Below are 72,089 nucleotides of genomic sequence, written 5' to 3'. Positions count from 1 at the left end.
TTGAGACTTTCTGTTTTTATTTTGAAGTGTGTTTTCTTTACATATTTTTCACATGCCCTCTCTATAGGGCACAGCCTGTCAATACGCCATACTGCTCTGGTTTTCATGAGTTGACCCTGGCCAAATACTTCTGAGTGATTTGGTAGGAAGCATTCTGTTGTATTGAGAGCACTGAATTCCCATGGATCTGTTGGGGACTCCAGTCCAAATTCTGTTCTTTCGTTGTAGAAAATTGCTTTTCATGCCTCTCAAGCAGAATCACTGCTTCCTACTAGACGTGCTTTCAGCATTCGATGTTAACAAACTCTGTGCTTCCCACTGCAATGACTGTAGGAATGTAATGAGCTTCTGGCATTGTATGGTGCCACCATGCACTCTGTTAATGGAGTTACAGCTAGTTGCTCAAGAAGACAACATTATTATGCCTGAGATTTTGTTTGCCTGTTAAAAAATCTAATTAGGTTCATGAAGGAAACAAGTCTGCTTTGCAATGGAACATTGGCTAAATGAATGTCTGAACAAAGATATATCCTTCATAAATACTACTTAGTATTATTAAATAAGCCCTTGACCAATCTGCTCTGAGCAGAACAACTTACTTTCAAGTAATGTATATGTAGAAACCATTAGTACTTTCTGTATTTATAATACTACAATATACATAATGAAATGAAAAGTTAATCAAAATTCGACTTTAGTTCCCCTCCTGGTCTTATCTTACAAATATAAGCCAATTTCCTATAAATCTTTGCTCACTGTTGCAAATATTCTGATAAAACATCTTTTTTTTCTTTAAGCGCAGATGTATTTTACAAAGGGGTATGCACAAATTTAAGATTTACAAGATGGTTTTAAAGTAATTCCTCACAGAAAATGAGTCCCAGACAGTTTTGATTGGTGGAGTTAAAATGATTAAACCATGAAAGCACTACGCAGCATAACAGTCTAGGTGTTTCTGGTAAAACGTATGAAAATGTGAGTTTTATACAGTTCTCGAGATACATGAAGAAAATATAGAAAGACAAGGTCTGATATTTCTAATACTCCACTTGCCACCAATGCATTCTAAACTTGTCCTTTTTTTAACATTTTGCTATAGTTATCTTTCAGATACACAATTTTTTTCTGGCTCCTAACAATTTTGTATAAAATCTTCCTCTTGAGCCCTGAAATCCACTGAAGGTTAATCTTGTCTACTTACAATTCATGCAGAGGGTGACAGAAATACTGCTACACCACCAATATTTGAAGCTCAGGTCTGAAGTAAATAGATATGAAGCAGATACTCTTCCTCAACAGGGGAATGAAAAAAAAAATTAAAATATTGGAAAGCTGATTCAATCTCTAACATCAGAGAATGAATCCCATTATAACCCAACATTATTTTTGGGGGTTTCTCATTAGGGAAAACATATCATGTAAGAATATACATGAATCAGCACAATGCTAAACAGTCAGGATCAGATTCACTAATTAGATAAGATCCCCACATATTTCTCTGAAGTACAGAGGGACAGGAAACTGGATTAAAATTATCATCAGAGAATTCCCCTTTATATTAGATAATTTCCTGTGATGCCACATGTCTGACAGGATTGAGGCTGTCCACCTGCTCTTTAGAAAATGGTTTAGGAAAACATCCAAGTTTAAAAAAAAAAAAAGCTACAGTTTGCTGTGCTTTGCAGTTTCATAGCTCAGAAGAACATTTCATCACTGGTAAAGTAGGATTTCCATGAGGGCTATCTGCTTCCATTGGATTCTCAGTGACTGTTCCAAAGAGTTCCTGGAGAAGCACAAAGGTACTCTACTCTTCCCTGTTCTTTGGTAAGAAGGGAACCACCATCAAGACAGGAACATTTTGTTGTAAGGATTATGTACTACCTCTCCATAGTTACTCACAAGAATTTTAACACAAGATTTTAAACATACTGAAAAGAGAGGAAAAGAAAAAAAAGAATTCCATGCACATTTTAAAAATTAAGCAACACATCCAATTTTAATGTTAAAGACTTTTATATGTGTATCTACCAAGTTATTAGAGCAAGGAGATAAGACTGAGAAAATTAATTGAGAAAATGAACCCTTGTCACTCTGATTATAGTTGTACCTAAACTGAACTGTAATTTGGAGTCTTTCCTGATATGGTAGTGCTTGATTTGGGGATTATTACAACATTCTTGTTAAAGTTTTGCTATAAAATTAGTGATGCACGCTTAGCTTTGAAGAAAACTTTTACTAGGAACAATGAATAAGATGCATGATGTTCTGCATCTGCTGCCACATTTGTCTTCCTCAGCCCACGCTTTATGTCTTAATAGTTGCTTAGGTGAAGGAATATGTATTCTCTTATCCCTTTCATTTTTATCTTTCACTCACCTTTCAGCTTTCCTCTTATTTATTCTAAATCCTTGTATTCAGTAATTATTTAAAAATTCATTGAATGAGTAGTGAGGGGAGACTAACTTTCTAGTGTTGGTTTTTGTGAAACAGACAGTTATTCTGTAGACTGAAACCTGAGAGTCATAGAATAGTTATTTCCCACCATGCTGTACTAGTAAGTCTCCTACACAACAGGAGAAAGTAATTACCTTGCAGCACGAAGCACGAGCACTACAGAAAATGTAGCTTTGTGATATGGGATTATTTTTTTTTGCTTGTTTCTTCCTTGTAATTAAATTAAAGGTGATGACCATTTCTATAAATACCAAATAGTAAATCTTTTTCTACCATAGATGAACAATAATGCTGGGCTACTGAGTCAAAGTTAAAATATTAAATTTTTATACTTAGTACTATAAAGTATTTACAAGACCTAAAATGACTACAGTGAGCAGTAATTCAAGACATTCAAAAATGTATTGCTTCATTCCTGCAGTTGCTTTTGTGCTTGCTTTATTTCTACTTTGATAACGTTGCATCCAGTTGCCTGTGTTTTCTCTTTGTTAAGCTCGTTTGGAGCCTCTGAGACGGAAGATGCGTTAAGAAATGAAGGGGTATTCAGCTATTCTCTTTCTGTGTTTACATCCTCAGAGCCGTCCTCTTTATTCAGCTTAGACAGAGGAAAGCTTCACTTCTTTCAGGGTGTGTACCTCAGGTAAAATTTTGTTCCTACCTATACTACTTTGGTGTTAGCCTTGGAAAAATATCTTCCAATTACCTGAACTAACTCCTTCTGTTGGTTATGTTGTTATATTTCATACCTCCACTGCATAGGCACAGATGTGAAATGACTGCTACCAAAGCGTTTGTTCTTCTCTCTCCTCTTGCATTTTTGTGAAACAAAATGAATGGTGAGATTCTAGCATTAAGGGCAGCATTCAGGCTGAATTTCCCAATCCGATCCTTATCACGTCAGCATAAAGGTTAAGCTTTTCATCCTTTTCTGAGCTATTTATGCTATTTTAGAAGGTCCAAACTGATAAATTTCATCCATATTTTATTCAGAATCAGTTTTCTTTTAAAATGCCTGGAGTATGGGTTTTTTTTTCCTCTGAAATGGTTTGGATTTTCTTTTGAATATCTTTTTATCTCTTACTTCATATGTTACATGGAAAATGTAATCCAAAGGGAAATGGTGAGGGACCTGCTTCAGCACCTGGAGGTGCACAAATCTATGGGGCTGGATGGGATCCACCCAAGAGTACTGAAGGAGCTGGCAGAAGTGCTCACCAGGCCACTTTGCATCATTTATGAGCAGTCCTGGATAACCGGGGGGGTCCCAGCTGACTGGAGGTTGGCAAATGTGACACCCATCCACAGGAAGGGCTGGAAGGAGGATCCAGGGAACTACAGGCCAGTCAGTCTGACCTCGGTGCCTGGGAAGGTCATGGAACAGATCCTCCTCAGTGCCATTACACGGCACATGCAGGAGAACAGGGTGATCAGGCCCAGTCAGCATGGGTTTGTGACAGGCAGGTCATGCCTGTCAAACCTGATCTCCTTCTATGATAAGCTGACCCACTTAGTGGATGAGGGAAAAGCTGTGGATGTTATCTACCTGGATTTTTGCAAAGCTTTTGACACCTTTTCCCACAGCATTCTCCCGGAGAAACTGGCTGCTCATGGCCTGGACAGGTATACTCTTCGCTGGGTAAAAACCTGGCTGGATGTCCGTGCCCAGAGAGTGGTGGTAAATGGAGTTAAATCCAGTTGGTGTCTGGTCACAAGTGGTGTCCCCCAGGGCTCGGTGCTGGGGCCGGTTCTCTTTAATATCTTTATCAATGATCTGGATGAGGGGATCGAATGCACCCTCAGTAAGTTCGCAGATGACACTAAACTAGGCGGGCGTGTTGATCTGCTTGAGGGTAGGTTGGGTCTGCAGAGGGACCTGGACAGGCTGGACCGATGGGCTGAGGCCAACGGTATGAGGTTCAACAAGGCCAAGTGCCGGGTCCTGCACTTGGGTCACAACAACCCCATGCAGCGCTACAGGATTGGGGCAGAGTGGCTCGAAAGCTGCCCGGCAGAAGAGGACCTGGGGGTGTTGGTTGACAGCCAGCTGAATATGAGCCAGCAGTGTGCCCAGGTGGCCAAGAAGGCCAACAGCATCCTAGCCTGTACCAGGAATAGTGTGGTGAGCCGGACTAGGGAAGTGATCATGCCTCTGTACTCGGCACTGGTGAGGCCCCACCTCAAGTACTGCATTCAGTTTTGGGCCGCTCACTACAAGAAGGACATTGAGGTGTTGGAATGTGTCCAGAGAAGGGCTACAAAGCTGGTGAGGGGTCTGGAGGACAAGCCTTATGAGGAACGACTGAGGGAGCTGGGGTTGTTTAGCCTGGAGAAGAGGAGGCTGAGGGGAGACCTTATCGCCCTCTACAACTACCTGAAAGGAGGTTGTAGAGAGATGGGGGCTGACCTCTTCTCCCTGGTGACAAGTGATAGGACAAGAGGAAACGGGTTCAAGTTATGTCAGGGGAGGTTTAGATTGGATATTAGGAAACATTTTTTCACTGAAAGGGTTATTAAACATTGGAATAGGCTGCCCAGGGAGGTGGTGGATTCACTGTCCCTGGAGGCGTTTAAAAAAAGGGTAGCTGTGGTACTTAGGGACATGGTTTAGAAGTGGTTTTGTCAGGGTAGGTTAATGGTTGGACTTGATGATCTTAAAGGTCCCTTCCAACCTCAGCAATTCTATGATTCTATGATTCTTTGATTCTTAAAATCTCTTGATCTATTTCAGGGGTATTCTAGGACAATAACACTGCTCAGAGAGAAGAATGAGTTTCTAAGGAGCTCATTCAGTTTCCTATAATGGTACATATGAATATAATGCACATATATCAAATGCATGTGTATGTAGGATATATGCTTATGTGTACATTTAAGTGCATCTCTGTATACTGGTATACACATATACATGTGCATGTATATATATATTATATGGTTTGTATTTTAGGCATATTTAAAAATAAAACTGAATTTTTTTTTTTTATAGATTTCTTAGATGCTCGTAGACCATATAAGCATAGGCCCAAGCATACACATATGCATCAATATTTATGAATAGAAACCCTGGTCTGAAAATACTGCATGTTATCTGAAATACAGTAGCATCTTCTCATGTATTTTCTTCATCCACTTGAGATTTAGATAACTTTCTTAGAGTATAATTATTTTTCCTCTATTTCGTAGAAAAATACAACTGATTAGTCTAATGCCCTGTTGAAGCCCACTTCAATCCTTCAATTAAACTGGCTGATCTAATCTGAAATACAATTTGAACAGTTAAGTACATGGCTCAAAAATGTACTTGAAAAAATACAAAATTGGATTAAATTTGAGTAAAATTTGGGTAACTGCACATCCATTGAAGAAGTTATTAAAAGGAAATATGGTGACACAGGCTATAAATTCAGGAACCAAAAGGATATATCATGGGCAGTTGATATTTGAGATAAGATATGTGCTGAAATCCATTCTAATAACAAGGGAATTCTTCATCCATTACACATGAGTAAACAGAAAAAGGTCAAGTACAGCTTAGAGGAACACTTCAAACATATCCAGCTTTAAATTCTTCTTTTATCTTCTTGATCCAAATTCCTTTGCCGAATTACAAATAATAATTCTTCTAGGTAAAAAATAATACTATTATACAAATCTATAGTATTGTTCAACACAAGAAAACTCCTGTGCTTCCCCCCAAAACCTAAACTTAATAAAACCTAATGAAAAGACTAAATATTTGTCTGTGTGTATTCTGTGTAGCCTGCAAAGTATTTCCAAACATAAAACACATAATAGCACATAATAACACATTTTTATTTGGAGTACACACTTACTCAAAAGCAGACAGAGAAGTGGTCCTTGAATGACCTATGCATTGTGCCCACCCTTGAGAAGTAAACTCATGTGAACCTCATGAAGTTCAACAAGGCCAAGTGTAAGGTCCTGCACAGGGGTTGGGAAAATCCCCAGTGTTAATACAGGCTGGGGGGTGAATGGATTGAGAACAGCCCTGCGGAAAAGGACTTGGGGATACTGGTGGATGAAAACTTGGGTTTGAGACAGTAATGTGTACTTGCAGCCCAGAAAGTCAACCGTATCCTGGGGTGTATCAAAAGAAGCGTGGCCAGCAGGTCGAGGGAGGTGATTCTCCCCCTCTGCTCCACTCTCATGAGACCCACCCGGGAGTACTGCAGCAAGTCCCAGGGTCCCCAGGGCAAGAAAGGCGTGGACCTGTTTGAGCAGTTCCAGAAGAGCGACACAAAAATGATCAGATGGCTGGAACACCTCTCCTTTGAAGAAAGGCTATTTATTTTTTTAAATATTTTTGTTTCGGGGACAACTGATGTCTGCAAAGAGGGAAACTTCATATTTTTCTTTTCCTCCTCAAAGTAGTAACATTTCAAAAGTAGTAAAAAAATGCCTCGGGTCACATTCTTTTTCTTAACCTAAGCTATATGGAGAAATACTTCAAAATTTTTTGTCACTTTCTCTTCTTTTAAAAATACTTTTCCCTGATGAAGACTCCAGAGACTAGAAAGGAGAGTCACAGACTGAAAAGGAATTAACTTCCTTGAACAGAATTAACAAAAATATACCAATAACATACCTAGTGAAGATTAGATGGTACATGATGACCTAAACTGTTCTTAGTCATTACTAACACTTGTGATTCAATCCCTGTTCTCTTTTTTCTGTTCACACACTTCAATCCTCAGGGTTCCCCTAGTCTTTACGGTTGTATCCTAATGCTTGATACACAGCATCTCAGTGTTCTTAAACTGCTATTTCATAGTTAGGGTTTTTGTGTGTGTGTGTGTGTTGTTTTTTTTTTTTAATCACAGCCAGCTAAGTTTTCTATGTTTTATAAAATGCTTAAGTATTTTGGAGTGTTGTATTCATTAGGCCACAACTGTCACTGAACACATCAGAGAATCAGTTTCTCACTGTTCCCCATTCTGGGCAAGTGAGCACTTGAGCATTTAATACAAACTACTGCAGCTTTAGCAGCAAATATTAAGTGATATAGCCTCACTGCTCACTATCTGATCAATGGCGAGAACACTCACCTTTGAAAGAACAAATTCCTAGGAAACTGAATTCCTTGTCTTTAATCATTTAAAGAAGAATTTTACTCATATCTTCCACTTCCCTGTGGGAGATGTTTTACTATTAAGATGTGAGCAGACTGAATATCTACTTTGCAGTCCTGGAATATCTTCTCTTATACTTAGGTGCCTTTGGAAATTCTTAGACCTTAAGCAAGTCTTTTAAAGACAGAAATCCCTTCAGCTGTTATTCCTCCAGCCAACAGTAATGTGAAGAAAATATTCAATTTGGTAATAAAAAGCAAAATACATAGAATATTCTAAAAACAAAACGAAAGTTCTAAGAGGAAAAAAATCTTATGTGATCAAATTGAAGATTAGAAAATGAAGAAAGGTCATTCAATTTCTCTCTTAATTTTGTATCTGAATGTTATATCATGGTACATTAGAAATGTCAAAGAGAAAGAAATAATTCCCTTCCTCGCAGCACTGACACCAGGGTGGAACAGATTCAGGTTTGTGTGTGGTAAACTCGCTAAATGTAGCATTTGATCTTTCAACCTTTTAGGATTAAGCAAAAAATTCCAACAATGAGAAACCCAACAAGATAGTCTGTTGTAAGAGATATCTGTTGGTCTGATAGAAAGAGAAGAGTTCCACAGCCTTTTACTTCAGAGACATAAAGGGTTTAAAACAGAGTTAAAAACTGTTAGATTCCTATTATGTGATAGCTAGCTATATGCTGATTATATATAGTGAAGTTAAAGTGCTTGCGTAGATCATTGTTCTTCAAATATGGTTTAAAGGCCTACCCAGATAAAGCATACCTAGATGCCTTCAGATGCTCACCATGTAATCCATTGTCTTCCATAGGACACACCCACCTGAATTCAAAGTCAGAATCTGTTGTAATGATTTTAATGACAACAGTACTACTATACAGCATGATCGACAGGGGTTGGTATTAAAAATCATATGCAAGGTGACCTGCAGAGTTGGAAGGAATTAGTGGAGCAATGTCCACATTTTAAAAAGTCATGTTCACTCATTCATCGACAAATACTTACAGAACTACACACACGCTGAATTTCACCCTCTGCTGATCTAATTGGTATGTCCCAGCTTTTGTTCTGCGTGGACAGCTGGCTACCTCTTCTTCACCAAAGCATTGCCTAAGTTATAGCACTAAGATTCTTAAGTACATTCCAGCTAAATTAAGATGTGATCATTATAATAATATTTACTCATATGAAATCTATCAATGAGTTCAATTCTTTATATTGGTTGTGTTTATGTGTCTAAATATGTATGTGTAAATAGATATGCACATGGGTATAAAGAAGTAGATGCTTTGGGGTTTATTTGGTGTTTTTTTTTTTAAATTTATTTTTTCCATTGTCAGGCTGCTTTATCCAACATATCTCAAGATTAATAGGTTTTATTTGCCAGAACGATATCAATTATGTATTTTTTACGAATACTTTTCTGTCTGCAGAGCAACAAAGTAACCACAGTTAAGTCACATCAAGGCATTAAAAACCTGAAAATATTTTCTGGATCTTTAGGCTCATATTCATGTGTTTCTCTGAAAAATATGGAGAGTATCTGTAACGTCACACTTCTATGCCTTGTTATCCTTGTTACCTTCCTCTGTGAAGCAGAAGTATTTAAAGAGGTGAAAAACTGATGTTACTGTTCAGCATCTGTTTAATTATGGGGGGGGGGGGGGGGAGAGTGCCTTTTGACATTTTATCATCATAGAGTCAAGGTTATATCTGAGGAGTTCATTATTCATAAATATACGCAATTTCTACTTCTAAATATAATACTAACAATGCCCTGCTATGTAAGGGGGTTTGGATGAAAACGCTAAGGATGGTATGAATATAGCAGCACAGCAAGCTGAAAGCAGTTCAGGAGGCTCTTGGAGTACATTGAGGATAATTTCTAAATCCAGGTGATAGATAGCCCAACCAGAGGAGAATAATTACTAAACCTGTTGCTTAACGACACCCTTTAACTAATGGCTGGCCTACAATGAAGATGTCCTGGTGGAATTCACAGTCTTGAAGGATATGGGACAGGTGAAGTGTAGAGTCAGGACCTTGAATTTTAGGAAAAGAAGCTTTAATTTTTTTAAGCCGTTAGTGTCTGAGACCTCCTTGGGAAACTGCCCTCAATGATACAGGAGCAGAAAAGAGCTGACAACTCTTTAATGACATCTTTTTTAGAGCTTGGGAACTCTCGATTTGGAGAGAAAACCAGGCATACTGGGACCAAAACTATCTTAATCAGTGACATAGACAGTACACCCTCAGCTAGCTTGCAGAAGGCACCAAGCTGAGTGGTGCAGTTAATATGCCATCCAGAGGACCTTGATAGGCTGGCTTGAGAGATCGGCCTATGACAACCTCATGAAGTTCAACAAGGCCAAGCGTAAGGTCCTGCCCGTGTGTTGGGGCAATCCCCCGTATCAACACAGACTGGAAAATAAATTGAGAGCAGCCCTACAGAGAAGGACTTGCAGATACCGGTGGATGAAAACTTGAACTTGAGGCAGTAATGTGTGCTTTCAGCCCAGAAAGCCAATCGAGGGAGCTGATTCTCCCCTCTGCTCCACTCTCATGAGACCCCACCTGGAGTGCAGCATCAAGCTCTGCAATCTCCAGTACAAGAAAGAGATGGACCTGTTTGAACAGTTCCAGAAGAGGGACACAAAAATGATCAGATGTCTGGAACACCTCTCCTCTGAAGAAAGGCTGAGTGAATTGGGGTTGCTTGGCCTGGGGAAGAGAAGGCTCCAGGGAGACTTTTCTGGGGCCTTTCCATATATAAAGGGGGCCTATAAGAAAGGTGGAGAGAGACTTTTTACCAGGGCCTGTAGTGACAGGATAAAGGACAATGGTTTTAAACTGAAAGAAGGTAGGTTTGGACTGAACATAAGGAAGAAATTTTTTACAATGATAGTGGTGAGACACAGGAACAAGCTGCCCAGAGAAGTTGAGGAATCCCCATCACTCAAAGTGTCTATAGTCAGTTTGTATGGGGATTGGAGCAATCTGTTCTTCTGAAAGATGTCCTTGCCCATGGCAGGGGTGTTGGACTAGAGGATGTCTGAATGTCCCTTCCAACCCAAACCATTGTATGATTTTATGAACATTGCATTTGATTGTGCCTTTTTGCAGTCATAATCTATTACTGCAGAATCTGAAAATGGGAATGGTAATCAGATACTGAGAAATCAGAAAACTGTGTTGCACATCGTGTTAGTGACATCAAAAATTATAAACATTAAAATATTATGGGACAAAGGTATAGAAATATATACAGATTGTTTTATGCATTTCAGCTGAAGTTAATAAATGGTGTTTATATCAAAACTAATTGTAGCCATCTGGGTAAATTTTTAAGTTACGTTTATAATTTTAGTCTATTCTTTCTCAGTAGGCAATGGGGACTGCTCATCTCTTCTAAAATAGGTGTGCAATGAATAACTCTTTCCATGAACTAAGGAGTAAGCCTAGGTGATAACGGTAGTCCCTTAACTTTTTCACAAACTAAAGTAAGGTTGAATGAATCAAACACAACAGAGAGAAATATTTTGCTGAAGTGGGGATCTAGACAAAGTATTATTTATTACTATCTGATATAGATGTTAAACAAACTAAATAAATGCACTTCATTGATTCACAGCATGATCAAACAAAGCAAGTTAAGATAAAAAATAAAAAAGCGAGCATTTGTGGCACCAAAATTATTTTTTCAAAGCACTGTGAAGAGAAAGAGAAAGGAAAAGCTTTCTCATGCACCATATGTATTTTTTAAATTCCTCTAGATATTAAAGCCAAAGGCTTATAGAACACACATTCTTCTTAGGCCTTCTTAGGTAAGATGAAATATTTTAAGCAGTCAGTGCCTCTAAACTGATAAGTAAATTGTTCAGCTACTTTACTAATCAATAGTTCTGCATTATTTCAGTGGTAGAAGGTAGTTCTGGCACTTTCAGAAATCTCCATATAATAACGTATATTTCAATTCTCTGGCATGTAGTTTCTGAGGAATTTCACTGAACACGTCTCTAAAAGCACCGAGGAATTAATCCTGAATAAAATGAAAATTTGCAATTCACCACTGTCTGCATTGTTTATCTGCCATTCATCTTAGTAGTAACAGAGGTGAAACAAAGTTTTCTTTCAGCTCCTTCAACAGGTAAGAAGTTCTTTTGAAGGAAGTCTTATGCATATAAGTTGCCAAAAAAACCCCTGTTTATAAAAGTTTCAGAGCACCAGGATTCTTCAGAATTCTGCTCCAGAACAGATTTCCTCAGTTCCCATGGTTTTAATATCTTTTTGATCTGTTCAGAAACTAACCTGATCATGTAGGTCACATAACTGTTCTTTGAATTAAGAGTTCCTATTTGAGAACCTGCCATCACATCATCTAGTCAGACTGCCATGACTTGGGAGTTAGTGCTTGAAATCCTTTGGTGTAATTGAGATCAGTGAAACAAGTGAGGAAAAGCACATTGCTTGTATGGTCCTATCTGTCACTTGCTTCTGAGACACATTCTTTCTGTGACTTCAACTTTCAGTGCTTACTGTAGTGACTTACCTAATTGCATATTTCATTCTAGCTTTCCTAGGGCACTTGCTGATACCTCTGCATTAACTGAGTCTTTGATGTCTATTTAAATTATTAAGGTTTGCTTATAGAAAACAAATCATGTTCTTGACAGTTGCTTCCCCCTTTCTTCCTTCCTTAATACAGCACCATCTGTATTTATACACATACGCTAGAGCACTTATTCATTTTAAGTATAGAAAAGCCACCGCATAATTATATTTATAGATTAGCTACAGTATTTTCTGCTACTATTTCTTTTCTGTTCAGGATGATACAACACAGGACAAAAGGTAGAATACAGGCTTTTTTCTGTTAAAAAGGGTTCTTTTCTTTTTCATTGTGCCTTTCAATATTTAGACCTGTGGTTTTTTATATTCAATTTTTTTTGAACCTAGAACTGAGTTAGTACAAATAATAAAATATGTACATGCATACGTACAAAGTAAAATTCAGTATTTCACAAACCTTTAACTGTAGTGCATTCTATGTTAAAAATTCACTCGTTTTCAAATTAGCTAACAGATATAATCTCTGTAATACATCCTTTCATTCCTTAAATTTCCATGAATGTTTGATCTATCTTCTCAGCATCCACAAATTTAAGGACTTGTTCTTTTCACAGCTTTTGCTTGCTGGATTTTTTTTTTAAGCTTATCAGTTAATGGTAATTTAATTTTTTTAAAAAGAGAATACATTAGGAGAATGAGACCCTTTGAATTACTACCATAAAAGAGTTAACTTTCCAAAAATAATTGTAGCAAATGAACTTTTATAAGACTTCTTAGTGCTATCACAATGCACAAAATGCTGATGAATAGCACACATTTTGAAACGTGGCTGCAGTTTATAACATCATCATACTTAGATCTGTGATTTTCAAATTAACTTGTACCATAGGATTTTAAAGGCATATAAATGAATAGTAGAAAGCAGCCTATTCACACTGTTTATACAATATGATCATAAATCATGAGTAAAATGTGATCTGTTATTTGTAAAAATAGTTTTTTTGTGGAAATGGGGTGGGAGATTCTTTCAAAGCAATTACAGCAAGGGCAATATAGAAACTTAATTTTAAAAGAAGTTTACTCATGTTAAAAGTTGCACCTCTCCTCCCTAAATATCAAGTAATTCAGGCTGAAAATTCTTTTTAAAAATAATTTTTTAGCAAATGACACAAACAAAATAGAACTTTCTGTCTTTAAATATTTTGGAAGAGTGGAGAAGAGGAAATATTATAAACAAGGATGCTATGTAAATTACATATATAAAACACAATAACAAAAGATGTGCATTTATATACTTTTTATTTTCAGTGGATTTCAAACACAAATTCATCTGTAGACATAAGGTCTATTCATAATGTCACAGTGTCATGGACTGAAGCTTACCTGAAAGCACTTCCCTGACGAAGGAGACCTTGACTACATCTGACCAGCTCTAACTGACTAGATTAATCTAGATGATCTGGAAAACAAAGACACATCGGACAAATTGTGTAATGCATAACCTCACACTGTTGCAACGAATTTTGGAAGGGAAACTAGAGCGTGACAAAAAGCCTGGTGACAACTGTTCTTTGGCTTTAGATAAAGAGAAAGTCAAAGAGATTGGCTTGGGGCTACCTGATTAGAAAACCCATTGGAGACTTAGGCTATCAGTCTAACACAGAAAGTGAAAAATAGTTTAAAAAACCAGTCCCTTAGTGTGGGGCAGAAACACATCCCTGTGTGTTGGACACAGTGCAACAGGCTGAGTCCACAATGGAGTCATTACACAAAAGTGCTGGACCCCCAGCTGCGCTTGACACATCAGGCGGTCAGGGTGAGAGCCTGGTTCCCCAGGTCCATGTGGTGGCAGAGGGCCAGGGGCCATCGTTGTGGGAGTGAGTACATTGTATGTCGTAGAGTAGAAATCCTGGTCTGTGGATATAAATCCCTATAGAAAAGAAATAACCCCATGACGAAAGACAAGGCCAGTGAATAATGAAAGAAAGTAGCAGGAAATATGATGACACTATGCTTTCAAATTTTATTTGACATTCATCATTTTTGTATACGTTCACTTACCTACAATTCAAAATTCATGTTTCTTTTCTTCCTGGAATGTCTTTTCCCTCTACTATACCATTTTATCTGAACCATTAACATCTTGACTACAACTATTGTGTCCCTAGTTTTACCCCAGAGACATTCCATTGACTTCATGTAGTTTCTTCTGATTTATATCAGGATGAGGAAGATGAAATTCAAACCATTTGCTTTCCATTGTAACAGAATGAGGAAAACTACGTTATAGCCTTTTGACACAGTCTATTCTGTTACAGCTTCAGGAAATGAATGCTGTAAAATAACCCTCTCTGTGCCATTTTTTAATGTCTGGTTTAACCTTTCCAGCCTCATTAACCTTTGTATTACTATTAGTAGTTTAATTATTCATAAACTCCTTATTCCTAAAATGCTTGGTATTAGGCATATTTTATGGCTTCCACAACTTGAAATTTCTTATTAATTTACTTTTCCAAATTCTTGACCCTAATGGAAAAGGTGATTTCCATTAGTGGGGCTGTGCTTACGTCACTCAGTTTTGACATGCAGAATTGCATTTTTGTCTACTTGTTTGCCAGAATTCATTAACTAGCTAACTGATTTGAAGTTCTCTATTCTAGTGAGAGCTACTACCATGGTAGGCTGAATACACCCCATGATGGAAAAAAGCTTTGATTCCAGTACTGTGATTGGTTGGTTTCTTCATTTCTGTTGGACAGAAATGTTATTCCATGGTAAGTGAGTAATAATTCAACAAATGAAAAAAAATATCTTTTTCTAATAAGAGAAGAGTAAAATACAATAAAACCAACAAACATAAAGAAAAAATGTATGGCTTTGACTAGAGTATAAACAAAATGCACTATGAAACATATTTCAGATTTGAATGATCAACAAATGCTTTCATCCGGATAAAACTTTTCAGCACTTACATGGAGTAGGACAGTATGGGCACCGGAGCCACCTGCTATATGTACAAGGCACAATATGCCACTGGTAGTTTTATAGCTTTGTAGTAGGAATAGGAGAAAAAAAATGTAGAGATCAATGGGACATGATGAAGAGAGAAGCTTTCTCCTTTGATGTCTTGTCCTACGACAGTACTATTGGAGGAATGGGAGGTGGGAGAACTTTCTCTGTCACTTCTACTGGCCTTATAGTAATTTCAGGCACTGCCTATGGAGGACTATTTGCTTCACTGACTGCAATCACTAATTTGTTGCCCACTCCTACCTTAGATGGGGTGATTAAAAGGAAGGAAAGACCATGGGATGTGAAAGGACCATTTCTGCCTCCTATTTCCCTCTGCAATTCTGTTCTGTGTCCGGTGAAGTGGGCAGATGAGAAAGCACTTTACCAGTGACTCTGAAACATCAGAGCAGATGAAATCAAGCTGTTTGCCACAAGCATTTCTCATACCCAAAACCAGAATATATTTTGGTTGAAGGAAAGCCTATAATTTTATTGATCTATGATTTCCTTGAGTAATAGCTTGTGATTGGCTCGTTGCTACTTTCTTTCCCACATTCTTCTCTCTCGATTTCCAGCTCTTTCTAATTATTGATATTTCATCTGTAGAAAGACTGAGAAAAGTCTGTGAAATTGTTTGCACTAAAAGGCAGGCAAAGAAGCTGGACAAGTCTTGGAAGATGTATTGTAATTATGTATTATAACATATATAATAGAGAATACATATGAAAACTTTTTTATCCTCTACACAATTGTTAAGAGACACTTGAAGATAGGAAATTCAAAATAGCTAGAAATAATTTCGTGTTTCATTCATATAATTGCAGGATTAAACTCAATCCCACAGGAATTTGACACGATTGTGAATTTAATGACATTTTAAAGACATTATACAAATACCAAGAAAATCTACAGCTTTGAAAATGAAATAAAACAAAAACATATCTACGTACTACAAAACCTCATGTCTCAAGGCTCTGACTAATCTGTCAATTCAAGGTCAAAGTGGAGACAAGGAGAAGGCAGTTATCTTTCCTCAAAGCATTTAAACGTATCCAGTATCAGAAACTAAACTGGGCCAGGCTGTTGATCCAGGGAAGCAGATCTTGTGTTCTAATACCATAATACGATGGATACAAACCACTGAAATGTCTCATCAGCGGTATTACATTTTATTTTACTTTTTTAGCAAGCACCTTCTGTGTCCCAATAGCTAGGGCAAGAATCATCAATATGGGCATTGCAGGACATTGCAGGAACACAGAAACACCATCCTTAAAATTAATATCACGCTTTTCGGAAGAAAGTTTTCCTGATTTTCAAATATTCTTGATAAAATTTTGTACAGCAACATCTTTTCTAGAAGACCTTTGAAGTTTAAGTCTGCTAAATCTCGTGTTTAAGCTTTGTGAAGTATCCATTCTAGCTTCAATATAGACATGATGTTTCTTCCCTACAAATTAAAAAAAAAAAAAGTCATATCAATTTATTTAAATTACCCTACAATGAAAATCTTTATTGTTGTCAAGTTCATTTTGAGCTTCTCCCATACAGATTTCTTGGAATGGTGGTATTCAGTTACATTTTTTGATACTTAAATTATGTGTCAGCAATGTATGTGTGAGTTAAGTGGCTAAGCTCTTGTAATTGCCAATAGAAATTCAATCAGTACTATCTTTGTATCAAAATCCACTCAGTTGATCAAGTGCAGGTGTTTTGGATGAGCTAGGTAGCTCTAGATTCCATACCCTTAATTCAGCTGCCCACATATGAGGTATCTCATACCATATGGGATACCTTAGACATATGAGATCTCCCTGTAGGGCTAAGAGACATGGCATAGGGTGTGTGAGAGACCCAAACTCTGCTGGAGCAGTAGCTGAAGCAACTCAGATGGCACTCCTCGGGTCCTACATCGCATCTGGCTATCCTGTGCCAATGCAGGGGATACTTCGTGTCTGCGCAGCTGAATCATGTCCCTGTTGACTGAAACACCTTGCTCACCTCCAGACTCCTTCCTGGGACATCACTGCTTGGGTCACAGAATCTCTTCTTTAATGGAAAAGCCCAGGAAGTGGCTTGTAGAGTACAACAGGCAGTGTAGTACAGTGCAAATCTTCATTTGTGGAATAGGTTTCTGGTGCTAAGTGCTAAAAGATATTTGTATGACCCCGTGTTAAGACTTAGGAATGATAAGGTTCTTGCAGGCACTACGCAAAAATGTGAATTTTATCTTTTGTACATCGTATAACAAACACTTTACATGATTATTTCTTTGCCACTGTTTTAGTCATAGGAGATAAGATTTAGTTTCCTTTGGGATTTTGTTACTTGATGTTGTATTAACACCATATCAAAACTGTAGCTCATTATAGTATTTTGTTGGCTTATGAAAAAATCCCCAAGATAGATGTAGAAGCAGTTAATTTCTCAAATAAAAACAATATTTTTTTCAAAGCAAAATAATAGACAAAACAGGGGTTGCCTTTGTGCAAGTTTTAAAAATATATATATATTTAATATTTTAATAATGAGAAAATCAACAGGTTTTATTTCCAAAAATTAGCTTTTCAGTTAATTTAACTATAGTCCTACAGGGCAAATATTTTACCATCTATTTGACACTTATGCTTATAAAACTAGTATTTAAATGCTTGATTGCTAGTTCACAACCCACATTTCAAAATGCAGATATTTAAAACAAGTAGTTCAACCTACTTTCAAGTTCTTTCATAGTTTATTGTTGCTAGACACGGGTAAGAACAGATACAGTACCTTTCAGAAAAATGAGTTTTAAATATAAGGCACAAAACCCCATACTGTTTCTTTGTTTATAAAACTGGGGGTTTTTTTAATCTCCTTGATAGCGTTAATCCATCCTAATGTATCCACAAAAATACAGGTTAAAAGAGCAACCAGATAGGAACACCTCTTGTGATAGCGCACTCGGCATGTCAAAGCTAAAGACACATTTTCTGCCTATGCACCAGTAACCTTTTAATATAACCAAGTAACTACCGAATTTTCTGCCCTATATGTCTTGAGATTTCATTTGAATCTTACAAAATACTCTGACTCTGACCTTTTCATGCAAGATAAGTCAAATGTGGTGACATTATCAAAATCTGTATTTTATTATTTTTATATTCATCACTTCTTAACACTGTATGAAAAATTGGGATATTTTTTCTCCAATTGCAATGAAAGATTGTTATATAAGACTCTTCAAACATTTATTAAGACTCTACAAGGCACGTCAGTGCAGAAAATAATGTTTAAAATGTTTTCTCAACTGTTCTATATTTCTACTTCACTAATAGAAACCCAGTTTCCAAGTAACTGAGGTTACTGCAGATTTTTTTCTGAATTTCATGTATCGAATGTCAGAGCTACTAGAATTAGGTAAATATCTCTAATAAAGTTTTTCCCATATAAATATTCTATCAGACATGCATTTTAAAAAATTGAATCAGAGTTACATCTATGTAATTTCTTGACTGATAACATTTTCAGATGCAGTGATTTGTCAGAAGAAACCGTATGAAAAGAAATTCCTATAGTGACATAAGTTAGTTAGGAAATGTAAAAGCCTGAAAAAACTTAGAACAGAAACATTTAGATGCAAGTACATGTAACTGATTTCCAAGAGATTACCGAGATCATTACAATATGGTAAAAAAAATAAATATATTCATAAAATTCCTTTGCTTTCTGTTAGGCTATGGGGTCTTTACCTTGGTTCTTCTTTGAACATGTATATACTTTATCCAATGTGGATGAAGGTCCCAAGATATTCATTCCTGTATTTTAAAGAAGTAGAGTGAAAAATAATCCTCTTAACTGAATTGTAAATCAATATCTTTGTACTGTGATTTTACTTTCTTGTCTGGTCCAGTCCTTTTCTGCTTGTATACAGAAAGAAACATAAGGAAGTAACAGGCATTAATTGATGATGTTGTTTAATATCGAGATTAGACAGTCTATGTATCACAATCATTGTTTCATTGCATTGTTGACCATCAAATTTTGTATGAAAGAACATGAACGAGAGATCATTGGAAATATTTCAGTGAAGTTAAAACAGAACATAAATACTACTGTAACCATCATATTGTTGTTCTCAGTCTTATTTTTACTCGTTCACTCTCAATCTTATTTAGTCAAATTTGAGTTTAACTTGAATTGTACAGAGTGTTCTTCATAGATTAAAAAAAATATAGTTTTTTTCTAAATTTATAAGGCACTTTTTTATAAATGTCATTTCAGTTATATAAGAGATTTAAAATAAAAATCAAGGTAATTTAGCTAAAAAATAATGAAAATTCCTATTTATAGAAAAAAGTACACAAATTGATCTTATAATTATTACACTGTTTTTCAATTCTGTATAATTTTTAGGCTCATAGATCATTTATCTGGTCAACCACAGCAACAGCTGTTGCTTGGATGGTTATTTCAGAGGTCTGACATGGTGATTGCAGCTACATCAGTCTTTTGAACATTAAAATTCTCAAGATATATCTTATTTTGTGAAAACCATATCTACATACCAGCTAGGTCTGTTTATTTTTCTCACTATATTCCTCACAGAAATGCCAGTGAAAAGAACTCATGCATTTAATTGTTCTAGAAAATTGCAACAATATATTGCCATCTGAAGTATTTTCTTATTTCTAACATTCTTATTTCTAATATTTCTTTTTCTACTTTCTAAAGGTACAGCTGCTACTTTTCTTTTTGGAGTGACATGATCTGAAAAGAAAAATTTTAAGATAAAAATTGCAATTAATGCAAACATTAGGGAAATAAAATAACAAGCTTTGACCATTGGACTACATATCGGTTTGAGATAATAAAGAATATAAAGACTAGAATTATAAACAGTTAAGCATTTAAATTTAGAATAGAAATTTTTATGCAGTATAATGCATCTTTTCATTTGGATTAAAATATCTCCTTCTCTGCTTTTGTAAAGCTACCCTGTGCCACACACACATAGTGGGAGTGTGTATAGAGGAAATCCAAATATCAAAATTCAGTTTTCTAGCCAGTCTGTAAAACACTGAAAGGTTTGGGTTTGGTTGGGTTGGGTTTTTTTTGGTATAGGGGGATTGTTTTTAATTCTCAAGCTTGCTATAATTTGCTTAATATATTCCCATTAATTGTTTCCCATTAAACATTTGTAGGAAGCTTTTACTCTAATGATGACTCACCAAATTCACCTTTTGTCTCTGAGCATGTTTATTTCTAAAATCAGCATTTGTTTCAAAGCATGAGAGGAATTAAAATTAAAATTAAAAATCATGATTTTGATGAAATAAAGTACAATTAAAATTTTTCATGCTACCAAACAAATAAGTTTTCATCTTATAGAATTCTTTGTGACAAAGACAAGATTATCGTGTAGGTTTGTTTTCGGAAACAGCATGATGCTGAATCAGGCGTCATGATTATGAGAAGGTGTGGTTAGCTAAGCCCAGAAGATCAGGGAGATGAAGATCTGAAAAAGGGCAAGTATTTTTTACACCTCTTGCCCTTTAAGAAGTAGTGTGTCTTCTTTACTTTAAGAGTGATGGTCTTGACTGTAGCTTAACTTGGTGGAATATGCTGTCAAAATACACATCTCAAGGTCTTTGATCACCCATCTTTTCTGTGTTGATATCACATTTCTGACAATGTTTTTGATAACCACCCCTTCATGCAGCAGGGTTATAGGCGTTTTCCATTGTTGGCAATGCTCATCTTCAGGCTGATCTACAATCGGCTTCTTCTGTCATACTTTAAGGTTATGTTGCTCAGGGCTAATCGCAGCACACACAGAGACCCAGGTAGACTGAAGGAGCAGTGATGGGCAGAGGAAACTCTGTAGTCTGGTGAGGTCAAGCAGGGCACCCAAATCAGTGACTCCTCAGACCATCAAAGATTGAGCAGCTCCTTGCCTTGATGTGAAACTCACTGAGGGGAGCCAAGCAACTCTCTCCAGAAAGCATTGCAGACTGAAGGGGACTACTGACAAAATGGGGATCGGGCTTATTATGGGATGCAGGGGGAAAGCATTTGGGGATTGTGCAAAGGTTGTTATGGAGTGGTTTAAGGCCATTGTGGTCATTTGTATAAGAGTGTGGAGTGCTTAGAGGAAAAGGCAAAAGAAGGGATCAAGGTGGATCAGGGAGGAACAAGTGCAGGAAAATAGAAAAGTGGATAAAAGTAGCAGATGGTATGTAAAAAGGGGTGTTAGTATACTTTAATTAACTGTCTCTGAACTCAGGCTAGTTTTGCAGAAGTAGTTTCAGAAACTATTCCCATCTCTTGTATATCTGCTTATGAAATGTTTGATACATTTCTGCTAAGTTTTTTATCAAAATTAGCAGGTTTTCTGTTGCATTTGAACTAAATAGACCTTTCCTGTGAATAAAAAATGGGATGAGGGAAACTAAGCTCTTCCCATAACACTTCTTGTCTTGGAAAGTTTTATACTCTGGAACAAATCTGGTTTATGTTGCTATATTGTTAACTCCAGCAATTTTCTTACCTTATAGACTCAGGTTGTGTGTCAAAAAAGTTTGATGCGATCAAGTACTGCATATTCTCTCTAGCTGCTTCATCAATAATTCTTTTTTTGGTACCCATCAGTCATTTTTCACTTTTTAGTTTCCTTTCTACATTTTAAAGATCACAATCCTTTTGCTGTAATCACTAGCAGGAAACTTTACTCACAGAAAATGTTCCTTTGAAGTCAGTAAGGCTCAAAGACAATCACCAGCATGTGTATACATATATCTGAAAGTCTTGCTTCAGAATTCTCTTCCTATGCTTGGTAAGTATGATTGAAGCTAGAAAATATTTTCTAGATATCAATTCTTAATTATTAGTCCCCTGAAGTGTGAAAAAAACCCAAGCAAACCAAGCCAAACCAGACCCCTCATTTGGAGGACATATTCTTTTCTTCCCTGACTAATCTGAATTTACACGTTGCCTCTTGAACATTGGCTCCTTTCCTCTCCTTGCATTGCCTTGTTATCCTGAGCTGTACCTGCACAAAGCTTACTTGCATCATGTTCTGTCATTCAGAAACACACTAAAGATGGAGAGTGTAATAGATAATAATCACTATAATGATTATAATATTTTTATACTTTATTGCATAAAAGGTACTGTTAGTACCCTAAACCTGCTGGTGTTTAGTGCTTAATCCATAGAATATATTTTTTACCTTCTGTGAAATACTTGGCAAAAACTCAAACTCTTCTGACTAGCTCCAAACTCTCTGATCCCTCATGTAAGCTTTGAAGAGCCAGAGGAAATCTGTGAAATGCTTCAGGATCTTTTTTCTAATCTGTGTTTTCCATTTGATTTACTCTGTTACCTACTAAAAGGCAAAGATGCAGTATGTAGTACTCTTCCATTAAATGTTCAGCACTGAACCACAGAGGGAACTCATTCCCTTGTTCCTAGTGTGTATACGTGTGTTTGTTGAACATAGTTATACCTAACAGTTTAAACAACTCCAACTCATCTCCCAAAGTAACTGACAGCAGAATTGTCAAATTTGAATTGCATCCGTCCTTGTAATACAAATAAAACAACAAAAATAAGGCCACATGATTTAAAAGAATGTTAAAAGTATTATTCGAGATATTAGTTTAGTGAGAAATGTTGACTACTTCTAGGGAAAAATGCATCAAGTCAGACTTTAAAGTTTTCCCTTCACACTGGAAACACAGACTATAGAATTTTACCATATAAATTACTTCAGTAGCTTTATTTTTCTTCCCAGGTGTATGAAACTCTCAGGACTCATGCCAAAACTAACATTAACAAAATACAAGTAGTATGCTGAATTATTGACACAGTTGACTCCATCTTTAGTAAACCCAAAAGCTGTGTAACCTTTTCTTTTTTTTCCTAGTAGTAGTCGTGAAAACTAGATACTTCATCATTATTTATATTTTGAAATAAGAAGGTAAAGAAATCTTTCTAGGAAATTAATGAGGTTTGTTTTTTTTTTTTTCTCAAACAAAAATTTTAGCCTATGAAAATTTAAACTTAAGCTTCATTCATATTGAGATTTATTACAACCCCAGTGAGTGTCCATCAGTTACAAGGAAGATTATGTTAATGTCTCAGACATTAGCAGTATTTACTATCTATGGAACTAAGTAAATCTGGTACAGCTGTTCTAAGAAGATCATGTTTTTCCATATATACAAAATTTGATAAATAAACTATATATAAAACTATAGCTAAAAGTTCGATAAATAGTTTGATAAACTATAGCTAAAATTTGTTAAATAAACTATAGCTAAAAGTAAATACTCACTTATCACATTGCTGAATTTCATAAAATGATTTATAATTATTCTAGAGTTAACAAAGTGCTAACACCCGGGAATAACTGCTTTGTTTTTGTCGTATGTAGTCCATCAACATTCTTTATCGTGGTGGATGGATAGCATTTCCTGGCCCTTAGCCCTTAGCCCTTGATTACCTTCAAGGCCGGAGACTCCACCACCTCTCTGGGAAACCTATGCCAGGGCTCAGTCACCTTTACAGTAAAAAACTGTTTCCTGATGTTCATCCTGTTTTTCAGTTTGTGCCCATTGCCTCTGGTTCTGTCCCTGGGCACCATGAAAAGAGCCTGGCTTCACGCCCTCCCCAGGAATTTATATACAATGATAAGACCCATCCCCATTGAGCCTTCTCCTCTCCAGACTAAACAGTCCCAGCTCTCTCAGCCTCTCCACATGTGAAAGATGTTCTAATCCTTAATCATCTTTGTGGTCTTAATTTCACTGACTTCCTGTGGACGCATTCTAGAAAAATACTACAATAGATTTTTTTTTACCTATTTCTTCTATTGTTATAGTGGGTCTTCAATTAATTTCCTCAGTGCTTAATCCTTTCAGGTTTTTTTCAATGGTAGGCCATGTATTTTGTTATCTAATCTTACTTTGGTCAGTTACTCAGCTTGTAATACAAAGAACAGCTGTCAGTCAATAGTTTCTGAAATCTGACCAAGCTCAAAATGCTTATATTTTTTAAAAGTTTTCAAAAATGCAATAAGAAAGAGATTAAACCAAAAAAAACAAACATAGAAGACAACTAAATAAATACAAAGAAAGAGTTAATAATTTTGTAATCTTTTTTTTTTTATTTTTCTTAGCTATGAAGGTCTGCTGGATCAAGCACTGGCTGGATGGGCGGTCCCAAAGAGTGGTGGTCAATGGAGTTAAATCCAGCTGGCAGCCGGTCACAAGTGGTGTCCCTCAGGGCTCAGTGTTGGGACCCTTTCTGTTTAATATCTTTATTATGACCTTGATAAGGACATAGAGTGTATCATCAGCAAGTTTGCAGATGACACGAAGCTAAGTGGGAGTGTTGATCTACATGAGGGTAGGGAGGCTCTAAAGAGAGACTTGGATAGACTGGGCCAATGGGCCAATGCTAATGGAATGTGCTTCAACAAGGGCAAGTGCCAGGTCCTGCACTTGGGCCACAACAACCCCATGCATCGCTACAGGCTTGGGGAAGTGTGGCTGGAGAGCTGCCTGGCAGAAAAGGACCTGGGGGTTCTAATTGACAAGCGGCTGAACATGAGCCAGCAGTGTGCCCAGGTGGCCAAGAGGGCCAATGCCATGCTGGCTTGTATTAGAAATAGTGTGACCAGCAGAAGGAGGGAGGTGATTGTCCCCCTGTACTCAGCATTGGTGAGGCCACACCTTGAGTATTGTGTCCAGTTCTGGGCACCTCAATATGAGAGAGGTATCGAGGTGCTGGAGTGAGTGCAGAGGAGGGCAACGAAGCTGGTGAAGGGCCTGGAGAATAAATCTGATGAGGAGCGATTGAAGGAGCTGGGACTGTTTAGTTTGAGGAAGAGGAGGCTGAGGGGAGACCTCATCACTCTCTACAACTACTTGAAAGGACATTGTAGAGAGGTTGGTGCTGGTCTCTTCTCACAGATAATTAGTGATAGAACAAGAGGGAATGGGTTCAAGCTGCAGCAGGGTAGGTTTAGCCTGGACATTAGGAAAAAATTCTTCAAAGAAAGAGTGGTCAGACACTGGAATAGGCTGCCCAGGGAGGTGGTGGAGTCACCATCCCTGAATGTGTTTAAGACTTGTTTAGATGTGGTGTTAAGGGATATGGTGTAAGGGAGAACTTTGTAGAGTGGAGTTGATGGTTGGACTTGATGATGCCAAGGGTCTTTTCTAACCTAAATGATTCTATGATTCTAAGTAATATCAATTTTTCAAAAGGACTTTTCTTTATTAACATTTCTCAAGACCAGAATATCTTTCAAAGAAAGCTTCTTAAATTCCCTGGGAACTTGATGCTTTTAAGTGCTATATTTTGTATACACTAAACAAGTTATTCTAAACTGCTCCAATTCCAAAATATAAAAATCTCTGTGGTTAATCCGAATTCACATGAGAAAGTCTGTCTACCACCAAAATAAATGCTTTTCTTTGCAATGTGTCACTATAAAATATTTAATGAAACATGAAGGTAAGAGTAAGTGGGTTTTGCCATGGAAAAATCAGGAACTCATTCATAACAAGATAAATCAAAAAATTTAGTTCATGCAGTTGGATAGTTTCATTGGATGGTCAATTGGATAGTCACTTCAGGGTATTTCAGCTTTTCAGCTTCATTATGATAAGGCGGCAGCAGCAGTCCTTTAAAGGCAACTGTGAAGACAGATATCAATGATTTAGAACTTAAAAGATTTTGTTATTTCTGAATTCACGTCATACTGAATTTTACTCACCTGGTGCTGCAGTTAGGAGAAATTATGACCTAAACCAGTTAGTCTCAAGAGTTATGAATAGGCAGTATTTTTTGTTTTGATTCCTTTTCCCTCTGGTTATGTAAGTGACCGTTACTTTAAGTTGCACTAGGTTTGAAGTTTTCGTTGTATTTTTGCTGCCTTATAGGTATAACAGCATACATCATGTTAAACTTTCCTTTTCATTGACTTACTCAAAATCAAGCGCAAAGCTATTCAGCATTATATATAATGGCACTTTTATACAGAGACAACTATGATAATTCAGAAAATGGTAAAGGCTGCTGAACATAAGTTTCCTTTGATTTTTCCTCTCTTTTCCTAGTAGGAATATGGTCTCTGTTTTTATTTCTATGCCTTCAGCAATATTTCCGGCAATCCCATGTTGTCTGAAAGTCCTTATAAACTTCATGCAAATATCTACGTGGGCAGTTCTTGAAAGCCAAACTACTTAACAAAGTGAGCTTTTATCAAAGCATTAAGCTGTTAATAAATGAAGAATGTTTATCCTCAGAAGAGCTTCAAAGGGTGTTTTGATGAAGATGAGCTTTCTTTCTCTCTTGCAGCTGTCCTTGCTTGCAGAGGGGAGCTGGCAGGCCAGATAAGGCTTGCTGCCAGAGAAGAATAAGTAGGAGGAGGTGGGCAAGGTTTCAGTGCAGGTGTTCCTTTAGAACTTGCTGTTAGATTACATCCTAAACTGTATCTGTGAAAGTGAGGCTGCTTTGTTCTTTTATGTACGCCCTGTGCTATTTTTAAACATGATAAAACCCCCAGAAAACATTTGCACTTTTTCAGATCACTATGTAGAAAACAAAAATCAAAGTGAACAAAGACACTGACCAGCAATAACCTATAACAGAATCATACTCATTTTCTGTCTTTTCAATCATGCTGCTGAGGTCATTCTCTTCTATAATTCATAAATGATAATACTGAATGAGGAGATCCATCTTCACTCCGTCTTTTATTTTTTCTTTTTTTTTTTTTGGGGGGGGGGGTGGAGGTGTTATTTTTTTTGCTGGTGATTAACGTTTTTGCCCTTTGTTCCACCTACTGTATACATCTATTTCAATCTGGTTGAAATTCCAAGGAAAGCCCTTAGAAAAAAATCTTTCAAGCCTGAATACTGATCACTCCCTTCATTATTCAACAGATTTGATAGAAACAAGACAAAGACAGCATGGCCTGACTATACCACACATAAGGATTTAGATCTATAACAAATCCAATTTCCAGTAACGTCTTCATGGTCAATAAAACAGATAAACCAGATCACAATATCCTTATAAAATAATGTTTTAATATTAGATATTTCATATATGAATATTTAGAAGTATTGAATATCATCACAAAATATACAAAATACAATCCAAAATACAGTATCAAGAGGATTACAACCATTTCAGTATGCATCTGGAGGTGCAGTTTTCTAGCTCTGTTTTCTCATTGCAGTGCCAAATTAGTTGAAAGGAAGCAGAAACTGGTCATGCCCCTTTTAGCTGCATATTGCTCTGCTATGATAAGATACCTGGGAGGCATAAAATAGGTATTGGTTTTTCTTCTAGCTTTTTTTTTTTAATCTGAGCAGTGGCAGAAACAAACATACTGATAATACCGAAAAGGGATTTGAGTATTCACGCTACTTGAAAGTAACTTGTTTGAATTTCAGTTTATTGCAAAATCATAAAGATAAGGAGAAAATAATGTAGAAAGACATATTTCTTTTTTTTCTTGAAAAAAATCTTTTGTCCAAGATGATTCATTTGATTCTTCCTGGCAATAAATATTGAACTTGAAATAAATATACTTGGAACATAAATATACTTGGAAAAATACTTGGAATAAAACCAAAGGACATGAAAAATTAGATCCACAAAGTTGAAAGCAAAAGCTTTAATTTTTCAGGTAACAGATGGACACAAAGGGAACAAGTTCTGTATCTAACTCAGCATCAAGAAACTTAATACTACATTTTCCAGTGTCTAAGAGTATAACCTAACTTTAGTTTGTCTGGAAGTAAGGATTTTTACTCTGTTACTTTGTATAGAAGAGCAAGCAGTCTTTATGTAGGGACTGAAAGCCAGATGTCAGAACCTTAGGGCAGTACCCTGACAACTAAGGCTCTGATTCCATATTCTGGAAACTATGGGAAGGTTCATGTTACAATCCCTTGCAAATTTCTCTACATTTTACGAATAGACACCAGAGAACAAAAAAGACCCCCTTTGTTATACCTCATATGACCTATGCATTACACTAAAGAACAGGTTTCTCTCTTAGTGACCATTTAAATACTCCAAAAAAAGTACGTGACAGAAGAGAAAGAATATAAAAAATATGAAAGATATCTTGAATATATGAAAGATAAAGATATGTTCCTTAAAATATTGAATGTTCTCCTAGAAAGGACATAGAGCAGGACTTCTTTTGTGGTCTCTCCCCAATGAATCTTTAACTATAGGAAAATGTCAATAGGAATGATTTCATCAATTCAGCTTATTTCAGTCAGGGCTCTTCGATTACTTATAAAGGTCCTTTTTTCCATTTGCCTTAACTATAAGCATGCAATCCTTTTAATCATGAATCCCTCTCCCCAAATCCACTTTCAACTCACATTATTGTTTTTTTTTCTCCCTTTCTTTTTAGTGTGGTTTTATTTTTTTTTATCTTTTATTGTTGAAACCAATTCCCTCATTAGATTATAGTAGTCAAAAGATAGAATGAATCTATTGTCTCTAACACATGCAAAGAAAACCAGTAAAGGCCGTCACTTTGGTGATATTTCTGTACTATTCTTTTGTGTTTTTACAGGAAAACGTGGTCTCTTAGTTAATGTCAAAAAGATGGCTCTCCTTAAAAGATACTGATGGCTTCTCTAGCTCTTGGAGAAAAAGAGTAATGAAAATAAATAAAAAGGCATTGTAACAAAAATTATTTTCTGGCTTTTTCAGCAGAACAATTAAGCATAGAAGACTAAAAAAAATTTCTTCCCAGATTTGCTTGTTTGTCATAAATGATATAGGTCAAAGATATTTTGTTATACTCTATGACTTTTGCGTCTATCAGCTTCAGTGATGAAGCTAAACAAGTTGATACTTTTTTTTGAAACCTGACAAAAGGCATCTGACCAAGATTATGTGTTGCCATGGTCTCTATTGCCATACATTATAATTGTTTCAGAGAACAGAATTAAAGTAATAGAACCATCTTCAATGCAGCAAACAAATTCCACCAGCTGCAAATTGAAACTAGACAATTTCAGGTAGGAACTGAGCACACATTACTTAACAAGGAAGAAAACTAACTGTTAGACAAACCTGTTATTCTCTTGCAGTGAATGCTCCAGTATATTAAAAATTTAAATTATCACCTGATACAGAAGTTAGAGGCACTTTCTTTCTATAATCAGAATTGTGTGAATAATGATATTTTCAATGTGATAAAGATCCACATGATCTGAAAATTTTCCATTTGGTTGCCTAAAGAGAAAGACAAAGCAAACAAGTTTTTTCCTTTATTTCTATTTTCAGTAAAAGCACATCAAAAGATAAAATGCCTAGATTTAACTACTCATGGATTTCACAAGGAATAGGTGCTCTTGTTTTAAGGCAGAAATCCAGGAATTACAACCATTGCCTTGAAATTGGAAGACCTACTCAGGCAGGAAGCGGTTTTGAAACTGGGTCTTCTCAGTCAGAGCTGTGCTGTTGAGTATTCTGAGGTGAGTTTCTCGTTGTCAAATTTAATTGACTAACAGATAGAAAAATTTCAGTTGTAATAAGGTAAGGGAAAATGTTATGTCAGCTGTTGTCCTGCCTTTACAGAGTTCAAGACCCCCTATTAGATTTTGTTCTCTTAATGAAACAAAGCATGAATCTGTGGGAAAAGATAAAATGAAAAAAGCCCTTTTATTATTGCTTAAATTTACTTGAAAGGCTAAGCTGAACTGTAATGAAATGAGGGAAGAGAGCTGGTAGTACAGTAATCCCATTGCTCACCAGCAGGTTGGCAGACAGAACAGTGAGAAATGGGGAACAGAGGAGAGACCTCTGTTCAGACTTCTTAAAATATATGGCCTTGTCTGCATTTTAGGAGCACTAGGAAGAGAGAGATGTATTAAAAAATCCAGCCACACAAGAATGTATAAGATTGTTAAGTTTCCTTTTAGTCATGAGATGTAAAAAATGCTATTTATATTTTATTGACTTTTTGGGATGTGCAATGTACATATTTACAGACTTTTCTTTAAGCATCACAATAGTTTTGTAAAGGAGATGAATGAACAGCAGCTTAGTTACACTTTCCACTTCTCCTACTTTGACTTTTCACCTCAAACCTGGCCAATAAAGAGCCTAGTGGGTAGCCTTTTAGGGAGTCTTTCATCATGAAAGTAATATGTCTTAGGGAAAAATCAGCAGGAAGAGAGTAAGGTTCAAAAGCAAGGAAGAAGGGTGGCAATAATAATGGGATGGTGGATTACTCCTCTAATAATAGACCTTATCTAAAACTTCAAATTCAGATGTTATGTGTTGAAGTCATAATGTTTTATGTCTAGATTTTTTGACAGGATACCTATCTAGATATTTTTTTCAAAAGCTTAACAATATACAATTCCACTTCCAGGCTGTGTAATCACAACAGGACCACTATGTTATTTATTCTCTTCTCATCTCACCTCTCTCAAGGCCTTTGAGCACACAGTTCTTTAAGGTCTATAAAAATTCTTGTATACAAATAAAAGGAAAAATTTGTTTATACCCATTAGTGCCCTGAGGAAGAAGATATAACTTCCTCTGCTCTATCCCCTATAACCTGGCTGACAATTAGCTGTGTCCATTTTGGTTTTGAGTGCACCGCAGCACAGTGGCTGGTTTTGTAGTGTCCAGAGCAGTGCAGTGCAGACACAGCAGTATGGTATCCATGTGCTGAAATAGTGCTCTACTTGTGGGAAGGTCACAAGGGTTTATATCCAAGCAATGTCTCTAGGTCTTTGCTTTTTTATTTATATACTGAACAACTGACATCATAGATACAAAGTTCTAACTGATCTGAATTACTGCTAACAAACCAATCTAAAAAAACCCCACCAAATCGCCACTAAACCAATATCATTTGTATGTTTACGTCTCGTGAGCTGACATCCTGACTAATTTACCATTCCCGTCATTCCCTTGTCCATTGCATAATTTTGAGTTTCCAGTATAAAACCTTAGAATACAACAGAAGGCTGCATAGGATCTACATGAGGTATAGATACCGTAGGAGATGCATTGTTACATTTTAAATTATTAGTTCAAACTAATTTAGTTGTACAAACATCAGCAAAGAGAACAAATGCCATAGAAGCAAGCTACACAGCTGGATGATGAGTGGCCAGCAGTAGAAGTCTGTTAATCTCAAAATAATTAATTAGCAGGATAAAATACCAAGCTCACTGACTAAAATTGCCTCCCCTTTCCCTCCCTCTGTGCAGAGGGACTGCATAAGAGCTAGAAATCAGTTCCATTTAAACCCTAATTTAACAGCTTAGATGATAGCACCTCAGTGGTGCTTGCACTTTATGTTAGATGCATGTAGTTAGGTAGGACGACTGACTTAATACAGGTAAAGAAGATAAAAACATACTATTTAATTATTAGGTGGAAAAAGGTAACATAAATCCAAAAAGTTCCAAAAAATTCCAAAAATAACTCAGTAAGGAAAGCAACAGCTAAACTTCAATTAGCAGAAGTGATCTTCTACTACAATACAGTAATACATTTCTTTTTTCATCTCTAAGCCATAAGAAGAATTATACACAATCCATTCTTAATGAAAAACATGTTCGATGAGCTTCTTTTGCTTCTTTGTTAACTGTTCATGAACATATTTGTTTTTTATTAATATTAACTAAAAATAAGTCACTTTATTTTGATATTAATTTATGTTCCTGACTGTTTCAGCATCTGAGAGTCTTTCTGAGTTTGGATTAGAAGTTTTACTGAAATTGAGAGTTTGATTTTTTCCAGAAGAAAATACATATTCCTTTCTCTTTGGTGAGAGAAATAAATTAAAATGTGAACAGTTGGCATTGCCATTTGAATGCAACCCTCAGCAATGCAATCTGCTGAAGAAGTAAGACAAAAAGAGACGTTATGCATCATTGGTTAGTTCAGGATGTTACTGACATTTTAAGTGGACATAAAGGATGTACTTCCCCATACAAAGACCACAAAACACCTCCAAATCCTGTATTTATGTGTTTTGCTACATATTTCTAAGTGTCATAAGTATAGTAAAAAAGCATAAACAATCTTATGTGCTTTCTTTCTATCTTCCCTACTGAAAAGAAGGGAACTGGTCTTTCCGTTATTAAATCATCTTCTATGATTAGCTTCTGAATGATCTGAATACATGTCCTGGCTCGGTCCCCTTAAATGTAATTTTAATTGGTTTCCTTAACTTTTTCACACATGAAATTTTTAAAGCAAAAATGCATTGAAATATATATTTGGTTTGTTCTATCTAGGTCAGCTGTGTTAGTGTCTAGGCTAGTGTCCCTCACTCCTGATTTGGAAACTAATGTAATGGGACAGAATTGATGGTTTCTTTTCTGATGTATTTCAGTGTTGCTCACATGTTGCCCACATGCTATGTTCAGGGAGAGACAGATAACAAAGGAGCTTTTTGTGAAGAACCAAAGCTGAGAGGCTGTTGTGTGAAAAGGGGCAAAGCAGTTTTGGCAGACGATAAACCCCCTTGCGTTCTAACACTCCTCACCAAGGTGGGAGGCTAGGTGTGGCTAGGTTTAAATTCTGAGTGATGCCCAATTCACCACCATCAGTCCAGTTGTGTTTAATATGTATTAAACTGTTACGATTTGGATACACTAATAGTGGACTGCACCTTCAGTCTAGTCGTGCTCAGGAACTAGCACGGCCATTCTTGAGTCTTTGGTCGCGTTCAGTGAGAAACCTAGATGACTAGCTACTTAAACAGTGCAGTTTATTTAAGTAACAGATATATAGGTTCTTACGATTGCCAGTGATAAATACACTGTCTGCAAAGTATGTCCAAATAAAAGTATTATTAAATATACAAAGCGTGCGACAAAGTTATAAACAACACAGCCTGGCTATAAATGTAGGAGAGAAATTCTCTAGAGAGATTTCTAAGTTTCCCGAGGAAGCACTTGGTATAGTCTAAGTCTTACCCCAAGGCATCCCTATGGAGGGGAAGAAAGGCTCAGCCCATTGACTGATCCTGGAAGTTAGTGATGGAGTTCTCCTCGACTTGTTTGCACCCTCACTAAGTTTGCTGATGACACCAAACTAGGTGGGAGTGTTGATCTGCTTGAGGGTAGGAAGGCTCTACAGAGGGACCTGGACAGGCTGGATCGATGGGCCAATGCTAATGGAATGTGCTTCAACAAGGTGAAGTGCCGGGTCCTGCATTTGGGTCACAACAACCCCAAGCAACGCTACAGGCTTGGGGAAGAGTGGCTGGAAAGCTGCCCGGCAGAAAAGGACCTGGGGGTGCTGCTGGATGGCCAGCTTAACAGGAGCCAGCAGTGTGCCCAGGTGGCCAAGAAGGCCAACAGCATTCTGGCTTGTATCAGGAATAGCGTGGCCAGCAGGAGCAGGGAAGTGATTGTGCCTCTGTACTTGGCACTGGTGAGGCCTCACCTCGAGTGCTCTGTTCAGTTCTGGGCCCCTCTGTACAAGAGGGACATTGAAGTGTTGGAGCGTGTCCAGAGGAGAGCAACCAGGCTGGTGAGGGGTCTGGAGACCAGGTCATACGAGGAGAGGCTGAGGCAGCTGGGCATGTTTAGCTTGAAGAAGAGGAGGCTGAGGGGAGACCTCATTGCCCTCTACAACTACCTGAAAGGAGGTTGGAGAGAGGTGGGTGTTGGCCTCTTCTCCCAGGTGAATAATGGCAGGACCAGAGGAAATGGTCTGAAGCTGCGCCAGGGGAGGTTTAGATTAGATATTAGGAAGAATTACTTTCCTGAAAGAGTGGTCAGGCACTGGAACAGCCTGCCCAGGGAGGTGGTTGAGTCACCATCCCTAGAGGTATTTAAGAAACCTCTAGATGTGGCACTTCAGGGCATGCTCTAGTGGCAGAGATTGTAGGGGTGTGGGGGGTTTTTTTTGTTGTTTTTTTTTTTTTGTGTGTGTCTGGTTGGACTCGATGATCTCAAAGGTCCTTTCCAACCACGAAGATCCTATGGTTCTATGATTCTGCCAAAACCGCTTTCCCCTTTTCACCCCCCTCACCTGATTTCACCTGGCTTATGTGAGTCTTCATCTCAGCTCACTGATGCATAGCAGGGAGCTCTGTGTTGGACACCTGATTTCAGATGGTTTAGGGGTAAGCTGGGAGACAGTTTTGCCTTTCCCTGACTTCTGGCAGTGAATGACTCATTATCTTCCTGGGATTATAATTATTTTGGGGACTAGTTCTTTGCTCACAGCTTTATGTAGATGAAAAGAGCAAAATGTTTCATCCCAGACAACAATTGTTCTTGATTCTTGCTGAAAGTAAAATGTATGCCATTTGATGCAGCATTATTTCTCCCGTGATTGAGGGAACCAAAGAAATATCTTCATGCAGATATTGTCCTCTCCCCATTAAGCCTGACATGGAAACGATATGTCCAAGAAAATTCTGTTTCCTGTCTGTACTGCATGTCTGAGCATAGGTACAGATTGTAGTCAGCACCTCTATGTGTCAGCTGAGCAGCAGTGAGTGGTCTAGGAGATGATCCTAGGAAGCTATGGAGAAAATTAGCAAGTGTTGGAAAAGAGAATGGGAGTGAGTCAGCTCTTCCTACTGATATTCAGGGGGATGGAGACAGTGGGGGCAGGTGTTGAGGAGGCATATATCTTATCTGGCATGGCAGAATAAGGTGAACTATTGTGAGCAATAGTAAAGAAACTTCCAGATGCCTGGAAGTTTCATCCTTCATGCAGTCATATCCTTTTTTTTTTAAGGTGATAGTGAACAATAGAGGCTATTGAATAATTTACAAGTGGATGTCCCTGAGGTCTGTGGGCGAGGCAGCTCAGGGTAAGTGAATTACTCTTGTAACCTTAAGCTATGACCTAACAGCACAATGTGAGACAACATTTAAGCAGAAAACAGTGAGGAGGCAGTGTAATATCTTGTATTGACTCAGAGATACAGAGAAAACAAGTTCAGACTGATTGTGTGCAACACATTATTTTGAGAAATGCTGCTGCATAAATAGTTGTACAAGCAGGCTAGATTTGGTTGCCTCTACATAGGCTCCAGTGCCAATTGGGAGACCTTGAATATCCAAAGTGCCCATATGGAACAGGAAGAAAAGAAGTAGCACCCATGGGAGATCCAGGTTCTTCTGAAATGAAAGTAAGTGTCTATGTGTAAGGTAACTGAATCCTGCTTTGTATTCTGAAGTGAAAACTATCCACGGGCCCCAACAGAAGTCAAATCCCTTCCTTAGAGAATCCCTTTGGATTTAGATTTACCTAACAACAGTTTGTTACGATAACTTATGGGTTGTTTTTTGTTGTTGTTGGGTTTTGGTTGTTTATTTCTTCCCTTCTGTAAACTGCTTCCAGAAAACCCTCAAACCTAAACAGAAAGACATTTCCAGTGCTGGACTATGAATGGTTATTCAGGTTGTGCCTAGGTTCATAGTTGCCCAAGCCCCTTTCTGTGGCAGGTGAAAGGGCAACTTGCACACCCTTTGAGCTAATCTCATCCTCTCACAGAACAGGGAGGCCTTATGTATGTTGCCTAGGGTGAGTAACCTCTGGTATGTGCTGTCCTTCACCCCACAGTCACCCTGCATTGTGTGGGAGAGAGCTGCTGAGCACAGTCAGAGAGACAGCAAGAAGCTTTCTGATGAATAAGCAGTAGGGCTAATTGGGTGCCGGTGTCTGAGGCTGTACCCCAGTCTCTCTCAGTGTGCAAGCACAAACATAGTCTCAAAACAAAATACTGCAGTATTAGTTTTGGCTTTCACCACTCCCACTTTTGTTTGCTTTAGTCATAAAATGTTCTGTGCCAAAATCTACTCTGGGGTTAAAGTATATTGTGAGGTTGTTCCACATAGATCGTCTTTTTTGTGCCAAAATAAACAAACCAACCTTGCCTTCCCAAGCTGTTTTTGTTCCAAGTTTGAACAAAACAAAAATTCAAAAGAGCAAACTGTCTAATTCAGCAGTGACTTTCTACAATTTTGTTAATTTCTACTCTGTAGTTGCTACCTTCATTAAACCGTGTGTCACAGGACCGTCACAGCCTTGCCTTGATTGGGAGACAAGGGACTGAGTATGACAACCAGTGGCCAGCAGCTATGGTCTGGCGCCGTCAGACCTGTGGATAGGGAAGTCAACAAGTGAGAGAAGAGCAATACCTGAAACTGCCAGGAAGGCACAGTGCGACAGGTCATGGCAGCATCTGCCAACGTTTGGCTAATAAACGCCCACTAAGGGAGATGGGAAGGACATTGTTGTGTGGCCATTCAATAGCATGTGGAGGCAGAGGACCACGAAGAAGGGCTACACATTGGTGCCCAAGTGATGCTCAGACGCTGACCCCGAGGTTGGTGAAAACAAGTTGCCTTCCCCCCAGCTGGCTCCACTGTGCCTGATTGATGTACTGGGAACAGGAGAAGGGCTCAGGGAACTGTAGTTGCGTGTGTGCGTGTGTGTGTGTGCGCGCGCGCGTGCTCACAGAGCTTTTTCTAACAGCCTATTCCTCACTTGGTCCAGTTAGTTAATTAAGCTTAGCAGTGTCCTGTTGCTTGCTGTTCTGTTTCTTCCATGACATTATAACTCATATATAATTTCTTGAACAGGAGCATTAAAGGAAGACCAGGGTTTTCAAAAGCTTTGTTTGAATGCTGACTCAAGAATACTGTTGGTCAAATGCATAATAATATAAATCTATAGTTTATACAGTGATTACTGGAGATGCTCGTACTTATATATATTAATGCTTGTTTTCAATGGTAATTATTATGTCATTAGCTGTCCAGGTAGCTTGTTTCTGTATTTCCCATCAGCAACTATATAATTTCCCATTTTCCCATTTTATATAATGATAGTGTTACTTATTTTCAAATAGGGGTTAAGCTTGTTCCCTCAGCCATAGAAGAGAAAAAACTCATGAGTCTTAAAATCTTTTACTTATGAGCAACATTGTCATATCTGTATTTTTATAACCATACTATTTTTAAGGTACATAATTTGATTCCACTTAATACAATGAACTTTTTCTCTAGATGTAATAGCAATATCTGAAAAAAAAAGCATAATATCAACATAAATATATATTTGAAAAATCCCAAGCAGTGTCAATTTATGTGGTTCAAAATTTAAAGGAAGCAAACTTTCTGGGTCACTACAAAGGCATAAAGAATATTTTCTCTTTCTTTTTTTAGACATTCTTATGCTGAAAACAATAACGCTCAAAATTGCTTATGCTATTGTTCAATCCTGAAACAGTGCATTTTGTCATTTTCAGTTTTAATTAAAATTCCTGCTCAAAAGTAATCATTTAACGCATTAATATTTAAAAAAACCACCACCTGCTGACCCGCATGCTGAGTTTAATAGAAACTTTCAAATTCTTGTGAAACTTAAAAAAACCCATTGTTTTTCAAAATTAAAGTGCAGTAGACCATTAAAGCCTCCCAGGTGTGCACACTCACATACACATGCTGAAAAACCTGGGCTATTTATTCTCTTATAGTATCATTCTTGATACCTGGTCACATTAAGTAAATAAAAAATTGCGAAGTGAAATGTTTAACATTTCATCTTTTGTTTTGTATAGAACATACACTGTTTATTTTTCTGCACTATCTCCTTACTAGTTATTTAAATAACATGCTGCGTATTTTGAGTCTTACCCATAAGAAATCCTAGAGGCTTTTAGTTTATAAAATTAATAGAAGCTATGAGCCGTAATCCTTCATTTGTGGTATTTAAGCTTCCTTTTATTTCTAATTAAATCCTATCTGAGCATTTTGTGATTTTTCAGGTTTTTAAACTTGTGGGCCAAAAAAAGGTGATGACTCAAAACACAGAGATGGGTCATAGAGCAACCAAAAGCCAAAACACATCAATAGTACTTCCATACTAGTAGGCTTCTGTCCCTCCTGAACACAACCTAAAATTCACTTATTTTCAAAAGGCCAGTAAAGTCCAGCGCCTGTAAATTATTCAGTACCTTTTATTGTGCATTGCTGAAGGGAAAGTTGAATCAGGAGGTTCCTGGAGTGTATTGGTGATAACTTCCTCCTCCAAGTGATAGAGGAGCCAATGAGAAGTGCTATGCTGGACCTTGTTCTCACCAAAAAGGAGGGGGTGGTGGGGAATGTGAAGCTCAAGGGCAGCCTTGGCTGTAGCAACCATGAAACACTGCAGTTCAAGATCCTTAGGGCAGTGAGGAGGATGCACAGCAAGCTCATTTCTCTGGACTTCAGGAGAGCAGACTTTGTCCTCTTCAGGGATCTGCTTGGTAGAGTACCATGGGATAAAGCTCTGGAGGGAAAAGGGTCTCAAGAAAGCTGGCTAGTATTAAAGGATCACCTCCTCCAAGCTCAGGAGCAATGCATCCCAACAAAGAAGAAGTCAGGCAAAAATGCCAGAAGGCCTCTATGGGTGAACAATGAACTCCTGGAGAGTCTCAAACAGAAAAAGGAAGCCTGCAAAGGGTGGAAGCAAGGACAGGTAGGCTGGGTGGAATACACAGAAATTGTACGAGCATCCAAGGATCAGACTAGGAAAGCTAAAGCCCTGATAGAGTTAAATCCAGCCAGGGAAATCAAGGATAACATGACAAGCTTCGGTGACAAAAGGAAGACTAGGGAAAATGTGGGCCCTCTCTGGAAGGAAACGGGAGACCTGGTCACCCAGAATATGGAGAAGACTGAGATGCTCAAAACCTTTTTTGCCTCGGTCCTCATTGGCAAGTTCTCTAGCCACACCCACAAGTTGCAGAGGCAAAGGCAGGGACTGGGAGAATGTTAAACCGCTGTAGAAGATCAGGTTTGATACCATCTAAGGAACATGAAGGTGCACAAGTCCATGGGACCTGATGAGATGCATCCACAGGTCCTGAGGGAACTGGCGGATAAAGTTGCTAAGCCACTATCCATCATATTTGAGAAGTCATGGCAGTCCAGTGAAGTTCCTGCTGACTGGGAAAGGGGAATCGTAACCCCCATTTTCAAAAACGAAAAAAAAGAAGACCAGGGGAACTACAGGCCAGTCAGTGGCACCTCTGTCCTGGAAACTCTCCAAAGGCACTTTCAATAAGAAGCACAATAAGGCTTATTGAAAATAAGGAGGTGATTGGTGACTGACAAGATGGTTTCATTAATTAAGTCTGACAAATTTGGTGGCCTTCTACAATAGCGTTACAGTGTTGGTGGATAAGGGAAGAGCAACTGATGTCATCTACCTGAACTTGTGCAAATCATTTGACACTGTCACACACAACATCCTTGTCTCTAAATTGGAGAGACATGGATTTGATGGATGGTCCACCTGGATGGTCACACTCAGAGAGTTGTAGTCAATGGCTCAATGTCCAAGTGGCAAACAGCGACGAGGGGGATTCCTCAGGGATCTGGTCTGGGATCAGTGCTGTTTAACTGCTTTGTTGGTGACATGGACAGTGGGATTGAGTGCACCCTCAGCGTGTTTGCTGATGACACCAAACTGCGTGGAGCAATCAACACACTGGAGGGAAGGACTGCCATCCAGAGGGATCTCGACAGGCTTGAGAGGTGGTCCCGTGCAAACCTCATGAAATTCAACAAGGCCAAGTGCAAGGTCCTGCATGTGAGTCAGGGCAATCCCATGCACAAACACAGGCTGGATTGAGAGCAGCCCTGAGGAGAAGGACTTGGGGATACTGGTTGATAAGAAGCTCAACATGAGCCAGCAATGTGCACTCACAGCCCTGAAAGCCAACCACATCCTCGGCTGCATCAAAAGAAGCATGGCCAGCAGACCAAGGGAGGTGATTCTGCCCCTCTGCTCTGGTGAGACCCCATCTGGTGTACTGCATCGAGCTCTGGGGCCCCACATGAAGCTCTGAGGCACCCAACATAAGAAGGACATGGATGTATTAAAGTGAGTGTAGAGGATGTCCACAAAGATGATCAGAGAGCTGGAGCACATCTCCTATGAAGACAGGCTAAGAGAGTTTGAGTTGTTCAGCCTGGAGAAGAGAAGGCTCTGGGGAGACCTTGTAGCAACCTTTCAGTACTGAAAAGGGGCCTACAGGAGAGATGGGGAGGGACTCCATGAGGGAGTGTAGCAATAGGACGAGGGGTAACGGTTTTAAACTGAAAGAGGGTAGATTTAGATTAGATATTAGGAATAAATTCTTTACTCTGAGGGTGGTGAGGCACTGGAACAGGTTGCCCAGGGAAGCTCTGGATGCCCCATCTGTGGAGTTGTTCAAGGCCAGGTTGGATGGGGCTCTGAGTAAGCTGGTCTAGTGGGAGGTGTCCGTGCTTATGGCCGGGGGGTTGGAACTAGAGGATCTTTAAGGTCCCTTATAACCTAACCCATTATATGATTCTATGATTCTTTGATTCCATGTAGAGTATTTGGTCAGCTAATGTGGCCGTGAGGTCTAGGCAGGTATTGTGACCTTGTGGCCAAGGATTAGGATGCTAACTGAGAGTTCCTATTTTCAACTAGACACATGAGATTGAGCACCCAAATTAAGTTCCCATATTTAACATCTGACTATTTTGAGTTCACTCAATGGTATTCTGATGATCTCCATTTTAGTTTCCTCATTCTTATCAAGAAGCATGAAGAAATGTCCAAAGGTTAAAAAGTATGTCTGCCCGCTTTTGTTTGGTTTTGCTTGTTTTGTTTTTTTTTCTAACCCTATCACCTCTTCTAATAAAAGGTACCATTTGTCATGACAAGCTAGAGGTGTCAGATATCACAGAAGAATTATATATAATACCTCTGTGCATTTCAAGTAAGACAGTATGTCTGACTTATCGGTTCAGGTTCTCTTGAATCAATGAAATTCTGATTTCTATAGGGAGGCAGACACATCTCTCCAACCATTGTCCAAGGAGGAATGTTGCTGTCCTTCTCCAGTTACTTGACTGGAGCCTCCACGCTTATCATAAGAACTCCATACCTGACTAATGTGAAATTTACCTTAGAGATGCAGGGACACGGAATCACAGAATTTTCATGGAATTTTCAGAGTTGGAAGGGACCTCTAGAGATGATCTAGTCCAACTCCCCTGCTAAAGCAGGATTGCCTAGAGCACATTACTCAGGACTGCATCCAGGCGGGTCTTGAAAGTCTCCAGAGAAGGGGACTCCACAACCTCCCTGGGCAGCCTGTTCCAGTGCTCTGTCACCCTCACCGTAAAGAAGTTTTTTCTCATATTTGATCGAAACTTCCTGTATTCCAGCTTGTGCCCATTACCCCTTGTCCTGTTACTGGGAACCACTGAAAAGAGTCTGGTTCCATCCTCCTTAAACCCACCCCTTAGATATTTGTAACATTAATAAGGTCTCCCCTCAGCCTTCTCTTCTCCAGGCTAAAGAGTCCCAGCTCTCTCAGCCTTTCCTCATAAGGGAGATGCTCCAATCCCTCAATCATCTTTGTTGCCCTATGCTGGACTCTCTCCAGTAGTTCCCTGCTCTCTTGAACTGGGGAGCCCAGAACTGGACACAGTATTCCAGTTGTGGCCTCACCAGTGCAGAGCAGAGGGGGAGAATGACCTCCCTCGACCTGCTGGCCACACTCTTCCCTATGCAGCCCAGGATTCCATTGGCCTTCTTGGCGACAAGGGCACACTGCTGGCTCATGGATAGTTTACTGTCTACCAAGACCCCCAGATCCTTTTTTCAGAGCTGCGTTCCAGCAGATCCACCCCTAACCTCTATTGGTGCCTGACATTCTTCCTTCCCAGGTGCAGGATCTTACACTTGTCCTTGTTGAACCTCATTAGGTTCTTCTCTGCCCAGCTCTCCAGCCTGTCTAGGTCATGCTGGATGGCAGCACGGCCCTCTGGAGTGTCGGCCACCCCTCCCAGTTTCGTATCACCAGCGAACTTGCTGAGCATACACTCTGTCCCCTCGTCCAGGTCATTGATGAATATGTTAAACAATACTGGTCCAAGTATTGACCCCTGGGGGACACCACTGGTTACAGGCTTCCAACTTGACCTTGCCCCTTTAATCACAACCCTCTGAGTCCTGTCACACAGCCAGCTCTCAATCCACTCCTGAATCCAACTCCTGAAGAGTTGGTAGCCGTCAATCACCGCACTCCAGTTGTGCGTGTCTTCCCACCACATTTCTGTGATGGCAACTATATCATAGTTTCTCTGCTGTACAGTGGCCTCCAACTCTTCCTGTTTGTTGCCCATGCTGCGTGCATTCATGTAGATGCACTTCAGCTGGGCTCATTGCCTTGCCACTTTATTTGGGAGACAAGCCCTTATTCCCATCTGCCCGCACTCAGACATTTCTGCAGTTGCCAACGCATCACTACTCCTCATGTTTTTGCTAGCACATGGGTCATCATCTCCCACCTCCACCGTGACAACAGGCTGCAGACCTTGCTAGCGCTTTTACCCACCATTACTGGCATGCTGCTCCCAGGCACCACTTTAGTCACTCTGGTTACATCCCCATCCCCCTTCAAAACTTGTTTAAAGCCCTATAAATGAGTCCTGCTAACTCCTGTCCCAGAATCCTTCTTCCCCTTTGGGTTAGGCTTTCCCCACCTGTTGCCAGCATGGCTGGTGTCCTATATATCAATCCATGATCAAAGTAACCAGAGTTCTGCTAGTTGCACCAGTCTCTGAGCAAGGAGTTAATCTGCTGACTCTTCCTGTTTATCCCCTCATCAATCCCTGCAACTGGTGGGATAGAGGAGAACACTACTTGTGCTCCTGATCCCTTAACCAGCCGTCCCACGGCTCCGAAGACTCTCTTCCTTGCCCTTAGACTTCTGGTAGCTATCTCATCATTACCTACTTGAAATATCAGCAGTGGATAATAATCTGAGGGCCGCTGCTCATATTCAGAAAATCACTCTGGAAATTTGATTGTAACCTTCACTAACAGACTGATTGACCAGCCCCGTTTTGTCCTCCCAGGCACTCCTCAGAACCAGACCAGGAACAGACAGTGCAAATTGCTGCCGGCTGTCTTTGTTTGGGGGAGGTTCTCAGTCCCTTTCTACATTTCAGGTGAGGCTATATGCAAGGGAACTGGAAGAAGGATACTCGGTACTAGAACCACCCACCTCTCCCAAGGAAAGAATTTCCCTGGGAGAAAATTAGTATTATTTCGCCAGCCTGCAGACATCTTCTGAGTTACTGGTTCAATACCTCTGCACCGTGTATTAAAGGGTCAAATCTAGATGTTGTAGTACCCATGTATCTTTAAGAATTTATTTCTAAGTAGTTGTTTAAAACCATATAATAAATTTCTTACAGGGCTTGAGGCCATGCCTCCCCATCTTTTCCTACTCCGTGAATGCTGTGTCCCATCTCTATTGCTATCCTCCACACAGAGATACAGAGATAGTGCTGTGGGTTTTGTTTTTTTTTTTTTTAAAGGATTAGAGGGTTAGACTCACAACCAAAAATAATACTTTCAATTTGAGGTATACCTATAAAGATTTATATAGCATAGTCTTTGTATGCTTTCTGCTTTGTTTTCTAATTAGTATTCCCTTTTCCAAACAATGCTTCCCTTGCTTCAGGTGGTTTATTGCCCAAGTGGGAGTGTCTCATAGTATCTAAATGTAGTGTTAAATGGTTGCTTCCCTTTCTGATTGGGATTTTACAACATGCCGAGCTCCCCTTTGAAAGAAATTGGACCGAAATAGAAAACTACACCAGAAACCTGCAGAGTTATGGTATCTCCTGGCTTTCCTCTGAGCAAAGAGATTGGGAATTTCAGACTAAATTTTTTTGACCTGTCTTGAAAGGTCAATTGCTACTTCTGATTAGTGATGTAGCAATTGCAAAACAACCCACATACAGACTGTGTCCCCAATTATGTAGAATTTACAGGTGTGCAATTGTGCTATGGTCTCACATCAACAGAGTGTGTTTCCACTTACTGCTGAAAGAGCAGCTAAATGTCACAGTCTGGTTTTAAATAGATTTTCCTGACAGATTATTCAATTATTTCCACTTTCAAGATAGAGTACATCCATACAAAGTTTAACAAATCCATCTAAATCATCCACTGTCCCAATATTTTGCAGTAAGGATTAAATGTAAAAGTACTAGTTACTTTTGATTAAAAATTTCAGATAACGTGTATAGCACATTCTCAATGTGCCATTTCCAGCAGAAATCATTAACACTTGTTTCTTCAAGCCTCCTGCTCTCACAATTATTATCTTTACCTACATTCAGGTTGAAGCTTCTTAACAGTCAATTAGGGTTTAATTTATCTTTTTTCTTTTTTTTTTCTGCTGAAATCCCTATTAGTAGAAGTTTGAAGTTTTACTCTCTCACCTTGACAGCTCAGCTGAGCTTCAGCATGCCTATGGATTTTTGTTTTCACCTTAGACCATCTTTCTAGCCTTAGGTAGAACTAATGGAAAAGGTTACTAAACACTTTTGTGATGTGCTGATCAGATAGTGTTTTTGGACTCAGAATAGAGAACTTTAGTGTTGCAGGGTAATAGCAATGCTACCCATCTTTACTGCATTTCAGGAACATGAGAAGAAAGCATTAGGCAAACCCTAACCTTTGTCTCACAACTACAATAGGAATCACTAAGCCTATTATCTTGAGAAGAGAAAAGAGCCTATGTCTGTGCTCAGCACCTGCGGTGCTGTCTTCAGCTACCACACATTGCTGTTCCATGCACCTGACGCTGTCAAAGCCACCTGTGACCACAGTACCAGATGGAATCCACACCAATTGCTGGGTTAGAAAAATGAAGTTCATGAATTATGAAGATCTTGGAGATTAAAATCTTGAAATGGCAATCTTCTACTTATTAATGGCTGGGGAACAAGACATTTCTGCCTTATGCATAGATGCATGAAGACATGTTATGAGGAATATGGTAGTCTGTCATACGGGGATATAAGGCCACTTCTGCTCACTGCAGTTTGATTACAAGCAGTAAAAGGTGGCATATTGTGTCTGAACCTTTGCATGCATTTTTAAACATATTTTGCAAAATACTTTACCATTTCAAACTGCTAGCTTAGCTTGGCATGGCTGGTGGCAATCTTGTCACATTGCATTACTCTGAAATCAAAGGCAGAGAGTTCACGAAAATGTAGAAAACTGAAAGGGAGATACAGTTCAGTTAAAATACAAAACAATTCTTGTTATCTCTTTATATAGTATTTTAACGAGTTTCAGGCAAATACTTGAAAATACATGAAAATACACTACTTGCTTCTTCCTTTTTGCTGTGAGAATGTAGTTCTAGTGAGGTACAGATAAAGTAAGTCATAACATCATTTAAAATATAATCATTTGTCCCAGCAAGAAAATCCATGTCAGCTCAGATAAATGCCTAAGCTTGTCTGTGGTAAAGGGAAAAAAAGTCCAAATCCTAGGCAACAGAAAATGTTATATATGCATGTTTGTCTGAGCGCCTCTTTTCTCTCTGAGCTTTATGTCTGGCTTGGAGAAAAAATTAGATGTTTCCATCTATCGTGGATGGAATCTTAGTGCATTTTAATGTAAAATACATACGATATATTTAAATAAGAATCCCATCATTCCATCCCCCAACACTTAGATGAGATTTAGAATTTTGTAAGCCTGCACTCCCTTGCTCCTGTGATTTTTACATTCCTGAGTGCATGTTGGCTGAACAACAGGAAAGAGGGAGAGCGCAGCCAGTTATCTGGGACAGGAGTTAAGCCCAAATACAGCGAGCTGGTAAAAGCTATTTTGAAGAAAGAGATGGAAGACATGCCAGTGGAGGCTCCCCTTGTCAAACTCTGATAAAAAGTCCCAATGGGTCTCCCTAATTTTGATTTGGAGAAGCTTTTAACTTGAATCTGTTGTACTATGTTGAGCTATGTTATATTTACATACCTGTCTCTGGTCCTGGGTCCTGTTGATCCTGCTTCCAGTCCATGGACATGACTTCTTGCCTGAACCTTGGCACTGACTTGTCACCATGGTCGTGCCAAAAAGTCAGTGGACTCTGGGCTGGCCCTGGTGAACATCCCCAGCCCAGTCCAGCCCTGCTGGGTGCTGTAGGATAAGGCCCTGGACAGGGAGTACCACCCTTCTGTGCCCTAACATAGACATCCACAGGTGTGTCTACATGAGATGGTAGTCTACATTCCCAGCCCAGGGAATTCAGAGAGCTTTTTAGTTCAGATGTTTTTTGGTTTTTTTGGTCCTTTGACTAGCTCTGCTACCTTCTTCAACTACTCCACATTGACTTTAATATGGGCTTAAACACCATCTTAACTGTAGATACCCACACTTATATGTCTTTATTACTGAGGTGAATCCCAGTCCTCTATTGCAGACAACTGAAATTAAGTGTCTGAATCTGGAATTGATTTAACCTATAAAGGCACTCGCAGGTGACAGGATTTAAAGCTCCTTCTTTCTGAGGAAGATATAAGGTTGAGGAGTGTCCTCATTTTTTTTTTTGGCAGATTCTCCTTGTGAACCTTATAACCACAGTATTGCTCAAACACTGAGGAATACCAACCATGATTTTAGAGTGCTAACTTGCAGTTTTCAAATGGGATCAATTCAGATGCTCCTAATTAGACATTTAGGGTCATTTAAGATCTCCAGGGCAGTGTGCACGTGTCTGGTGACAGCTCAATATGAATTTCTAAGGTAACCTCTAACACCCCAAATGGCAACAGGGGTTTATGTGTGGGAAACTGTTCCTCTATAAAGAGGCAACATGCCACCCTCAGCAGATGCCCCTTCTGAAGAACCAAGAGGATAATTATCACTCTGTGGGTCACTGGGTTCCCATATTTCCCCAAGTCCCAATTATATACAGTTTACATGATTCAAAAATACTGGGAGAGTACATTTTCATGCTAGAGTGCTAGACTCCAAGCAATGGAATATGGTTTGTAGTCTGAGAAAAGAGGAAAATGACCTGTAACATTAAATTTCAGGTATAATAATTCATTACCTAATTTGTTTGAGTGAGGAACATCCTCTGTAGAAAACTGAATACTGTAAGATGAAGTCAGAAATGTGTTACAGAACTGCTAACAAAACATCTAATAATCCTTAGTACACTTTTCAAACTATGAAGATATTTCCAACCATAAAAAAGAACTAAAAAATCATATGCTTAGGCTGATATTACTAAACTGTGGTTCAATGTGTATTTAGGTCATTTCTACTTACATTGCAATAGCTTGCTCAATCCTTGATCCTGTTTAGCTGCTAACACAGTTACAACAACAGGCTTCAGTCTTTCTTGTCCTATAATCATTCATATTGTCTCTTTGGAGCATTTTCTTGTAACTTGATTGATCTCTGTGTATGAGGACATTTGGATGACTTCTTTTAGTGGCTTTGAAATAATATCCAATTTTTAAATGACTTTTTGATAAGAGTAAAAGAGGAGCTTAAGGAATGTGTGTCAGTAAGCTCTTAAGCTAAGAGGGTCTTTAATAGTTTGAAATTCCCTGGATTGTCAATTACAGTTCTACCTCTTTGGTTATTTCAGAATGACTGGTTTCCTTCAAAGAAAACAATACAAAGCAAAAGAGGCACAGGACTGCAACGTCAATTTATTCCAATCAATAAAGTTTTGAGGTATATACTATGATAAAGGGAAAAACAAGTCAAGCCTGATTTTTAGCAAGAAGACTATAAAATGAATCATTGCACATTTCCAGATCTGCCTGCTTTGCAATGGATTTAGCTTTGGGGATGCTTGAAGGTCTCTTACCTTTCATAGAATATATTTTTTCAATGGTTATACATGGAAATGAAATGAATTTACTGAAGTGGAAAAAATGGCAGAAAATTGTGTCAAACCAGCTTTGCTTAAAATGTAAAAATACTGAAGTTTTGACACACTTGCTTTCATCTGAAGGACAGGATATCCATAATTTAAGATATGAGAATAAACTTTTAGATAGCTTAATCAAATACATTATAAAGATTAATACAATATGTAAAGTAACTCCTAAACAGTTTAGATAGATCTTCTAAAAGTAATTGTAACTAAATAATTCATTGAAGTCAACCTATTTAACTTTAATTCATGTGGAAGTTTAGCAGTAATAAATGCTTGGAATACTGAAAAGCACTTTTAGTTTGTATATGTGTGTATATATACACAGACACAAAAATATGTATGTAAGGTTGAGTGGACTGTAAACTATGTGGATTATGTGCCAACTGCAATCTAATAAAGGCATCAGAAAGCTCAGCAGAGGTTAATTTACTGTCTTTGCATGTTTTCTAGTCAATGATAACCTCATCATGCTGAGAGCAGATTTCCGCTGGAATCAGAAATAGGCAGTGTAATGCTAGTCTAGTTTGGTCTACTCTATTTACTATTGTAGCACCGATTCTCTAATATTTTCTTTTTTCTGTTCTGTTTTCCACTTTTAAAGTACAACTGTTCAGAATTTTGTAAAACCTCCTTGGGTGAGTGTTCGAAAATTTTATGGGACTATTGAGGTCAATGAAAGCGTATTGATTGACAGTTTGTGAGATCCTGTCTTTATGGATGGAGTCTAAAACACCATTTAAAAATAGATCTTTTTTCAAAGATTATCTTCCTTTTTTCATTAGTATCAATGCTGGTCTTTTTTCCCCCATGGCAGGTTAGTCTTGGCCAGCAACCAAATGCCCACCCAGCTGCTCACTCACTCCCCCTCCTCATTGGGAGAAGTGGAGAAAATAAAATGAGAAAACTCACAGGTTGAGATAAAGATTGGAAGATTTCTTACAAATTATTACTGTGTGCAAAACAGACTTGACTTGGGGAAATTTAATTAATTACTGACTAAAATAGATTTGAGTAGTGAGAAATGAAGACAAACATTAAAACAACAGCTTTCTCCCCTCCTTCTCCCAGGCTCAACTTCACTCCCTCTTCACTCCTCCTCCAGAGGTGCAGGGTGGACTGGAGAGGTTACGGTCAGCACACAGCAGTTTCTCTCTTCTGCTTCTTCCCTCACATTTTCCCCTGATCTCGCATGGGTTTTCTGTGGGCCACAGTTCCTTCAGGAATATCCACCTGCCCTTCTGTGGCATCCTTCATGGTCTGCAGTGTAGGTATCCTCTATGGGCTGCACGGAGGCAACCTGCTCCACTGTAATCTTCTCCCTGGGCTGCAGGGAATATCTGCTCCAGTGCCTGGAGCACCTCCTCCTCTTATGACTTTGGTGATTCTTCTGTTGTTTTTCATTCTTTTTGTTCTTTCTTCCTCTATCTATCCAGCATTGTTTAAATGCATTTTCCCAGAGGTGCCACCAGCTTGGCTGAGGGGCTCAGATGTGCCCTATGGTAGGTCTGCTGGGGCTGTCTGGAAGCATCTGTGTCCAAGAAAGGCAGCCCTGGGCCCTCCTCACAGAGTCCACCCTATAGCTCCCCAATGCCAGCACTGTGGCACATAAACCAAATACATTTTCCTAAGCTAATGTAGTTTGATGAACATTGGTGAATTTCTAAAAGTTTTTATCTTTCCAGTTCATGTAAAATATAAATATATTGAACATTGTCAATGAAGGTGTAAACCAGCTATTTATTTTGATGAAAATAAACAAAAATCCTGCCAGTGTGTCTAACCACCTAGGCGTAATTTGCCACCATTCTGAGATGCAGTTTACATTTTATCCTCCTCTGCAGGAGCCTCCCAGCTCAGGAGCAGGACACAGAGGCTTATCTATATGTTTTTCCCAGTGCTGTTGTTACTGCTCTTATAAACTGCTTACAGGGAAGAGTTGTTATCTTTTGGAATTGACATGAAGCAATATGATATGTAACAAAACTAATTTTGAAAAACACTTTGATCCGGACAAACTGCTGAAACGTTCCAGAATCCATTACAAACCAGCCACTATGATACAACTATATTTTTACAAAACTTTCAGACAACTGAAAATTGAATGGAAACAAGAGTTTAAAAGAAATGCTTGTTGAATGTTTTGAAATACTTAGAGCGTAACATAGGTGGGAGAAGCACAGCTAATTAACATAATCATAAATGGAAATAACAGAGGATGTGATCCATAAATCAATTGTGTGGATCACGCTTATTAGCTACTTGCAAATCAATACTTCCCTAGAAAGGGCACTTCAGAAAGCAACGGTTCTGGGGTAACATGGGGAAGCTTCATGAATCTCGAGGGATTTTTGTGCTGCAGAAGAGGTCTGATAATGATTTATGCAGTGTTGCTATGTGGGGATTCGGATAACATTTTTAAGCACTTTTGCTGCTTGGATACCTATTTATTTCTGGCATTTACTTTACTTCAACAAAGAGATTGACACATGGGTTTGTTAGTGTACTGCAGTTGAGATCACATTGTTGGCTTGTATTCCATTTTGTGCGTGAGTGTAAGAGTAGTCCCATCTTTGTGACTTTCTTATGTCAGGCAGAATTCAGCCTTTAGCAACCAGGAACAGATCTGACACAACAGTAATCACCAAAGATAAAAATTTGAAGTCCAGATAGAGAGCAAATAGTCCTCTCTGTGTTTAGTTGCAGTGTAAAAATCCTGCTTGTATACTCATTTATAACCATACATGTATTTATGTATCGTATATATCTACATTCACTACCATGTAACCCTCCAAACTGGCCATATTTTAACTATTACCTGCTTTATTTTACCTTTTGCTTAACTTTGCACAATTGTGCAGTGTAACGCATAATACAAGGTAAGTTGACTTAACCAAAAACAGTGATAGGAATAACAAATGGCTATTCCATATAGATCTAATTATCCTTGACCAAAGGATAAAATGCAGTACAAATAATCTTTTTTTCTTTTTCTTTTTTTTTTCTTCTTTCAACAAATTGGCATTTTCTGAACAGCAAACCATTTCTTCAGTAAAATGTCTAAACAGTTCTGCTGGTATTCAGTGTGTATTCTTAAAGCAATGTTGTAGAAGTAACTGTTGACCTTGTTATGCTGTACAGACCATGCAGCACAGTCTCTACAACATAGTTCCTAAGATTGTATTTCCTTTGAAAATTCAGCAAACTCTTAACTGGTCAAGTTGCCATAAATTCCTATGTTTTGTCTTATACAGTGAATGCACCAAAGGTGAGGAAATGAGACAACATCCTCCTGATTAGCCTGTAGACATCTGGAGAGTAGACGGCACATGAAAAGTAATAAATAATTAAGTCTGCAATTCTGTTTCTATTTATCTGTTAGGTACTTCACGGAAGAGTCTTTAATACTGTTTGGCTATAATTTACTCTGACTTACACACTACAATATTATCTCTTGGGCCCATATGTTCTCCTATTTCGAACTCCATCCCCCAGTCCACGGCCAGCTAAAAACCTCCATATTGAAAACCACCTGTGTGGCCAACTCCCTTTTGTTTATATGCATGTAGGTATTGACTAAGCTATATTCATTTTTCGTGTTATTCTAAACTATCAAAGGCCTTATTAACTGTGACTTCAGGAGCTAGAAAAACAGGAAAGAAGCCAGTAACTGAAAGCCGGTGCATTTGCTTGTATCACTGCTTTGCTACTGGTTCCGGCTTCTCCTTCTGTTTCCTTGGAAACAGATACTGGGCAAGTGAAAACAAGGTAAGGGTTTTAAAATATTGACTTTAAAAACTGCTGCTTATTCTGTTTTTCCTGGCTCCTGTCCTAAAGAACAAGAATGGAAATATTTAGCAAACTACCTTACTTATGCCTATCGTTACTGCAGCATGGGTTCCAGAGAGATCTTTGGTGCCTCCTTTTGCCTTGTTTGATTATATCTTTCCAAAATACAACTGTATGATTAAAAAGAGAGAAAGAAAAGCGCATGGGAAAACAGCCAAAGCCAACAGCAGAGAGCAAGACCTCTCCGTCACATTTAGCTGCTGTATGAGGAATACGGTTGCCACTGTAGGATAGCCCACAGGCACTTGGAAGTGTTAATCTCTGACACACTAAATTGAACATTTCTATTGTGTCTTTACCAGACACAGCATAACAATGTAAAAATATCTTTTTCTAATACATGAAATGAGATCCTTAAAATATGCTTTTTAAAAAATTAGATACATTTCTTTCAGCTGAGACTGATGTGATTGTGGGATGATCCATGCTTTAGTGTTTCAGTTCTCTTACTGAAATCTGTATGATTATCTGAAATGTATGTGAATCTTGATTCAACAGCTCTAACTGATGAACTTGCAAGAGCAAAATTTTTTAGCCTTTTTGGATTTGATCCTTGTCAGAAATACTAGGTCAGGATTACTTTTGACAGTAAGTTTAGTCTTGGCCAGAGCCAAAAACACTTCCTGCAAAAAAGGGGGTAAATCTAATTTAAATATTATTAACCTTTAAATATGCTTCTACAATTAAACGTGAACAAGTTGAAGGCTAATGCTTGGGGAAACTGATTTTTCTTTTGGTAATGTAGACTTGTACATGACAACTATAAGTTGAGAGATACCCATCTTATTGACCCCTCATTTAAGTATGGTTTTGTTAGAAGGACGTAAAAGGGAATCACCTGGTGTTCTGTAGCAAGGATAGTTGTAATCTCGAGGGCAATGCTTGGCAGTGCAGGGCAGCCTTTTTCATTTAAGCTGTCTTAGTGGCAAGTGTAAACTCTGATAAGTATTGTTGTTTACACACAGTATAAGTTGCTGCTACAGAAGTGTTGTGATGACTGTGCAGCTCAAAATGAAATCCATTGTGTATTCAAGATTTTTAAGCTACCAGACAGCCAGTTTCTTAATCGCAAGCTTTCATTCAGTAATGTCTGCTTTTCCTTTCTATTTTTTTGGTCCGTGGAAAAATATGTTGTTTAGTTTTAGATAATACTGGAGTACTAGTGAAAGAAACAACAAAAGGTTGAGTTAAAAGCTGTGAGTGCAGAAATATGAACTACATACATTTTGTACAGCATGTTTACATTCCATAGAGAATTGCTCAGGCTGTCAATAACAGGAAAAAGGGAGAACTTTTTTGCTCTGACTTATGTGCCTATGCCTAAGTTCTTGCGAGATGACTCTTATGCTGGATCCACTTGGATATTTTTATATATATATTTGTATTATTTTTTTCAAGTTGTTTTGTTTTTTATTTTACCTTTCTTTACAATGACTTCACAGTGCTAAAAATCACTTGTTGCTTAGAAAGGCAGCTCAATGTATTCATTTCAATGTTCCTCAGGAAATGAGGCAGAACTTTAGTGTTTTAGAGGGGCTGCTGGTCAAGACAGACGACACAGTAGGACATCCTACATTAAGAGAAATGGTGGTGTAAGAGGTATATGAGACAACATGTATATGTGAAACAAAAATGCATTCATGACATGCAAGTCGAAAAGCTTATCCATCTGTCCTTAAAGCCTTTCCTATCTCACTGTGATACCCAACACTAGTGCTCAAGCAAATTCAACCCCCAGGTAAGTGGTGTGGAACACCTTTCTTTGAAGAAAGTGTGCAAACAATTAACAAAGTATGCTACATTCTTCAGTTTTGTGTGTGTGTGTTATTTTGGTTTTTTTACATGCAATACAGAAAGTACAATCCTGGAAGACTGTGTACAGATCCTGTCTCTGTCATTTCCCCCTTCCTCTGAATGTAGAGTATCTATGTTAAAAAGAAATAGGGGATCTTGAGTTTTCTAGTCCTAAACTGGTCATTTGGCCATTAATATCAGTCCCTTAGTCATCTACGTCACCAGTATGAGTTTCAGAAACCTCACTTTATAATCATCCAAGAAAAGAAAAAAAAAAAAAAAGGAACCCACATAGAAGAAAATGCTGTCAGAAAATGTTAAAAATACTTCTGACAGTATTAGTAAACACTCTAAAACTCCTTTAGGGAGCAAAACCTCAAAGTGCCTAGAACTCTTCTGACAAAGGTTAGATGAAGAGATTACCCCTGTATTCTCACTTCTAGTTCAGAAATAAAGCTGTATTCTTAAGGAGAGTTTCTCTCTACTTCAGATTTTGACTTCCATACTAAGGAGGAAGATGAAAATCAGATTCTAGGCTGACCACAATGTTCTGGAGGTTAACTTTACTTTGTGCATAGATTCACTTGTCTTCATGAATCCACGTGCTCATTTACAGTGTTCAGCTTCTCTGCTCCTCTTCTGAAAGAATGCTTCTATATTCTATATTTAAGCAAACTATCTAACCAAAAAGTTAAATGACCTGGAATCACCTCCCCTGTTCTTCTTGGTTGACTCTTGGTGGTTAAATATACTACTTCATGGTATTTCAATCCACAGACCCAGCTAGACATTTTCTCAGTACTGTTGAAATAAAACTTGCTTCAGGAAAGCAGGATTTGGGTTTTATACCCTTGCTTTTTTTTTTTTTTCCTGCAAAAGCAGGCCACTGAGCTAGAAAATGTATTTGTACAATGACAAAAAAGCATATTTTGAATTTCATACCGGAGTCTAATAACACCCAAGACCATAAAAGCTTCAAATGAGAAACAACAGCATGCAGAACTAATGGAGAGAGCTAGAATAGCAAAATAGAACGGCAATGATATAATTCTCCTCAAATGAGTGAATTTATAGCATGAAACCAAAATCTTCCATTTCTATTATTCTCAGGGATGTAAAAGCATTAATCAAGTGTTTGATAGCTTCGGGCACAACCACTGTGTTAATGTTCTGCCTAAGACCTAAAACCTCTATTGATATCACACAAGCTGCAGATCTAGGCATGTTTATCTGAACTAGAATTAACTTCAAAAGTAAAGGATGATTGATTAAATAGCACTGAGGCATAATAGTTTAAAGTACACTTGTCATATTCAATGCAAATTCTGGAAACAACAAATAGATACTTGTCAAAACTTGTCATTTGTATGCTGTTGCATGATGATAAAATGCACGGTGGTTTTAGGTGTCTCTTGTCAACAGGATGTAATTAACTGGGGCTACATTTAGGTAGTGTTTTTGCTGAGAAGATCAACAGCTCTGATTCTCTCTGCAGGGAGCGTGTTTGTTTAGAAAGGTTCTTAGCTTTTCAGAAACTCTGTCATCTGGTTCTCTCCGGGGGTTTCAAAGCAATCATCTCCGTACTTCAAGGAACTGGTAACAAAACCAAAACATAACATACCAAAACTTAACACCTGCACAAACTCACTGAAACATATTTCGGGTTTTCAGCTTGTAAATAATCTTGTGTTAAAAGCAGTTTAATCCCAGGCTTTGTTTACAAATGACCACTTTCTAGTTTACACTACAACAAAATGAATAATCTCGTGCAAGAAAATATGATAGTTAGGTGAAATATAACCAATCTGGAGCAAAAGCTGTTTTTTTTCAGTCGATACTGATAACATGCCTAGTGAATAATGAAATACTCATATGCCTCCTCATATGCCTTCTTAATAATCTGATGATTATTAAGAAATCTGCCAAATAAAAGCCAAACCTAGACAGAAGGCTTAGCAGGTATTTAATGATAAAACAAAGATTAGTGAGTATAACATTGCTTCTGACACTGCAGCTCAGTCTCTGCTTTTTAGTCTCTTCTTATTCTTGGACTCAAGGGGACACATTTTACAAAGTGCTTGGTACTTAACACATCCCACAGTTATCAACAGCCCAAAAGTTGTCCTCAAAGTGAAATTAGTGTACGTTGTAGTTGCACTCTTTTACTCATATGAAATACTCTCTTTCTTTTGAGGTTTTCCCTCAGTGAATGAGAAGTTCCCTTGGGAGAAGTGTAAAGGACTTCAGTATTTAGAAAGGCTAACTTTAAATACATAAAGCTTGGTTGCTTATGCTCCCATGATAGTTGTGGGGCAAAATAGGTTTCTGTAATTTAGAGTAATTTAGAACATTTATTTAATGTAGTGTAGTCTGAACAGCCCCCTCCAAATCTTATATCTTTGCATTATGTCTAAAGCAGAACTTTTTAAAGCAACATGCAGACACGTTGATTATATCCCTAACTTTCCTCCATCATTTTGCTATATCAACTTGAGAAAAAAGAAAAACACAAAGAAGACAGCCAATATTTTAGATAGTTAAAGCTATTTTTTATATTCTTAATTAAGGAACAAAACATTTGTGAAATCAAATTAAATCCCATATTATCTACTGACTTGTTTGTAAAAAGCATATGAACATATTTTATGAAATTATTCTGCACATTAATTTCTATAAATCATTGTTTTCCAAATATTTGTATTTTTTCCAATTGTTTATTATATAGCATTAGAATTCAAAACACTTTTTTTCAATACTTAGAAAAGAATTACCTGGGCTACTTTCCTAAGAGACTCTGTAAATGTCACAATCCTTCCTCAGCACCTTCTCGTCTAGAATCTTCAAAAGAACAGACTTTTGCTTAAACATAGGAGCTGAAGGCATATACAATAGGCTTTTGGAGAACTATTTCTGATTCTTGTAAGATTATAAAACCTTCCCAGCAGAAATGTTATTTATTAATAGAGAATGCAGTCAACTGGAATTTGCAAGTCACTATCAGTCACAGCAACTTGCTCTCAAGAGAATGTAGATTTCACCAAAAGCTACAGAGAATAGCTACATGTGTGTCCAGTTTTATATTTTCTTTGTACTCTATATGAACGCTAAGGAGCTAAAAATGAGTTTGATCAGTTGACAGCATTTTGCTGTTGTTACTTTTTCTGAAGGAGTTGAATTTTTGCCTTACAACTATCTTAAGGCCATATAACAACACTTCTTTTTTCTTCAAGTGCTATATTCATATTAAGAAACAGAAAAAAATCAAGATTTCTTTTCAATACTTGTGCAGTTTTGGCAAAAATTATTAAAATTGTTTCTTTGCCTTGATATGTATTTATTTCTTTGCTTTCTTAATTCAGCATGACAGTGATAAAACAATAGCAGAACTAAATTATGCCATCTTTCTACCAGCATCTCATGCATCCATGTTTAATAACTCAAAGTTCTTACCTCTTCCAGCATATCATACCAACGTGCCTATTTTGTCTCTAAAATATGAAGAAAGAAACAAAAGGGAATTGCAAGATGTCATTATTTAACAAGAGAAGGTCAAACTAGATGGCCTCAATAAGTCAGTTTTACTCACAATGCATTTTTGCAAGGCCATGAATTTTGATCTGAAAAGTATTACTTTGATCATCATACTTGAAACACTGCCCGGGTGAGATCTTGGATTGCTGTTTTAATACTTGGAAAGACTGCTTTTGTGGATTCACTTGATTTTTCTGGTTAAGTCTATTATTATGACAATATGAATGCTGCTTGTTTTTATTGTGTCAGAACAAAAGAATGACTCATCAAAGCAATACTATATTACAGCAGAAATTTATAGAAAAACTGATGTTACTTAAAAAAATTGTGTACTTACTAAATGTAGTTCTATGGCATTTATCTTATTCCATATCTAATTTGTTTGCATGATCCATATTCATATATGCATATTCTATTTCATATATCAGTTTGCATATTGACAGAACCTATGCCTCTTTTTCTGTGGATCCCAGTCTGAAACATTTATTAAAAATAGTTTTAGCTGCAGTGCTAATGAGGTATGGATGACAACATGTGAAAGGAAGAAGTTACTGCATTTTCTTTTTTGTGGCTGTGAGAATACTCTTTAATGAGTGCTGCTGATATAAAAGAGAAACTTGAGTTGCCCTAGTCTCTCTTTCAAATAAGCTTACTCTCTGCAGTGTTTGTGCATGCAATCTCTGATTTAAAAATAAAATAAAATAAAATAAAATAAAATAAAAATAAAATAAAATAAAATAAAATAAAATAAAATAATAAATAAATTTTAGTGGTGACAGGTAAAGTTCCAGAATAGGTCATCTTTCCTTGAAAGATGTGGCCACAGGAGGGTCATGAAGATGATCAGAGGAGTGGAGCATTGCTCCTATTAAGAATGGCTGAGAGAGTTGGTGTTGCTCAGCCTGGAGAAGAGAAGGCTCCGGGGAGACCCTATAGCGGCCCTTCAGTATCCGAAGTGGCCTGGAGAGGGGCTTTTTACAAGCGCATGTAGAGATAGGACAAGGGTTAATGGCTTCAAACTAGTAAGAGAGCAGATTTAGAATAGATATCAGGAAGAAATTTTTCATGATGAGGGTAGTGAGGCACTGGGACAGGTTGCCCGGAGAAGCTGTGGATGTCCCATCCCTGGAAGTGTTCAAGGCCAGGCTGGATGGGGCTTTGAGCAGCCTGGTCTAGTGGGAGGTGTCCCTGCCCATGGCAGGGGGGCTGGAAATAACTGATCTTTAAGGTCGCTTCCAAACTAAACCTTTCTATGATTCTATGATTCTATGAGTATATAAAAAATCAACTGAAATGCTATTATGATGAATAATAAAACACTTAATAACCTTAAGCATTTTCTAGAGATGTACACAGTCTTATAACTTCTCTATTTAATGCAATAAACTACACCATCATAGATACTTTATAGGACAACAGAAAAATTACATTGCAAATATAATTGCACTGTTGTTACAAATTGATTCATGGATGGCCTCATAATATTTTGTAGACTACTGCTTAGAGTCCAAGAATTAATTTCCTCTCAAATATCTTAAACTATCTCCAGAAATCAACATCAACATTAAGCAGTAACAAAGTAAAAAACCAATTAATAGACTTCCTTAACAGAAGAACTAAACAGATGGAGACATGACAGAATTTTGTCATAATTTAATTTTTGCTAACATATTTGTGGATAAAGTGTTGATAACTGTTGGTTGTTTTGTTTTTTTTTTTTTTTTGTGTGTGAAGTATTCATTCTCTACTTTTATGTCGAAATAAGTCTAAAGCTGTCATGAGAACATACAGAAGAAGAAATGAAAATAATGTTCTATTTTCAAGCTTGATAGACAGAAACAGATATTGTAAGCTGAGTACTATACTGCAGCTCAGACGTGATCCCTGCTTTTTAAATTTTCCATCAGTAACACCTTGTGACATTTTTCAAAGAGAAGTAGTCCTGCCACAACCATGCTCATTTCCTGTCAAGCACCTGCAGATCACAAATGAACACGAAAGACAGCAATCCACCTGGAGGATTTTTTCACCTTGAAATAGACTTTCTTTAGTGTCATATTACTGAAAGATCACATTTTCCTGCCTTTGCTGGAAAATCACTGATCATAGAAACAAATCAGACTTATGCCCATGAACAAAGCTAACTGACACTATTTGGGTTGTATAGGACTAGTTATGTTCTGTTTTGTTTTATATTTTATTTTATTTTATTTTATTTCATTTCATTTCATTTCATTTCATTTCATTCAGAAATTGGGTCATTTCACTAACTGTAAAAGAGGGCACAAGTTGTCATAACATAGGTACTTCTTGTTCCAGGCGTGACAGACAGAAAAGCTATTGTTACAGCTGCACCCTTGGGTTGCAGATTAGCACTTTCTTAGATTTTACAGTAGGGCTACTAATGCAGTTTCTCTTGAATTCATTTCAGTTGGAATAAGTCAGGGTAGCTACTGTCTAAATTATTTAAGCTAGCCTATTTCTTTTTGACTGAAATAGATTAGAGGACAACTGCATACACACCTCATATAATATTTGAGGACATGGACAATAATTTTTTCATTTAGAAAAGCTAGAACCAGAGAACAATTTGGATACTCACAGGCTCAGGCTGTGACAAAAACTGACAATGTAGCGTGTTCTTCATTTCCATAGCCATCCATTCTTTTGTGGGATGGAGGCTTAACAGGAAAGGGAAAGGAGAGAAAGAGCTCTAAAACTATGAAAAAAAAATTGGCATGGATATATAAAACTGAATGAACATTGTATATTCATTTAATTTATCAATGCATGTGTCACAGTTTGGAAAATATTCATGTGTTTCTGCTTACTAAACTAACCACTTCCAGGTTTAATATGATCTACCTGTGTGTCACATGGAAATTGAGAGCTCAACTACCTGAACAGAAACACCAAATACATAAAAAAGGCAGGCCCCAGGGATTAGCAAACCTGGTCTAGATTTAAAAAAATAAAAAAAGCAAAACAAACCAACACCAAACACACTAAACAGTGCTGAACGGTGATTTTACAGTAATGACTAAATAATACACCAATATATTCATTATGCAGAATGAGATCTTTCTACAGAAGAGAGCAGGGCTACTCATACAATTTCTTCTGAATTAATCTCAGTCCAAATCAGCCAGACTAGCTAAATTATTTAAGATAGATCATTTCATTTTTGTCCATTAACTCATTCATATTACAACACCTGACCAAAAAAAAAAAAAAAAAAAAAAGCCGTGTCTCATTTGTGAGTTGTAGTAATGCTTGCTTCCACCAAAAATCTTGCTTCAATGGTGTTCTTCATATTATAACTGTGTATGATCATAATACAGGTCTAGCTGCTCCATGTGTCTATGCATCCTAGAGCAGGAAACACTGCAAGCTCTAAGCTTTAGTAAATTGCTAAAAGTAATTTTAGTGAATGAATCCAGTTGGATATGCAGGATCCTTCTCCAAGGAGGAGAGGTGCTATGCTGGACCTTGTTCTCACCAAAAAGGAGGGGGTGGTGGGGAATGTGAAGCTCAAGGGCAGCCTTGGCTGTAGCAACCATGAAACACTGCAGTTCAAGATCCTTAGGGCAGTGAGGAGGATGCACAGCAAGCTCATTTCTCTGGACTTCAGGAGAGCAGACTTTGTCCTCTTCAGGGATCTGCTTAGTAGAGTACCATGGGATAAAGCTCTGGAGAGAAAAGGGTCTCAAGAAAGCTGGCTAGTATTAAAGGATCACCTCCTCCAAGCTCAGGAGCAATGCATCCCAACAAAGAGGAAATCGGGCAAAAACGACAGGTGAGCTGCATGAGTGAACAATATGCTCCTTCTATAATGGTGTTATAGTGTTGGTGGATAAGGGAAGAGCAACTGATGTCATCTACCTGAACTTGTGCAAATCATTTGACACTGTCACACACAACATCCTTGTCTCTAAATTGGAGAGACATGGATTTGATGGATGGCCCACTCGGTGGATAAAAATTGCCCGGATGGTCACACTCAGAGAGTTGTAGTCAATGGCTCAATGTCCAAGTGGTAACCAGTGATGAGGGGGATTCCTCAGGGATCTGGTCTGGGATCAGTGCTGTTTAACTGCTTTGTTGGTGACATGGACAGTGGGATTGAGTGCACCCTCAGCATGTTTGCTGATGACACCAAATTGCGTGGAGTAGTCAACACACTGGAAGGAAGGACTGCCATCCAGAGGGATCTCGACAGGCTTGAGAGGTGGTCTCGTGCAAACCTCATGAAATTCAACAAGGCCAAGTGCAAGGTCTTGCATGTGAGTCAGGGCAATCCCATGCACAAATGGACTGAGAATGGATTGAGAGCAGCCCTGAGGAGAAGGACTTGGGGATACTGGTTGATGAGAAGCTCAACATGAGCCAGCAATGTGCACTCACAGCCCTGAAAGCCAACCACTTCCTCGGCTGCATCAAAAGAAGCATGGCCAGCAGACCAAGGGAGGTGATTCTGCCCCTCTGCTCTGGTGAGACCCCATCTGGTGTACTGCATCGAGCTCTGGGGCCCCACATGAAGCTCTGAGGCACCCAACATAAGAAGGACATGGATGTATTAAAGCGAGTGCAGAGGATGCCCACAAAGATGATCAGAGGGCTGGAGCACATCTCCTATGAAGACAGGCTGAGAGAGTTTGGGTTGTTCAGCCTGGAGAAGAGAATGCTCTGGGGAGACCTTATAACAACCTTTCAGTACTGAAAAGGGGCCTACAGGAGAGATGGGGAGGGACTCCATGAGGGAGTGTAGAGGTAAGATGAGGTTTAATAGTTTTAAACTGAAAGAGGGTAGATTTAGATTAGATATTAGGAATAAATTCTTTACTCTGAGGGTGGTGAAGCATTGGAACAGGTTGCCCAGGGAAGCTGTGGATGCCCCATCTGTGGAGTTGTTCAAGGCCAGGTTGGATGGGGCTCTGAGTAAGCTGGTCTAGCAGGAGGTGTCCGTGCCTATGGCAGGGGGGTTGGAAATAGATGATCTTTAAGGTTCCTTCCAACTCTAATCGTTTTATATTTTTATGACAGCCTCCTTGTGGCTATTGTTAGACTCTTTCTACCAACAGAGTGCATATCAGTGTTTGTGGTTTGTTTTTTGTTGATTTTTTTTGTCTTTTTTTGTTTGTTTATTTGTTTTTATTAGGCAAATAATAACATTTGGTCTGGCTTTTTAGCAAGTTTCACATATACTTATATGCATGTGGTTAATTTTCTTATTCTCTTGACTTTATGGAACAATTTTGACTGAAGCTCTACTAACAAAATTTTCTCTCTTCATTCCGTATCATTGCTGTAAGACCCTTTCTTACATTAGGTCAATTATTGTATTTTTTCCTTGTAATAAAATATATCCTTTAACAAAATTATAATTTTAGTTATTTTATTCTATGGTGCAATTAGGTAGCAAATGATACTTAATATTCTAAATATAGCAGATAAAAATTAAAATAAAAATCAAATTTCTGTAAAGAATGAAAATAACTATCCACATTTTCTACTTACTTATTATCTGAAAGATATTTCTTTCTATTGTTCTTTGGATATTTCCTCCTATGACCATAGAATTGTCTTTCTTATTCTGTTGGCCAGGCCATTATAAATAGGATCACTATCAATCCCCTGGACAATCTCCTTGTATTTTGCATATATGTCACTGTGGATGCAAGTTCCATTGTTATGACCTTTGCATCTGTTTCAGTGATGTTCCAGTTTTGATTTTTTCAGGTTACACAATGAGATTTATTTTTCCCTATACTTTTGCATCACTCTTTATAGCAAAAATTGGTTTGTCACATTATTTATTCATCTTCTTCAAAAACTTTTAAGAAGTACAGCATTTTATTTGACCATATATTGACTTCCTGTGTGACAAGAGATATATATATTACTTTTTTGTCATAGAAGATGTGATAAAGTATGTCTCAATAGTTGATATTTTCAGTTGTAATTTTAGAGCAAAGTCCAGAATGTTTATTGTGGAGAACTCCTGAGAGCCAAAGAAAATACAGTGTAATCAAGGATGTATATAAATATTGTAGAAAATTACAAGAATTATCTATTACAGTATTCAAAGATATTTTATGATGGAGGTTTCTTTATTTTAAGGATTCTCATAATTTTCTGCTTTTCTGCATTTTCCCCTTTCTTAAATGTCTGTCATTGTCTTTGGTAGAATTTTATCCACTGGCAGTCTCAAAATGATTGTCACAGTCTCTTCTGTGGGAGTAGTGTTATAGCCTAAATGTTTTACAAATGTAAGCAAGGAAATTTCTTGTACCTTCTTGTATCTTCTATTAGCTGAAAAAAACAGAGGAGCTACAGGAAGCCTTCTTTCTTGTCTTTTATAGGTACACTCAGTAGTTTATATTCCACTTCTTTTCTCTTCCCTAAAATTCTTTGAAACACTATCCTGCCACTTGAGATTAAATTTGTCCTACTGTTTTATAGTGGGGGCTGACTGTGGCCAACAGTCAAACACCCACCCAGCCCTTCACACAGCTCGCTCCCCTCTCCTGCAGGATGGGGAGATAACAGAAAGCAGGTAAGAAGACTTGTGGATTGAGATAAAACTAGTTAAATAGGTGAGGCAAAAACTGAGCACAGGAGCAAAGCAAAATGGAATTCCTTCGCTATTTCCCATCAGCAGGCAGATGTTTAGCCAGTTCCTGGAAAGTAGGACCTCAGCACATGAAATGATTACTTGGGAAGACAGAAACCATAACTACAAATGTCTCTTCTTCCTCCTCTGTCCCTTTTATTGCTATGGATGATGCCATATGGTATGAAATGTCCCTTTGGTCAATTCAGGTTAGCTGTCCTGGCTGTGTCCCCTTCCAGTTTCTTGCTCACCCCAGCTTACTTACTTGCTGGGGAGGAGGAGGGTGAAGAGAAATCCATGATGCTGTGCAAGCACTGTTCTGCAATAGCCAAAACACTGGTATGTTATCAACACTGTTTTGGCCACAAATCCAAAACACAGCTCCATACATACTGTTTTGAAGACAATTAACTTCATCCCAGTCAGACCCAGTAACGTGTCTAAATGCATTATTGAATGCATTTAAGATGGGAAAGATATACAATGCTACAGCTTACAATCATATTTAAGTCATCATCTGAGGTAGCCCTCCAAATCAAAAGAAAACACAAGAGGAACTCAGTAGAGAATAAGACACTTCACTGGAAACATTCTCATTTCTTTTGTATTTAAATATGATATATAACTTGTTAGTTATGGTTTCTATTAAAAATAATAATAAAAAAATATGTTCATCCAGTAAAACAGACAATGTGGTGTCTTCACATAGCTTTTAGAAATTCTGGATTCCAAAGGAACAGAAAAGCAATCAGTAGAAAAGCTACACTGAGAAATCAGGAAAAAATCTACAACTACTGTTTTCAACGAGATACACTTGATTCTGCAGCTTTTCCAGTTTGTCTAACCAGCTTAGAAGTTTACTGGTAGCAGAGCAACACAATGGCATACAAAACTTTATGTTTTGCTCTTATGTAGGTATCAAAGGAAGGACTGCAAAATAGAAACAACAATTATGAGTTTTAGATGTGGCACAGTTTATCAAACTAATTTGCCAACATACTAATTTAACTGCTTACAAGAAACTGTTTCTCTGAAAAGAGCACAACAAGCATTTCCAAATAATTTCTATTTAAAATTCTGCCTTGGCAGGAGCCCATTCCACACATCATCACACACAACAGGAGTTGCAGAAGTCTTTCTTCTTCCTCTCTGGAACACTTGGAAAAGAACTCAAAGTGATAAAAAGTAAGGACGAGGTAAATCAGAAACAAAACAGGAAATAAGAATGATTGTCATCAAGGGAAAAAACATATTAATAGATAAGTTATGGCACTTGATCTTGTGTCAACATTGTCTTGTAGCTGAAACAGATTTTTCCCTCTGTGATCTTTACTCCAAATATCAATGTTATTTATAGTGAACAGCCATATCCTCTCTGAGTTTTCATTTTGCTGGACTGAACAAGCCAAAGTTTTAAAATCTGTTGTCATAAGAAGACTCTTGATCATGCTGGTAGTCTCCCTCTGCGTTTGTGCAAGTCTGGATTAATCTTCCTTTTTTCAGAAATAATAAAAACTGCACACAGTGTTACAGACGAGGTCTTACTAAGTCCTTATGCAATACTACTAGTTTTTAACCATCTCTAAAGGACATATTTTATGGCTTGGATATCTGATTGTCATTTGTCTCTTTTTCATAATCATGCCAAACTGTCATCTTCCTCTCAGCCATGATAGACGCAGGATGTTATTTTTGCTGTTTATCCCTGTGAAGATCAAAGAAGTCTGCATCCTTAATTACTTGAGTTTTGAGTTACCAAAGGTGGTTGTATCATTCCAACCACCAGGGCCAACCGACTTTTCTGCATACTATGCTGAATCTGATCTGTACTTGAATATACTTTTTACTATGTGTTATTGTCTTAACTTTAATAAAGGGATGAGGGTAAGGTAAAATTCATAAAAAAAATAACTAACTTGCTTTAATATCTTAGTAAGTATGGAATCCAACAATTTTACCTCTATGAAAGTGTTTTTTATTTTGGTTTGGGTTTGTTTTTTCTTTTTTGTTTTTTTTTTTTTAGATAGAATCACAGCCTATGGGCTGTGAATCTATGTACCCGTGATGATGAGTGATAATAAGAAATACTTACAAAGGAGGTTTCATGAGTCTGTTTTTCTCAAAAATAAAGAATGAGATGTAAAGTATTTTTGTTGTTTAAAAAAATCATATATATATTTCATATTTATAACTTCATTATCATACATATATGAACTGTATGCTATGCATTTTATATATATGTATACAGCCATTTGTACTCATCTGCACCTTTAATTCCAACTATTCTTTCATTTTACATTAAAAATATCTTTTTGTCCACATAAACACACACACAAAAGAAATCCCCTTTCACATACCTTCTCTCTAGAAATAGACTGAGAAACAGAAATGCAGGATTGCAGGAAATGTAACAACATTTAGTAGCTCAAAATACAAGGGAATAAAGGCAAGACATGGATAAACTTGGAGCTTAGTAGTAGGAAACAACAAAGAAACAAAGAGACAGAAACCTCCCTGCCTTTAATTTGCCTTTTTCACTAGCAGAGAGAGATATTTACAAAACACAGGAACACAGGTATTGTACTGATCAGTCCTACAGCAGAAAAATATGCGATGATTTTCTGTTTTCACCCCTTCAGGTTTCATTTCAATTTTTAATATATAATGGCTTAAACTCTAAAACCTGGTGTTTAACTTTAAAACATAATATTGAGCCATTAAGTTTAACCACATAATTTGCTATCTTGGTTTTCAATATTAACTCAAATAGCAAGCAGTTGAAAAATGAACTCTTTTAAATCTGTGTACTAGTTGTTCATAGCTATGACATTGGACCAATTTCCAGTATTGCTAAGACTTTGTTGACTATTTGCAGCACAAGCATTATTTTCTGTACTCAGTGAAAAGAATAGTCTCAGGAGCTGGAGGGAATCCAAAACACTAAGTTGAAAGGGACATAACTCTCTTTATGGCTTTATCTGAAGAACAGAGAGGCAACCTGCATTCCTGCTGTAGCTGTGCTGTAAGTAGGCCACAAAGCCAGCTGAGATTGTGTTATTTCTGCCTCATCAGTTAGCACCTTTGGATGAGAAGGCAGATATGATTTATGGTGGAACAGAGGCTGACAGAGCCCAGCTGGAAACGTTCATACTATGGGAGCTGAAATGCAAAAAACTGGGTTAGTGTTGAAATGCAAAATGTAATCTAGGTCACATAAATGGAGATAAGTAATTCACTCTCACAAAACTGCCAGACAAGGGCCCTAGAGTAACAATGTTTGTATCTTCTCTCTTTGATTAGACTTGCCAGTAATACATTTTCACTGCAAGGGTGTTCTCCTTTCCTCCTCCTATCATACAGACAAACCTCAACTGCTGGATGAAGGTGGTTTGATGACCTATGACAAACAAGCTAGCAGTCTATCCCAGGTGAGGGTGGACAGGTGTCTGCACACATAATCTTCACAGTTGGTATTTATTGTCAAGCTTGTTGGTTAGATCAGCAAACGATGCATTTATATCATTCTAACATCTAGTACACAACAGTTCTACAAAAACAACAGCATTTTGATTAATTTTGCAAGAAAAATTACTTGAAAAAAGTCCTTATGTTTTCCCATAGACATTAAAAATCGTCATGGTGATCATATGGATTTATGTGTGATTTTCTGTAAGAAATTAATTTGTAGTTTTGGGTTGTTTTTTTTTTGTGTTATTCAGTTTCTTTTAAGGGGTAAAATGAAACTACTGCACTTCTGACTGAGATAGTAAAATGTCCCATCCAGAACTAGAGTTGAATTTTACACACTGGATATATTTACAATGCATCTTTAGATGAGGTCAGGGCACATATTCTGCCCTAATCTACTGTGTACTCAGTTATGGTCTTGAGTGTATGCTCTAACATCTTCTGCCTTGGTTGACTACCCTCTCGTGAATGTCCTGGGTATGCACAAGTTGTGGTATGTTAACCTTAGTCTCCCTGGTGAGATGATATGAAGCTTCTCCCCTCCTTCATTCTGTTAGAATACTGAGCAAAAAAAAGATGGGAAGAAGAGCAGATACTGATGTCACTGGTGTAGTGACTGTTTAAAGCCAAGTCTCTGGCCATGGTACCAGATCAAGCAACTTAAATGAAGCAGAATTCATAAAAGTGTAAGTCCCAAAAGGCTCCAGCAGCTAAAAACGTGTGATGGCAGTCATTGCAGTACCAGTTACCCTTGGCTGACACAGACTCTTGCAATACTGAATACACTGTAACCCAGTTTCAATGGGTGATGAGAAGGATAATACTTATACCAAGAATATCCTCTTGCCTGGTGCTTCTGAATCTATCTTGGAAGATTGGACTTGTGAATTCTCATTTGTTCCAGCAGAAGAAAATGCAGCTCTTTGCCTTGCAAATGTGCGCTGCATAGTAGAGGAAAAAAAATACTATTTCTGCTCTTGATATTTTTTTTAATTTTATTTTTCCCCCCAAGAAAGGGTTGTAAAACCATATTAGAAAAAAGTTACAACCCTGAACAACTGAAGATCATTACAGTAAAAATATTACTGACTGAATAATAAAGTACTTGATTAGAGAGGGAGGGGAGAGTGAGATTTGGTTTAAAAACATCGTAATTCTGTTTCATAAACCATATGCTACATTGAACTTATCCTTTTTCTTTGAACACACAAGAAATCTGCATGGTTCCAATTTCAGAACTGTCGTTTCAGGTTTAAAACTGAATTTTAAATGTGTATGCCAAAGTCTCCTATAGATGCTGGGGAAAGATACCACTCTGTCTTTTTGATCTCCTGCAGCATAGAAAGCTGTCATCACAGCCTTTGCATAGCATTACCATATCACTACCCTGCCTCTTTTCCTTTTTGCTTCTTCCTGATCTACTGATATCCTATTCTGTCTGTGCTCTATTTTTATAACTGTTATCAGGTTTTCATGTGGTGGGTTGACCTTGACTGGATGCCAGATGCCCACCAAGTTGCTCTATCACTCCCCCTCCTCAGCTGGACGGGGGAGAAAAAAAATATAGCAAAAGGCTCATGGGTCAAGATGAGGAGAGGGACATCACTCAGCAACTACCATCATGGGCAAAATGGACTTGACTCGGTAATTAATTTAATTTATTGCCAATTAGAAGTCAGAGTAGGGTAATGAGAAATAAAATAAAATCTTAAAACACCTTCCCCTACCCCTCCCTTCTTCCTGGGCTTAACTTCACTTCTGACTTCTCTACCTCCTCCCCCTGAGTGGCACAGGGGGACAGGGAATGGGGGTTGCAGTCAGTTCATCACACGTTGTCTCTGCTGCTCCTTCCTCCTCAGGCAGAGGACTGCTCACACTCTTCCCCTGCTTCAGCATGAGATCCCTCCCATGGGATAAAGTTCTCCGTGAACTTTTCCAATGTGAGTCCTTCCCATGGGTGCAGTTCCTCATGAACTGCTCCAGCGTTGGTCCTTTCCATGGGATGCAGTCCTTCAAGAACAGACTGCTCCAGCATGGGGTCACAAGTTCTGCTAAAAAATCTGCTCCAGCATGGGCTCCTCTCTCCATGGGTCCACAGGTCCTGCCAGGACCCTTCTCCAGCGCAGGCTTCCCGTGGGGTCACAGCCTCTTTCAGAGCATCCACCTGCTCCAGCGTGGGGTCCTCCATGGGCTGCAAGGGGACAGCCTGCCTCACCATGGTCTTCACCACGGACTGTAAGGGAATCTCTGCTCCAGTGCCTGAAGCACCTCCTCCTCCTCCTCCTCCTTCTTCACTGACCTTGATGTCTGCAGAGTTGTTTCTCTCACTCCTCTCTCCTGGTTGCTTTCATGCAGGTTTTTTTGTTTTGCTTTGTTTTTTTTTTTCCCCCCATTCTTAAATATGTTATCCCACAGGCACTAGCACCATCACTGATGGGCTCAGCCTCGGCCAGCGGCATGTCCATCTTAGAGCCGGCTGGCATTGTCTGTGTTGGACATGGGGGAAGCTGCAAACCCAATACAATCCATTCACTTATAAACACTTTGTTTTTCTTTTTTTTTTTTTATTTCCTTATAAGAAATCCTACTTTTAAAGATTTTTGTCTATTTTTATTTACTCCTTTGCATTTTTCTGAAACGTGTATCCGTTTCTTGTGCACTGATTTCCTCCTTTACCTTAGTTTCTTCCTTACTGTTCCTCTGTTCCCTCCAGCAAGCTTTCTTCTGCTAATCATGTCCTCATGAACCTCTTTGCTATCTGAAGTGTGCTCATTATTTTTCTTACATTCTTCTTATATTTGTTTCTTTTTTTCCTAGTTAGAGGAAGTTATGGTGAGGATATTTCAATATGGACAACTTTGTTATTAAAACAAACAAAAAAAGGAATTGAGGAAGACTTTTTTCTATATGCAAAATTTATAAATCCCATATTAAATAGTTACCATATGAAAGAGAGCTTCCTTTAAAGAATGAAGAATAAATGATACTTCACATAAAGGTGAAATACAGTCCAGATTTTCATTTTTCAGGTAATACTTGTGTACAATTTTTGTTTTGTTATGTTCTCTATTGGACCTGTAATATAGCTGAAACTTATAGATTTACCATTTGTAACATTTTTGATATATAATAATTACACTAAAAATACCCTGTTAAAATATAATGTACTAATTGTAATACTTAGCATTAAAGACATAAAATACACCCTAAAAGGGGTGATGTTTGGTTATCACACACTAATAATTTAGTCTCATTGAATTCTCTTTAAGAGGATTTATGTATTATTTTATAAATTTCTTATGAATTTGCCTCCTTAATAATAATTAATTAAAATGTATCAAAGCCATATATGCTAGTGGACTTCTTTAGATTTTGTTAATATTTGTGAAACATTTGAAAAATTTGAGATAATTTTTCTAGCTTTTTTTTAAATGAAGATCCACTAAAAAGATTTTAAGAAGTTCCTCTTAAAATGTTGCTTTTGGTATTCTCTCTCAAAAGCTGTTATACTGAAAACACATGACTGAAATCAGTGGAAGACTTCCTGTTGCTAGAATGCGTCCAGAATGTCCTTATGCCAGCTTCCAATTAGAGTTTAGCAGTCAAGTCATCAGAATCACCAGTGCTTTGACTCACTGAGAGTATTCCTCACTGATACTAGTTTTTAGGAATCTTATATGCTGATTTTTTTAAGGAAAGAGAATAGTTAAGGACATAAGAGAACTTGTAAAGCATAGCAGCAGTGAACATGCAGTGTGTCACTTCTAATCTATGAAGGGGAGACATGCTGTGCTTATTTTGAAGAAGTGTAAAAATGGGAATTGCAATGGGAAATAGAAAAGAGAAATGGAAAACACATACCTCAACAACTACTTGCCTTAGGCTGTCATTTCTTTATAGGGGAAACCAGCAGTAGGTCAAGATTTAATCTGAAAGTTTACAGTGATGTTTCATAAAATAGACCTTTCCATCCTCAAAGTGTACCTCAGTATATTTCTCATGTTATTTCTGTGAAATCTTTGAAGTAACAGGCAGATCAGACACATAGGTACCTAACAGGATTTCATTGTCTTGGAATCATTTTCATGAAACTTTACCATGCTGCTGGTTGCCTACCGTTGAGTCTGTGTTATTTACTTCTTAATTGTTATTTACTGCCAGTATCAAGGCTCTAGAACCTTTTCTTCACCTCTTAAACTAAGAGTTGTTCAGGTATCAGTACAAAATGAAGATTTAAGAAAAGCAGAAATTGACGTAGCTTGCGTAACGCCAAACTCAATTTCAAAGCAAAATCTGAGAAAATGTAAGAACTTGAGTAGGAGTGATGTATGACACAACCATAAGGGACAGACAGATGCCACTTTGGCAGTAGAAGGATTATCATCATAGCAGCAATTGGATTAAGACAGCATGTGTGTTTAGAAGCTCTGCTCTCCTTCTCTGACCCTCCTCCCAGTCCTGTGACAGTGTGCATGGAGCAATAAATATAAAAATTAGCAGACTTAATTAGATTTTTTGTCTTTCACAGCTCTCTCTATGTTTTGACCTTAACTCTGAATAATATGTTGATGAAACTGTAACTATTTTTTTATAAACAAACCTTTTCATGCCAGTGATTTTCAGTTAGTATTTTTGTGTGTGTGTGTGACCTGCCATGTCCACTATTAGTTAAAGTATCTAATAGGCCTGAAGTCTGGCACCGTTGGTGAATATGATCAAACATGGAACTCTAATCACACAGACCTTTGAAATTTTAATTATATGACAGAGTCAATACTATTGAAAAATGTTAAAGTCTCCGGCTACAATACAGCAAGCATTTTCAAGCAATAGCATTTGCACTTATAATCCTGGGATCCAAATCGACAGAGTTACAGCGCTTGCAACTCTCTGAAATTTTTTTGTGGGCAAAATGTAATTATTATTTATTGTCT

Source organism: Rissa tridactyla, chromosome 1 (genome assembly GCF_028500815.1).
Source record: "Rissa tridactyla isolate bRisTri1 chromosome 1, bRisTri1.patW.cur.20221130, whole genome shotgun sequence".
Classification (NCBI taxonomy): Eukaryota; Metazoa; Chordata; class Aves; order Charadriiformes; family Laridae; genus Rissa; species Rissa tridactyla.
This window is presented reverse-complemented; position numbering follows the sequence as displayed.